The 69156-nt window shown below is 38.6% G+C and overlaps 3 protein-coding genes across 4 annotated transcripts; 2 read left to right on the top strand and 1 right to left on the bottom strand.

The window, feature by feature from the left end:
* The first annotated feature begins 12560 nt into the window (after positions 1–12560).
* Positions 12561–20671, top strand: LOC127433795 (protein BTG3-like). Its single transcript, XM_051686011.1, has 5 exons — positions 12561–12649; positions 16432–16635; positions 16777–16914; positions 18709–18910; positions 19115–20671. The coding sequence occupies exons 2-5, from the start codon at positions 16463–16465 to the stop codon at positions 19289–19291; spliced, it is 690 nt and encodes a 229-aa protein (XP_051541971.1). The 5' UTR covers positions 12561–12649; positions 16432–16462; the 3' UTR covers positions 19292–20671.
* Positions 20672–22376: 1705 nt separating this feature from the next.
* Positions 22377–65377, top strand: LOC127433786 (clathrin heavy chain 1-like). 2 transcript variants are annotated; one of them, XM_051685986.1, is made up of 32 exons: positions 22377–22675; positions 33566–33773; positions 39939–40207; positions 40533–40694; positions 41129–41242; positions 41624–41797; positions 46080–46277; positions 46633–46833; positions 47480–47632; positions 47870–47992; positions 48183–48320; positions 49845–50009; positions 50130–50310; positions 52122–52285; positions 55260–55385; positions 55470–55612; positions 55930–56164; positions 56524–56646; positions 57679–57824; positions 58032–58215; positions 58677–58869; positions 59019–59176; positions 59440–59604; positions 59740–59847; positions 59980–60147; positions 60886–61035; positions 61199–61330; positions 61450–61560; positions 61754–61924; positions 62053–62274; positions 62373–62448; positions 64130–65377. In XM_051685986.1, exons 1-32 carry the CDS (start codon positions 22634–22636, stop codon positions 64267–64269), a joined length of 5043 nt encoding a protein of 1680 aa, XP_051541946.1. In that variant the 5' UTR covers positions 22377–22633; the 3' UTR covers positions 64270–65377. The 2 variants fall into 2 exon arrangements, with proteins under 2 accessions (XP_051541946.1, XP_051541945.1); XM_051685985.1 differs by lacking the exon at positions 22377–22675 and adding an exon at positions 31508–31640.
* Positions 65378–65875: 498 nt separating this feature from the next.
* LOC127433797 (peptidyl-tRNA hydrolase 2, mitochondrial-like) lies at positions 65876–67285 on the bottom strand. The gene is made up of 2 exons (XM_051686014.1): positions 67203–67285; positions 65876–66531 (listed from the first exon to the last, which is right to left on the bottom strand). The coding sequence occupies exon 2, from the start codon at positions 66521–66523 to the stop codon at positions 66011–66013; it is 513 nt and encodes a 170-aa protein (XP_051541974.1). The 5' UTR covers positions 66524–66531; positions 67203–67285; the 3' UTR covers positions 65876–66010.
* Between the last annotated feature and the right edge of the window lie 1871 nt (positions 67286–69156).

The following is a 69156-nucleotide window of genomic DNA, read 5'->3' as shown; positions in this document are numbered from 1 at the left end:
CCATCCCCAAAGTTATCTAGAAGCAACCAAGCTGGAGATAATAGGGATTGCGACGCTTATGAGGGGCAGAAGAAATCCACCCTGCTGGTTTATCAGCCGTCTCTTTCTTTTAACCCCAATCTTCTTATCTGCAACAAATTTGATCTCGCTTTTCCTCCTTAGCTTCTGGTATTGTTGTGACGTGAGTGGTATATTACCGTAGAGCACATTAATAGCTGCTTCACACAATGTCACAATGAGCTCATCTGCGGCAGACTGTAAAATAACCCGTCTCTGTTTGGGTGTTGCTTTTAATAATCATTTTAAAAGAGGCATGTTTCTACAAAGTCTAGCTGAGATTTTCACCATCCAACAGTTTGTTTTCACTACCTTCTTTTCTGGAGGTATACTACAGGATGTGTTGAAAGTAAATCTGTTCTGAGCCGATAGTGTTTGGGTGTTTTTGTTTTATTATCAATAATCAGGTATCCGAAAGGTTTGTTGGTTGCATCTTGATAGCATTCCATAAAAAATGTAGTGTTCCCGGGATACATTTGCCTTCCTAGTACATTGACCTGATTGGTACTATCTCTGGGGTTTTTAAACAACATCAGATAATTTGTGTTTAAGCTGATGGTCCTGCTGGATTTACCCTGGCAAAATAAATTCTGTACAATATAAATAGTACTAAGATTTCTGTGGTGAACATACTGTGTGAACACCTTCTCCACCTCATTGCTTCCGCTGGCCTCTTTCATCAGGGATCAGTAAATTAGTTTTGTTGACAGGGAACAAATCATCATTATTCAGAGTCTGTGGTAGTCCTTCAACAAATTTAATTTTGTACATTTTCAACAATTCGTCATACAATGGTTGCCAACAATCATAAATATACACAATATTTTCAGTTTTTTTAGAAATCAACCGTACAGCATTTTGCAACAACATTTTTACAAAATATGACTTTCCTGAGTTTGAAGGGCCACTTATCATACATGAAAATGGATGCTGTAATATGAAATCAAAACCATCTGTGTCTCGCACACCCCTATGTCCAAAAAGATTGTCAGAATCCATATGGGAGCGTGGTGAAATCAGGGAGCAGCACATGTTTGTTGTACAACACCTTAAAGTTTTTAACAACTGACCTGTTGTGAAGTGTGAAGTGTTTTTTACTTCTCACAATAGTGTTGGTGTATGCCAGTATATGCCGACTATTAACTTCCCCCATGACATAGTGATCAACAAGTCCAATCAGAGTGTCTAACCTAATGGCTTTTGAGTTTACAGCATTGAGAGTGATACCCTTGGCTTTCATGCAGACCTTACCCATAGCAGTGGGGTAGCCGTATGTTTTCAGGCCCCCTGAACAAAACTCTACAATGTGATCCCCATCCCCAACCTCATCAGTCAGATTACCGAGGTAAGGCCCCAATGGAGGCTCCCAGGCATCATCTCTAGAAGTAAAGATGACGCTGTCTGTGTCACTGTACAACAGTCTATCCCCCAACTTATCCATTAGTTCATACAGTTTTAGATGCGCATGTGCAGTTGTAAATGCACCAAGAAAGACATTAATGTCACGGGTCTGACCACCTTTCCCGTCAGCGTAACACCACTGAAATAGTACAACAGTGTCTGACACGAACGAGAAGTGATTAATGTCATAACATCACCAAAAATGTACTGGGAAAAATGTTCAGGGTCTGAAAGTAGTTCCGTACATGGCAGATTTTCGCACATAGAGAATCGTCCCCAGAGTGAGTTCAGCAGAAGTTTATTAATGGACCGGCATGCAGGGTTAAGACTTATCTTGTCCAGATTCAGTTTAATCCCCTCTTTCTCAAAATAATCGTCGATGTAAGATTCTTTGTCTGCATCTGTCACAACGTGTGTGGGGAATCAATTGGCCTTTTGTTTGTACTGTAAAAATGTTTTAACATAATCACAAAACAAGGTTTCTGATCATTGAGGGAAATGCCATACCTCGTCCACCTTCATTACATCATAACCCTTTTCCACAGCCTTTAACAGTTCGATACTGACCCAGCAGCCTGAAATAGCCCTTTCCTTATCAGTGTGTCTACACGGGGTGGTCTGATTCTGCTGATCCGCACATGTACGGCAGAGCGGAAACATAAGCTTGCCACCAGTCCTATAGGGAAGGATGGGGTGAAGCAGTTTTCGCAGGGGCAGTACTGTGGCTTTGCCAAATCCATAATAATTTTCAAGAGGTTCAAAATCCTTGAAAATTATTTGGGCGTGTCCTATGGGGTAGCATTTCTTGGCCTGGCAAAAGGGGTACAAACTTGTAAAGTCGACATATCATATTTTTTCACAATTGTCATCTTTATGATACAGCTTGTACGCATTAGTACGACCACCAAATAGAGCGTTGCGTGGTTTCAATCTTTCAGGATGTGTGTAAGTGGCCATAAATGCCATCACATCAACATCAGTCTGTTTAGCAGTGTTCCAAGCGCACTCCCACATCACTTCTACCTCCAACCCATATGCATGCTCTAAAATTTCAACCTTATCATCAAACTGTCTTCTGAGTGTGCCATAGGGCAGTTTTGATAACGGGTGTAAATGGTTAAGATTATAATGACATTCATGCCTGTGAAACATACAGCCATTGAATTCTAGAGCCTTTTTTACACCGTCCTTTTCATAAAAACCATCGAGATGGTATTTTCCAATCACCATCTTGCCATGGTTTAATGCATGCTGAATGTCTACGCCACATGTTGATTTAACATATTCAAGCCATTCAATGGGAAGTTTGAGTATGTCTTGTTCTGACTGGTGTACGTGTTGTTATGGGTCAGAGCTAGAGTGTCTTTTGGTAGGAAGTGGGTTTTATACACTGCCATACAACATGCTGCTAAAGTGGTGCATCTAAACAGATCAAGTTTGGTACGCTGTATGAATTCATCGCGGTACTTCTTGCAAGCCTCCCTGAGCAAAACGACATCATTCTTGCCATACATAGCAAGTTCTTTTTTTTAAATCAAACACTTTACCTGATACTGTAACATACCACTTGTCAAACAGAGCCCTCTCTTTGTCAGACATTGTCTAATAGCCGTAGAAATGCCTGTCCGGGTATGGTCCTATGTAATTCTCATTTTCTAATCTGTTGAAAGTGTGCGGAAAATAACCTTTCTCTGTGCAGGTTAGATTTAACACAGCAGATGTCATGGACAAACGCATAGGGATGAATGAATAACTGTCAATAAAGCGCTGCTTGAATGTGTTGTCATACATTAAAATTATCCGACATCCTTGCATCGTGATTTTAAGTGTGACCCCTGCTTTTGTGAAATATTTCATAAGTATAAAGTTATCAAAACCAGAAGCATTGTGGGCAATCCATGCGAAATTCTGATAACGTGGATGTCTAAACCTTTTAACAAGTCGTTCTATACAGTCTGGACCAGCAGCTGTGAACTCCTCCCCTTTAAATGTAATGGCGCAAACGAAGTTTGCAACGTGTTTACCATTTATATATTGCATCTCAAAATCATAGAATATGTACTTGTTGCTTGGTGCCTCGAGCTTTATTGGTTGTATAAAGCATTGATGTACACTGTCATTAATCAATTCCTCGCGACAATGGATACACCGATCAGCTGCACACTTGTGTGGTTTGGGGTTAGTGGCACTGACATGATAACGTCTATTACATTTTTGGCAGTATTTTGTAACAGCACACTGTGAAAACTGTTGACCTAATGGTGGTTGCTTATGCGCGTCATAACAATAGTCAGATTTACAGTACCGCAAACAGTCACTGCATTGCTTTGTTTTGACGGGGTACTTATAACAATCAGGACCATTGCAGATATCGCAAACATATTTGCAACAATGATCTCTACAGTTAGTAAAACCATGGTAGCAGTAGTCACACACATATGGAGTACCTATGAACACATTCAACTTCTTAATCATAAAATAGTGGTCATTGTGCAGGTACAAGAACACTGTCTTGTGATATTGAGCGTCATTGGACGTATACTTCTCCAACACACCAGTGCATGACCTATGGAAGACCACTATTTTAATGTGCAACATCTGTTCAAACCGTGTGATATCATTAAAGGCTATCTTATGTTGTTCTGAATACCCCGCCATCTTCTGCATCGCCGCTGCTATAGGTTCTAGATCTGTGTGTGGTTTTTGAGGGTTTAGAAAATGTGCCAAGCAGATTTCAAATCACTGATTATTTATGAGTGTTGATTGGGCAGAACAGATTCATCCTGTTTCTGGTGATCACTTCGTTATGGACAAGATCCACACTGTAATCGATGCTAGGTGACAAGACAGTGTTAACATCAGTGGTTAGACTAGGACCTCTCAATGTTGTGTTAATTAACCCGTCAACCCCAGCCAACAATCTGGAAAATGACACTATTTCTGACAAAATATCATGCAAAAATATAGCGTAGGCTGCTAAGTCTGTGGCAGATATCACATGCAGATTTATATGCTGACGTATCTCCAAACTATTGAATCTGAGTCTTGGGACCACAGTATAACCACCAATGTCACCACCCTCTCTTACAAGCATGTCAATATCAGTGGGTGTTAATCCCATATTTGGTGCTCTAGGATCAAATGAATGATACGGATGGTTATCTGTACCCTCGCCCACCTGGTGAGAATTGAAATCACTGTCTAATGCTGAATTTGGATCTGGCTGATCATCTGACATTGATCTCACAATGTTTAATAATTCTAGCAATGTACCAGTTGTAGACTCAGATCTATTCATCTCCTCCATTGTCTGAATTAAATAGAGCAATGTTTCTGTGTTGCTGCACAGTTCAAGGGAGACCTCACTGTCGTCGCATCGTCTAAACCTAGCTGCTGGCCCCTGATCACAACCATCCAACTCCCAACAACGTTTTGCCATTTTTAAATCAGATCTTTTTTTATTAAACCACACTTAGGGGTGTACACTTAAAATAACTAAGGATACAACTAAGGAAATAAAACTAGACCCATAGAGTAAAAACAAAAACAGTACTGAAAACATCAACTATTACAACTAAACTAAAATGACATACAGTGGGAATAAATGTTGAAAAAATAGATGGTATAAAAAATACACAGTTAAAAAATAACATTTTTACAACTCACCCGAGTTTCTTTTTAAGCATTAGTACGACCTGCTTTAATAAGTCCGTTGTCAGCAATTAATCTTGAGACAGAGCAGGTCAGTGCCGTAATCTGCTCTCAGTAACCACAAAATTGAAAGTACATCAGCCTTCAAACCACATCACATTCATACTCTCACCCAAAGAAATAGAACACGGCACGTCTGAAATACAACATGGTAAGAATATGGGAATTTTAAACTTTAAAAAACCTTATAGAGGTCATTAAAATGATGTAGAATATACATGGGCTGTGTTTATTCCATGTGCTGCTTCTGTGATTGTACATGACTTCTCTTGAATCAAGTGTCAACTTTAGCTTTCCATTTGACAGATCTACAATGTTCTTAGATATGTCTGTTAAACTTCATGGTGCTGTGTTTCATTACTTTAGATTAAGATATTAAAGTTGCAAATATATCAAATTTTCATGTTTTCTGTGCAGAAATAACCAAAGAGTTTCTCTGGCTGGATGCTTCTGTCTTTGCTTTCTAGTAATACATGTTTTATGTTGACCATGAATATTTGTTTTAATATACTGAATATGAAAAAAAGATCAATTCTTTTCAAAGTTGTATCAAACATCATCTGTTACTAGTACTGTGGAATGAATAGGGGACACAGATTTAGCATACTTATTTTAACACAAACAATCAGTGCTGTTTTCAGTTAATACTCTTTTTATTTTTTTTTTATTTTTATTTTTTTTTTGCAACAAATGTCTTAACCTTTGTGTTGTGTTGGTTTCCTTTTCACCTTTTGTTTTCCCGGTCAAAAATGACCTTCCCACTAAGATTGTTAATAAATTTCTCATATTGCATATATTATCCCAAGATATATTACATTAGATCTTTTTGTCAACTTCTTTTTTAGTAATTTTGACAGGTTTTGTACTTCTTTTTTGAACATTTAATTTATATATATATATATATATATATATATATATATATATATATATATATATATATATAATTTTTTATATATAAAAAAATAAACAGGAGTGTATATATATGGTGGGGGGAGGAGGGACTGCTGATATTGTGAGTAAGAGGGGCAGAAGTGCCACAGATGAAAGAACAAGCAGTTTCGCTTGACAGCCTCACGCTAGGGTCTGCTTGGGGGAGAGGAAACTGGGAGCTGCAGGATAGGTAGAGAATGAGTAGAGTGAAAAGAGGTGGAAACACTGAAGAGACAGTGGCGGTTGCTGCCGCATGGAAATGAGCTATCACGGGAGCTGCTGTTGAGCCGCTCGTAACTGACCTTGCCCCCCCCCCCCACCAGATGCAATGAGGGCTTGTTGTGTCTTTCTGATGTGGAGACGGTTAGTACAGATATAGCTGAGGTAAGTGCTCAGACAGGGCTTTGGGCTGCTGCAGTTGCGGCGCAGATATGGAAGGAATGGTTTTGAGTATAGTTTTTCTGTGATGCTGGATTTAAGCAGGGCCCTCTGTAATGGAGATAGTGTGCTAGCGACTGGAAGGGCTGGATGGGAATTGGCCGATTGAAAATAAAAATAAATGCCCCCTTTTGGTCTGATCTGTTTTACTTAATTTGATAAAGTATCTGATTGAATCGTTGTCTATGATGTGGAGGTCCAAAATGGTGGGATGGATTCTTAGGTCGAATTTGCCATGGTAGTGAGTTCTGAACAGTGAAGGAAGCCGAAGAAGGCGAAGATGAACATGCCGTCTTTTGAGGTGTTTGGAGAAATGTAACCCTGGCGGAGGGTATTTTAGGCATCAGGTTAGCAGATTGGTGGTGAGGGGTAGCCTAGTATCGTTTTAGAGGGTGATTTATAAGAATTTCTGTTCTGAACAGGGAGGAACTGGGGCTGGTGTCGGGTTCGCTTCTGGGGGCAAGGCTCTGAATCTCTGCTAGAATTTGACTGCGGAGGTGATTGGAGACTGACAGAGGTTTTGTGACTGCGGCATTTGAGGGAATAGCGAGGGGTATAGCTGTTTGAAGTGTGAATGTGGGAAGGCGAGCTGGAGGTTTGGGGTTAGCTGAAAAAGGATTCGGGACCGTGTTCATTTGCTGAGGCAGCCTCATACAAGGAACGGTTCCGGGGTAGAGGAGATTAGAATGATAGAAAGGAGGGGGGTAAAGTGTAGAGGGCAATGGGTCTGGGGTAGGGTTCTCTGGCGGAGGCAGCCTCACACTGGAATCCACTCCAGTGGCCCATAGATAGAAAGGGGTAAAGGGAAGGATGTTGGCAAAAAGAATAGGTTGCGTGGAAAAAACAGAGACATCTGGAGCATGTGAGAGGCAATGTCAGGATACGTGCTTGCATGTGCATTTGTGATGTGAATGGGCTGAATCCTCAGGCGTGTGACCACACAGCGTTCAACGGGAGAGCATACGATTCATGTGAGAATGTTTTATGCTGTATTTTACTGAGCTCGCTCGGAGCTTCGAGAGGCTGAATCCACAGGCGTGGGCCTGCATAGCATATGACGGTAGGACACTTGATTCTTGTGGAAATGATGTATGATGCATTTAAAGAAACTCCCTAAGGGAAATGAATGGGCTGAATCCTCAAGCACGGGATCGCATGGCATTAACAGGAAGAGCTCATGAATTCGTGTGAAAAGTTCATGCTGCATATATAGGCAAGAACTCACTCTGCAATACGAATTGGTTGAGTCGTCAAGCACGCTGTTTGACGTGAGGGCGTATAGTCGGCGATGTTTGAATGAAATTGATTGATGCAGAGATGACGGCTTATGGTGGACTGTTTAGGGAAGACGTAAAGCAGCCCGGTTATTGCCGTCAATCACTAGGTGGGTGATAGTTCGTTTTGTATGAGTGGCATAATATGGGTTACGGAGCCATGGAAGCTGAGACGCATGACCTGAAAGATGCGCCGCTGTTGTGGCGTGTGAACGGCGCGTTGTGCTGTTTTGCAGTGTAGTGGGAGTTTGTCGCATGGCCCAAAGACGCCACAGTTGCGGCGCTTGGACTGTGCATTTGCGTTGTAGCGGTGTAGTGGGAGGTTTAGTCACAAGGCATGAAAGACGCCGCAGTTGCGGCACCTGGACAGCACATTGTACTGCTTAGGGATGAATTGAGGCAATAGTAAATAGATTTTTTTACCTGCATGAAGCATTTGTCCTGGGCGGGAGGAGAGAAAGTCATGTTATAGAGATGAATAGAAGATTGTAGAAGCGGTTGCTTCATTGTTATCTGGGCTGCACGGCGAGCTCTGATGCAGTGAGGAGGCAGGACACGTTTGCGGAATGGTTATGAATGAGTTGGACACGGCATGTTATCTGCCTCTTGCGGAGCCGAATTCGGCTCGTGTCTGTTCAGACAGGGGCTGTGCATAGCTGTGGAAAGCTGTAGCACAGTTGGATTGGGTGCTGCTGTGGCAGCGAGTTTGTACTAAAATGTCTGCGTTAATTTGAGAAGATGTTGTAATTAGAGTTATTGTAATTAGAGAGACTGTTAATGCTTAGAAACGAAGTAATTAACGGCTTTGGCTCTGCTTGGCCTATGGAACGCGAGAGGAATGGACTTGCATTCGATCATTATTGAAAGATTCACTTGTAGGAGTATTACCGTCACCTCCTGTACGATGTACGTCTAGCATAGGTGAAGCGTCACATAGCAGTAGTTTTGTGAAGATGGAATACTCCACATAACCTCCGGAGATTCAGAGCCCATTCTTCAGCTGGCGCTGCATGTTCAGCTCCTCCGGCATTCATGCTGGGCTCCTCAAGCTCCGGTGCAAGAGGAGTTTTCTCCAACGAGCTTGGATACTGCGAGGAGGCAAAACATATGTCAGAGCGGGTGCTACCGTGGCAGCGAGCTCACGCTAAAATGTCTGCGTTGATTAAAGAAGATGTTGTAATTTAGAGTAGCAGTCGTTTGGAAAGAGTTTGTTTGTTGCATGATTGCCCTTGAGTTCAGAATTTAATAAATCACACAATGAAGGGCGCTTTGAAGGGAGAAACAATCATAATAGTCATGTTGGAAGGTGACATCGAATGGATCATGCCCTAAACGAGCTGCACGGCAAGGTAATGAGGCTGACAGGAATCACCTGTGCAGGGATACCGGGTTGAAACACGAGGAGTGTTGGAATGATGACTGAATTAAATAGTTAATTTTGTTTCCCTCTCATTTGAATAAAGCTGTAGTAGAGCTCGGGTTGCATAAAGCCAGATCAGCGCCCGTTCGCGGAGGAAGACTCAAGCGATTAACCTCTCCGGGAGGAAAGTTTTGGTTAGCACGTATTGAAGGGAGCTGTTTGAAGTGTAAACGGTGCAGGAGCAGCCAGTTGCTGAAGCAGCTTTGCGCAATGTTCGGCTTTGGCGAATGGAGATTAGGAAGAAAACAGTTGCCGTGGTAGTGGCAGTAAAAGTAGCACTTAAGAGGTAGCAGTCAATGCTGTAAAATGAATGAGATGCTGCAGTAGCTTCTGTTGAAAACTAGATGATTTAGATGAAAGAAGCTGTGAATCCGATGATCCGAGCCACTTGCATGGGTCTGTTCATAGGCAATGGGTGGGGCCAAATGCTGGAAGACTCGACACCATGTAGAGGTAAGCGGCCGTTTATATATACGCTTACTCTGGTGATGTGATTGGTCGGATTAAATGACCTTGCTCCTCCTGAACCTAGTTTGTAAAACTCCATATAATATAGACAATGATATAATGTAACATACAGCAGACTCTCCTAATTCAAGCTATTAAATCTTCAGATAAATGATACTACACCACAGTACAGCTGTTGGTACTAGTATGAGCTACCAGCTATCTTAAAATTACAGGCTTGTTTGAGTATTTCTGTAACTGCTGATCTTCTGGGATTTTCACGCACAGCAGTCTCTAGTTTACTCAGAATGCTGCCAAAAACAGAAACCATCCAGTGAGCGGCAGTTCTGAGGACGGAAACGTCTTGTTGATGAGAGAGGTCAATGGAGAATGGCCAGACTGGTTTGAGCTGACAGAAAGGCTATGGTAACTCAGATAACCACTCTGTACAATTGAAGTGAGAAGAATAGTATCTCAGAATGCACAACATGTCAACCCTTGAAGCGGATGGGCTACAACAGCAGTTACAGAAATACTCAAACCAGCCCGTCTGGCACCAACAATCGTGCCACAGTTGAAATCAATGAGATCACGTTTTCCCCATTCTAATGGTTGATGAAGCTCCATTAACTGAAGCTCCTGACAGGCATCTGCGTGATTTTATGCATTGCACTGCTGCCACACGATTGGCCGATTAGATAATCGCATGAATAAGTAGGTCTACAGGTGTTCCAAATAAAGCGCAAAGTGAGTGTAAATCTTAATATCTTGAGTTGCCTCTGACAGCATCATTATATTTCTATATGAAACGTACGTTTTATGTTGATGAAACATAGATGAAAAAGTAAAGCATTATTCCAAATCCTTCCATATGCAATAAGTGTCTATAATCACACATTGTTCTCGTATTCTTCCAGGAAGGACCCAACACAGGTCTCCTGTAGAAGTGTGTGAGTCAATCCTTCACTCTCACCTGCAGTCTGAGATGGTTTATTCAAATTTGGGTGATCATCATCTTGTCCCAAGCAGCAACAGCCCCTCAAATTCGCAAGCTGGAACCTCTATGCAGATGAATAATAAAAGAGTCTTTTTATGTCAAAAATTTGATTGAACCCACTTTCATATGTATAGTACATCTGACACAGGAATACGGTTAAGATGTGGCCCAAACTAGTAAAAAAAATTCAAGGTCAGGATCTGTCTTAAAATACTATATGTCTGTCCTTACACTGGAACACTGGAACAAAAACAATTAGGTTCATCAGAAACATCTAATGTATTTGTTAAATATATATAGCATATTATGATGATTTGCAATATGGCTACGTATTCAAGGATTTTGTAAATAGTTGGTATAGTCTGTATTGCTAAGCATCTAGGGCAACTTTTCCTACACTTGACTTAGTAGATTGCGCTGTAAAAACAATGCATTAAAAATAACTATTGAACTGTCTATCTACAGTATATTTCTTTCATTTTTAAGGTGTTCACACACTTAGCTAGTACATTTACACCACCTACTGAACTGTAGTGTGGGCACAGAGGATTTTATTATCTCATTTAAAAGCTTAAAGGAATAGTTCACCCAAAAAATGAAAATTTTCTCATCATTTACTCACCCTCATGCCATTCAGATATGTGAGAAACAGATAAATATTTAAGTCCTTTTTTACTATAAATTCTCCTACCTGCCTAGTAGGTATGATATGCACAAAGAATGCGAATCGCCAAAAACAAAAGAACTCTTAGGAGAGAACAGCACTTAGGATGGCAGTTTGAAAGTGGAGATTTATAGTAACAAAAGGACTTAAATATTGATCTGTTTCTCACCTGCACTTATCACATTGCTTCAGAAGACATGGATTTAACCACTGGAGTCTTATAGATTACTTTTATGCTGACTTTATGTGCTTTTTGAAGATTCAAATTTTTGGAATTAACTGCTTTAATAATAGGGTTGCAGTGGGTTGAACAGGTTAAACCAAATAAGGTCGTAAAATGCTCAGATTCTTCTTCGGCTCTTAAAAGCATCCTGTGTGCAAGATCAGACAGAGAGTATCTGTTGATGGAAGTCTATTCATTATTATATAGATTGAAGGAAATTGGTGTAATAGTGTATTTCTGTTGGGTGCCGGCAAACGTTGGGGTAATAGGGAATGAATTTGCTGATAAACTAGCTAAAAAGGCATTAGATAAAAATCTGGTGGATGTGAAAGTACCCATGGGGAGGCATGATGGAGTGAGGCAAAATCTGTAATAAAGGGAAAATGAATAAATGCATGGCTAGGAAGGTGGGAAAGCAGTAATACAGGTAGGTGGTTTTATAGTATTGTACAGTCAGTAGGGAAGACACAATGCATTGGAGGGAACAGAAGGAAGAGGTAATATTGTCTAGATTAAGACTGGGGCATACAGGATTGAATTCTACTCTGGCAATAATGGGTAGCACGAGAATGGGTTGCGTGGAGAATGTGGTGTTCCAGAAACTGTAGAACATGTATTTTTTTGTATGCAATAAATATGAGGTATATCAAAGTAGTCTGTTTAGTAGTATAAAGAGTAGACCAGTAAAGGCTTTGGATATTTTGGGAACAGGTGTGAGGGATCCATGGGTATAGGGCACTTTTTTCATTTTTACAGAACACAGGATTAGTGTGTAGAATATAATGTGTATGGATGGATGGTAGTGCTTTACCCTACTCTGGAATTTGGAGGAGCTGAACACGCACCGCCAGCTCAAACTTGGGCTCTGATTTTCCGGGGGTAGGGCGGAGTATCGCACAATACCATTGCAATAGAGATGCAACACCCATGCAATACGTATATTGTTCATTAGGTGGCGGTAATACTCCTAAGGAGTGAATGGCCATTAAACAAGAAGAAGAAGAAAGAAGACGCGCGGAGCTGGGGAGGTGGGAGTGTCTCGTGCGACAGGAAGGAGTTAAACACATGTGGTTGAAAAGAACACACGGTCAGTATATCTGAGTATGTGGTTGTTGTCTTTTACAAATAATGTTTGTTGTACAAGCTCCAAATATCAAATTAACGTCATTTGAAATGAAGATTTTAGAAAATGAAATCGAGGCCACGTTAACTTCGGCTAGGCTGCAGTGAGCTAGTTTCAGTTTGTATTAATTAATGTGACACTTTCTGTGGTATTGTAAACATTTCTTAACTGTGGAATTATTACATATTTGATGTAATTTTAAGGTAGCTGGTAGTAGCTCGTTTTATGTTAGTGTACTAATTGTTGGACTGTTGAATGTTTCCTGTATGACTAATTGAATCAGATAGATTTTGGATCTAACTTAACCCTTGTGCGATCTTCGGGATATTTTTGTCTTTTTCATTTTTGTTTTTTCCATCATTTTGGCTGTGTTAATGCCAACGGCATACATTTTGCCAAAGGTGTGTATTTTTTGGGGAATTTTGATATTTCAACCTCAGTTCCTAGAATACATCTCTAATTCACTGTGTACACAAAATAGTTACACTCAGGACCTTCAGGACAAAAATGTCCCTATTGAAACCCATTAAAACTGCAGTATTTGATACCAGTGCCATTAAAGCATAATATCATGAATTCTATGATATTATGCTTTCATTCCGGAGCCCTGGCTTTTTCCACCAGATGGCGCCATTTTTCTCATGTTTAGCCTATGGAGCAAATATATGCTTTTTTCCTATTTTCTGTTAGCTGTGTTATAGAGCACTGCAGGCCAGTTGAATAAATGATGCAGCTAAAGTGTGTGGGTGTGCCCATATTCCCCTTATAATTTAGTTTATGGAAAATATTATTATTATTATTATTATTATTATTATTATTCATAAAAAACAACAATGGCATTATATAAAAAAACTGGCATTCAAAGGGTTAAAATCCTGAAAATGAACATTTAGTAGTTATGATCAGGACTGATGTTGGTTAAAAAAATTCGCTCATTGAAAGCGGAAAATAATATTAATATACAGTTGTGCTCAAAAATTTGCATACCCTGGCAGAAATTGTGGCATTGATTTTGAAAATATTACTGAACATGCAAAAAAAAACTGTCTTTTATTTAAGGATAGTGATCATATGAAGCCATTTATTATCACATAGTTGTTTGGCTCCTTTTTAAATCATAATGATAACAGAACTCACCCAAATGGCCCTGATCAAAAGTTTACATACCCTTGAATGTTTGGCCTTGTTACAGACACACAAAGTGACACACAGGATTAAATGGAAATTAAAGGTTAATTTCCCACACCTGTGGCTTTTTAAATTGCAATTAGTGTTTGTATATAAATAGTCAATGAGTTTGTTAGCTCTCACGTGGATGCACTGAGCAAGCTAGATACTGAGCCATGGGGAGCAGAAAAGAACTGTCAAAAGACCTGCGTAACAAGGTAATGGAACTTATTAAAATGGAAAAGGATATAAAAAGATATCCAAAGCCTTGAAAATGCCAGTCAGTACTGTTCAATCTCTTATTAAGAAGTGGAAAATTTGGGGGGCCTGGGTAGCTCTGGTAAAAAACGCTGGCTACCACCCTTGGAGTTTGCTATTGAATCCCAGGGCGTGCTGAGTGACTCCAGGTCTCCTAAGCAACCAAATTGGCCCGGTTGCTAGGAAGGGTAGAGTCACATGGGGTAACCTCCTCGTGGTCGCTATAATGTGGTTCGTTCTCGGTGGGGTACGTGGCGAGTTGAGCGCAGATGCCGCGGTGGATGACGTGAAGCCTCCACACGTGCTATGTCTCCGTGGCAACGCGCTCAACAAGCCACGTGATAAGATGCGCGGGTTGATGGTCTCAGATGTGGAGGCAACTGGGATTCGTCCTCCGCCACCCGGATTGAAGCGAATCACTATGCGACCACAAGGACTTAAAAGCGCTCTGGTAATTGGGCATTCCAAATTGGGTGAAAAAGGGGGAAAATCAAAAAAAAAAGAAGTGGAAAATTCAGGGATCTCTTGATACCAAGCCAAGGTCAGGTAGACCAAGAAAGATTTCAGCCACAACTGCCAGAAGAATTGTTCAGGAAACAAAGAAAAACCCACAGGTAACCTCAGGAGAAATACAGGCTGCTCTGTAAAAAGATGGTGTGGTTGTTTCAAGGAGCACAATACGACGATACCTGAACAAAAATGAGCTGCATGGTCGAGTTGCCAGAAAGAAGACAAATCCACAAAAAAGCCCAGTTACAATATGCCTGACAACACCTTGACACGCCTCACAGCTTCTGGCACACTGTAATTTGGAGTGATGAGACCAAAATAGAGCTTTATGGTCACAACCATAAGCACTATGTTTGGAGAGGGGTCAACAAGGCCTATAGTAAAAAGAATACCATCCTCACTGTGAAGCATGGTGGTGGCTCACTGATGTTTTGGGGGTGTGTAAGCTCTAAAGGCACAGGGAATCTTGTGAAAATTGATGACTAGATGAATGCAGCATGTTATCAGAAAATACTGGCAGACAATTTGCATTCTTCTGCATGAAAGCTGCGCATGGGACGCACTTGGACTTTCCAGCACGACAATGACCCTGAGCACAAGGCCAAGTTGACCCTCCAGTGGTTACAGCAGAAAAAGGTGAAGGTTCTGGAGTGGCCATCACAGTCTCCTGACCTTAATATCATCGAGCCATTCTGGGGAGATCTCAAACGTGCGGTTCATGCAAGACGATCAAAGACTTTGCATGACCTGGAGGCATTTTGCCAAGACGAATGGGCAGCTATACCACCTGCAAGAATTTGGGGCCTCATAGACAACTATTACAAAAGACTGCACGCTGTCATTGATGCTAAAGGGGGCAATACACAGTATTAAGAACTAAGGGTATGCAGACTTTTGAACAGGGGTCATTTCATTTTTTTTTTGTTGCCATGTTTTGTTTTATGATTGTGCCATTCTGTTATAACCTACAGTTGAATATGAATCCCATAAGAAATAAAAGAAATGTGTTTTGCCTGCTCACTCATGTTTTCTTTAAAAATGATACATATATTACCAATTCTCCAAGGGTATGAAAACTTCTGAGCATAACTGTATAATATTATTATGGCAGTTTTTTGACATGGACATTTTTGTCCTCTTAAGGACCTCTGAGGAACTTCTTTAAATTGATACACAAGAGTTAAAAGAAAATTACTTCACAGTTAGTTTTTAGTTTAAGTAAACCGATTAAGCAGTTTCTAATTTCTGTAAATAAAGCAACCAATTTAGGCAATACTAGGGTAGTTAAATGCAAAACAATAAAAATTATGACTTCTTTATTAAAATGTAATATCGTTTAGAAATGTCAATTAAACCTTAATTCGCTGACGCGGTTCAAGCCCGTTGACTGTAAGACATTTCTTTCATTTATTGTTTTGTTTTCAAACGGTAGTGATGTATTTAGCGCGCCATTCTGCTGTTCAGTCCCGCCGTCTGAATGCCCAGCTTTGTGTTAATCACTTGCTCTGGTGCACACTAGGTTTAGTATCCATACACAGCCAGGATCTTTGAAGCTTGTGTATCTTGTTCATGTGTAGATTTATGCTGGTGAGATAGACTGATGTTTTAGATATAATTGTTTGATTTTGTTGTAATGTGCCCTCATTTGACAGTTATATATGAGCATATTTTTATTGTTTATAGGGCAGTTTTATTGTGATAATTTTTTTTTGTGATCTATTAATATTAGAAAGTGTGAGAATAATTTTGACTCTCTTACACAATGTTGTGCAGTTTGTACTCATTAAATGTCACTGATTTTGCATTCACAGAAGGACCAGGATTTCAGCTCAACAGCTAACAATGAAAAATGAAATTGCGGCGGTGGTATTTTTCCTAAAGCGGCTGATAAAGAAGGCTGAGAAGTTAGATGCAGGAAAGGTGGATCTGTTTGTGGAGCGGTTAACGGGAGCACTACAGGAGAAGTACAAGGGTCACTGGTATCCAGACAATCCCAGCAAGGGCCAAGCATTCAGGTACAACCGTGTTAAAAACAGTACTGTGTATTGATACCCTAATGACAGATTCCATGTTCTTTCTTTAAGTATTTAGATGTATGAATTCTGCATTCACTGCTAGTCATTGCGTTATGCATTTGATGATTCTATTTTATGCAGGTGTATCAGAGTTAACCGGTTCCATAAAGAGGATGCAGAATTGCTCAGAGCTTGTGCTGAAAGCGGAGTGCAGTACAAAGACCTTGGTCTTCCTAAAGAGCTCACTCTTTGGGTTGACCCTGGAGAGGTGTGCTGTAGGTGAGTTTGACTTGAGTCTATAAAATATATGGATCTATGACCTAACCATCATATTTTGTCCTGACCTATTAACCCTTAAATGCATGGGAATTTTATTAAACACTTACATATTCGGGTCTTTCGAGATCTACAAAATGCCCTAATAGTGTGAAACTTTTCAAGTTATTTGAAAGACAATTCGAAAATATTAGAATAAAGTATATTTTGATATTTTTTTGATGTTTTATTTTTTAGATATAAAAGAGAAAATGCAACAAATCAGGACAAATCTAGAACAGGATTTATTACTTTCACACTTAAATTGAATGAGACGCAGCTGGCTGTCAAAAACATTGAGATACACATAAGATACACAAGTATTCTCTCAGGCACTTATTGAGTCGAAATAGTTGCACGATTTCCATAATTTCAGTAGTGCACCCAAATGACAATAGTCATATCATACTGTTCATGTGTTACACTTGCTATAGTTTACTTCCATGTGGTTTGTTCAGCAAATGTAAATCAAATCAATCACTGAAACAGTAGCGCCACCTTGAGTAAGAAATAGCATGTGTAATGTGTATGTGTACACGTATGGAATACTGATAAATCACCAATGTTGCACAGAAAATCAATGTGATATAGTATTTTGTTGTATGAATATGAGTACTAATTTCTCTTGTAATAAACAAAGAAATAGGTATCCTGTGATAGTAAACTTATATAGATATGAGATATATATAACTTGACACTATTACATACCAAGGGTCTTTAATGACTGTATACAATTTTGGTAATTGAAAAGTTCTAATTTTTATTTTTTGTTTTGCAATTTTGCAATTTTTTTGTGCTACACTATTTATAAGATGGAGATTGAGGCACAGCTCCGAAAAATGGATGAGGTACAGGGGGTGGAATGAGGTCCCTGGTCACTAAAGATCCAAGGGATGCGTTTAAGGGTTAAATTATTGAAAAATACATTACAAATGAAATTCACACAAAACAATTACTTGAATACACCTCTGCTTTGATGAACATGTTTTCAATTACTGAGTTCAAATTCTGAAGTAAAAGTAAAAAATGTCACGTGGTGTAACCATCTGGAGACATTAAAAAAAAAAAAAAAAAAAACAGTTTGGTCTGGCGACAGGAAGAGAATCCAGGAGCTCTCACATGCTGTCTGAGAGTTCTCACAGATCCACTCTAGAATGTGCTCACCGACATTCAGTTTATGCTGCCTTTTAAACCACGAGCTAACTGATTTGAGAGTGCAAATCACGTGGAGCTCGCTCTCAAGTTCATTCGCACCTACTGAGAGAAAGAGAGCAAAACATACAGAACACCCAATTCTACACCAAATCCTATAGGGATGTATCAGTTGAGAACTGAAAACTGGTTCTTATTCAGAACCGGTTTAATTTTTAAAACAATACTAGAACAGAATGACTTTCAAGACTTTTGGTTCTGTAAACGGTTCTCAAACGTGCATTTATCCGCCAATACGGATAGACCAAGTATACGCTACTATTTAGCGCCGCCACTACTGAATCTACAGCGCAACCAGTGCATTCCAATTCCCAAACAAATGACGCCTATGAGCCGTTTTTTTTTTTTTTTTTCAATTAGCCAGACTCCCTTACTGAACCACAAGTCATTAATTTCATCATATTTAATTTCTATTTGCAATTATTTCTTCCTCAAATGTACTTAGAGAAATCACAACCGGAACCACAATCACTAAATTCCTTACAGTTCCCATTATTTACATGTGTATGTTGCTGTGCTGATTTCTCTTCTCGATTGGCTGCACAGGTACGGTGAGAAGAACCATGGTTTCACTGTGGCCAGTTTCTCAAGCGACGACGATGATGATAAAGAGGACGTGACGAAGAAAGTGACAAGTGCTGTGGAGAGGGTCACATCAGACTACCACTCTGGATCCTCCTCGGATGAGGACAACAGCTGTAGAGAACCTCTGTTCACCCCACCATTCCACAACCACCCTCCATACCAGGTAATAAAAATGTCTTAAATATGTATGTTTTGTATCAACTGTCACCATTGGGTGTGAGTAAATATGTTGACAAAAGGGGGTTAAATGTTAAGATTCAGCTATGAATTTGAGCCGTCTGTAACCTCTAGGTCTGATAAACTTGTGTTGAACCTTTTCAAGCAGTGGTTCTAACTATTTTTGCTTGCTTCTCTTTTCTTTGTACAGCTTATGTATGCCAGTGCCCCAATGTGGCAGCCAGTACCAAGGAGGAAATTCATCACAGGGAAAGGGCACTACCATCCACGGCCACACTACATGATCCGCCTCCCTTATAGACCCACCCACTCGTTTAAGCCACACAGCTGGGTCCAGCATGGGTACCACAGCAAGCATGGATACTAAGAAAGCACCCCAGCTTCTGTGACCACTGCAACTATGTTGGTTTATTGGTGTTAGTGTGAGGGTTGTTTTTTGAAGTTACCACTAAGATGACTGACCAAATGTTTTAAAATGTATTTTTGTAGTTCTATTGTCACTGTTTTGACTTTGTGACAGGTCTAATTTTTAAAGAGAGATTACAGTAACTGTTTGCACTTTAGATTATTTGATATGTATAAGGGAAACTTCGTTCTTATTGGATTAGGAATATTTGAAGTATTTCAATTTGTATGGTAATGGAAAATATTTGCTGTATTTATATTTGTTAAATGGTACTTTGTAATTTAATAACACTTTACATGTTTTTGTGATAATTTCAATGACCAAATGTTTTATTTATTCACAGTAAAGTATTATGTATTGCATAGACCACTTAAATTATGGATAACATTAAATTTCTTCATATACTGTATATGTAAAAAAAGTTGAATTTTTAATTATTTGATGCTGTAGATTTGTTAAATCACTAGGTGGCAGCATAAGGCAATATTTCTTTACCATATAACCGCACACTTTGAAGTGGGCATAACATATTTGACTTGTGTTATAGACAGCACAGGACTGAAAAAATAGTTCAGTACTTTTTTTTTTTTATTGACCAGTTTTCTCAAGCACTGCTGCTTTGTTATTTTGAGATGTATAATGTTTGTAAAAATGCACAAGTGGCACAGATTTGTTTTTCTGTTACTTGGTTCAACAAGTTCAGTATGTTGGCCACACCTTCCTCAACTGAGCACAGCAAACTGTTCTCAAACTCTGACCAAGTTTGAGGAAATGACTCCACTTCATGGCTATCAGCCCCACCATGACAGACTCGAGAGGAATTGCTTAAGAATTCACTTCTTTGTTTTTTCCACACCCTTTTCTGTTAGCCATTACTATAATGAGGATCCACAGCCTACTATTTATTAACTTGCAAGAGAGGTTGCTGCCATATGGTTTACTTTCCAATTTACTTTCAAAATGTCACCAAAACTAACAGAATTTGTGTTTCCATCAGTGCAATTGTTATATTTTGTAATGCATTGCACATTTGAATTTCTCAGCATTCCATCAGTGTTTTGTAATCATAGATGTACTAAACTACTTTCTGGAATTACACAGGACAAAGATCATGACTAAATGCTTCTCAAAAATGATTATGCTGTTTACAACTGCACATTTTCTATGCAAATTTAGTATTTACTTAATGCTGATTGCATGATTGATAATGCCACCCCCTGGAAAAGCTTGAAGCTATGGGATAGAAAATATTTAAAATAGAACTCTTCAACATAGCCCTAATATTAGGTGTCTGTTGAGTCGTATCTGTTAGCAGGATTGGAGAGTAACGGAATACATGTAACGGGATTAAGTATTTAAAATACAAAATATAAGTAACTGTATTCCACTACAGTTACAATTTAAATCATTGGTAATTAAAATAGTTACATTCAAAAAGTATTTTGATTACTGAAGAGATTACTTCGCATTTTATTGTCATTTATTTCATTTAATATTTAGTCCTTTCAGATGGAAAACATTTATACATATAAATGATGCGATCCAAAGTGCATTTGAACAGCGGTGAAACACTTTCTTATGATGTGTTACATTCATACGAGCAGACAGAGAAGTACGTTTGGAGCAGAATAAATAGAAATAAACCTTGTGTAAATTGTCAGCTTTACGCTAAGCTAAAATGTTATTTCTAGCCATATTACATGCACATGTTACAAGGCACCATCATATTTTTTATCAAGAAAATTCACGTTGGATCATAATTTCTTTTTTTCTAGTAAGACCTTTGATATAAGGGCAAAAATCTTATTTTTGATAATTTTTGTATTGTTTTCCTGTAGAAATATCTAAAAATCCTTAAAACAAGATCAATTTGATTAATCTTGTTTTAGAAACAACACAGCATAAGATATTTAGGTTTTTCAGAGAATGTATTTTTAACGTGTATTTTGTCTGACTGTACTGGCAGAGTTTTTATTGTCAAAACAAGTGAAAAAAATCTACCAGTGCTGAAGAAGTAATCCAAAGTATTTAGAATATGTTACTAACCTTGAGTAATCTAACGGAATATGTTACAAATTACATTTTACAGCATGTAATCTGTGGTGGAATACATTTCATAAGTAACCTCCCAACCCTGTCTGTTAGTTTATGGAAAGTTGCTTATATGATTGAGTTGGAAGAAAACTGTGAAGTAACCAGAACTCTCACAATAAATGGGACTTCTGACAGAGGAGAGAACAACCTGGAACACGTAAAAAGAGCTTGATCAGAAATTTGCAGTGCCATTATTACCCCAGGCACCTGGGGAAATCCAGGATTGCCCTTTAAATGTACAGGTGCACTACTGAATACCATACATTGTTTTCATATGCACATATATGCTTGCAATTTTAATTGTAAAGTTAGATCGGAGTTACACAACAGCCACATAATTTGCACTACATACTATTTTGTACAATTGTTCATATTTATCTACATTTTCTTTGTCTTTTTTATTGTTTCATGCACAGTCGAGGGGGCTTCTAGGTAAAAATAAAAGAACCACTGCCACTGTATCAGATGCGCGTGACAAATAATTAATAAACCCCTATGTTGAGCTTCAATTAATCAGGTCAACGTAGATATACTTATATGTCACTTGCCAGTAAGGTAATATTACAAATCTCTGCATGAAGATTGGAAAACCCACTCTTTCCATCCTCCACACACCTGTAATACAGTATAACACTGCAAATAACACGTGAGAAATAATATCGGAACTGACGTCAATTCACGAGGACGAATGATGTGGCAAAAATCAAAGGGTGAATCGCAAAAAAATTAGTCCCCTTGTGTTTACATCGCGCGCAGCCTTTACGTTCACACTTTCCGCATTAATCTCTCTTATGCTTAAAACGTATTGTTTTCACACCTTAACCAGATTTTTAAGTGTATTTTTACCCCCGAATAGCGACATTTTAATGTCAACAGAAAATACAAGTTCCTCTTCCCCACAGCGCTCATATCCCTCCGCCTCCATTGAAGTCTATGGCTGTTTCCGGTACGCTTCTCCACCGGACGGGTTCCGCCGCCATTGCAGGTTGCTAGAGTTCCTTGCAGCGGCGATTGACATTCTGGAGTTGAAGCGCCTCATTTACATTCAGCGGGCGACTAGAGTAACCCAACACATTCCCGGCTCATCTCCCCCACCCAGAAAACACAGGAGCACCTCCATTCATCCCCGGCTCTGGAGTAGTTTAGTTTAGATTAGGTAGAAATAATAGCAGGAATTAGAGGGTAACGCGAAGAGGAACCACAATCACCATGGCTCAAATCCTGCCCATTAGATTCCAGGAGCACCTGCAGGTAAGGACTTAAAACATCTCCAAATCAGAGACTGAATGGATTTAGAATGTAAACATTAGGGTTCTTTTAAATTGTTCGATGGAGTAAACCTACTCACGGATGAACATGACCTCTCATCAGCTGCCGCTGTAGTAGTAGCAGTTAGCTTAGCTACACTCAGTTTAAACCAGCAGAATCATTCAAATACTGACCGTGTCTCAAAACCTACACAGACAACAATTTTTGGAGCTCTATTCGTTCGTTCTATTCTTCAGTAAGGGGGTTTGGTTAAGTTAGGTGGATGTAAATGGAGTGCTGTATTGACACGGTAAATGAGCTTGGAGTGGGTGTTTGGCTTGAAGATTAAAGTGACTGCACTGAAAATGTATGGAAAATGTTGCAAGGGTTATCTAGCACCATCCAACTGGTTTGCCCTCTTATTGTGAAAACGCTGAAATGAAAGGACACGTATTTGTATGAGTAATGTTGTTTAATTCCCACTTATTTAACAAGACTTTTAAATGAGACGTCGAGATGACCTGTTTCAGGTAGCAGGTGTAAAACGTGTGTGGTCCCATTGTGCCTTTGGGAAGTGTCACATTATGCCTGTGCAATTCCTCATGTCATTATGGGATATTTCTAATTTTGAGTCATTATATTTGGGCCACAATAGCATATGTAATGCAATTACATGCAGGGTTGGGAGGATTACTTTTGAAAGGTATTCCACTACAGATTACAGATGCTGAAAAATTTAATATGTAATGTATCCCGTTAGATTACTCAAGGTCAGTAATGTATTCTAAATACTTTGGATTACTTCTTCAGCGCTGGTGGATTTTTTCACTTGTTTTGACTATAAAAACTCTGCCAGTACAGTAAGACAAAATACACATGTTAAAAATACATTCTCTGAAAAACCTAAATATCTTCTGCAGTGTTGTTTCTAAAACAAGATTAATCAAATTGATCTTGTTTTAAGAATTTTTAGATATTTTTACTGAAAAACAATACAAAAATTATCAAGAATAACATTTTTGCTGTAATATCAAAAGTCTTATTAGAGAAAAAAAATTATGATTTAATGTGGATTTTCTTGATAAAAATTTGGATTGTACCTGGTAAAAGGTGCATGTAAAATGGCTAGAAATAGCATTTTAGCTTAGCGTAAAGCTGACAATTTACACAAGGATTATTTCTATTTCTTCTGCTCCAAACTTACTTCAAACTTACTTCTCTGTCTGCTCGTATGAATGTAACACATCATAAGAAAGTGTTTCACCGCTGTTCAAATGCACTTTGGATCGCATCATTTATATGTATAAATGTTTTCCATCTGAAAGGACTAAATATTAAATGAAACAAATGACAATAAAAAGCAAAGTAATCTCTTCAGTAATCAAAATACTTTTTGAATGTAACTGTATTCTAATTACCAATGATTTAAATTGTAACTGTAGTGGAATACAGTTACTTATATTTTGTATTTTAAATACGTAATCCCGTTACATGTATTCCGTTACTCTCCAACCCTGATTACATGTAGTACAGTGATGGCAAAAATTGTATATCAATGTATTAAATGTTGTTCTTGTGTCCTTGACACAAGACATGTTAGCCTACAGTACAAACAATCATGATGCTGGATCTATTAGCTATTGTTAAACATAATATTTGTACAGTGTTTGGTTTGTGAATGGTCTGTGTTTATCTTTTTCCACGCTTGTCATCAGTCCTTGTATTCTGATCGTTCAGGATTGCCGTATTATTATCGTATAGTTGGCCGTATTTTGCTATTCTGGTCCTAAAGGATTGCAAAAATAAAAAAATAAAGAATATAAAACTTGTGTTGCTAATGCGCATGCGTGTTCCAGAGTTGATTGACAGGTGATGTCTGTATCTAAAAGTTGATTGGCTCATTTAACTGTAAGGCGGGACTTCCTTTCTACATCCGTTGACCGTTGGGCGCTCGGAGCTGCTTGGTTGAGCATTCCAATTTCTCCCATTCATTTTAATAGAAGTGGCCCATCTCTGTGAAATATTCTCTGGTAACCCTGCTAGGTACAATTCGAAAATATACATTTTACAAATTATATTTTACAATTAGTTTTTCATCTTATCGGTCACATTTTAGCTTGTTAAAAATGTTCTAATTCAGTCTGTTTTATCAGTAAATGTCTTGAAATTGCATATTATGTTGCATATATATTTTTGTTGCATGTAAGTAGTGCAAATTATACAAGTAAACAATAAACAAGTATTTACATTGATATGTTGAACACGTGCTAAATTGGTACTGTCTCTTTAAGACAAGCAGCATCAGTCAGTGAGCGCATATAACTAGAGAGGACTTGCGTGGTTTCTTTAACGCATCCATGTGTGATTGGAATTAAATGTTACCTTTTTGTTGTTTAATCAACAACTGACTGTAATAACCAAGTTATTAAACATGTAGACATTTTAGACACATAGCGCATAATTTGTTCGCACATGCATTATAGAGGGTTGCCATATGGAGTAAAAGATTGCTCTTGGGATTTAAGAATCCATATCACTAGTGCTGCCCCCGACCAAAGATTTTCCTTGTCGACTAGTAGTCGTTAGTTTAAGCCATTAGTTGACTAGTTGTCGCATGTTTATGATATTAATTTAATTACTTGAATATATATTTTTGGGGGGGCATCAGAAAATGGTTTGAGTTCCAGGGCTGAGAAAGAATATTATAAGTAACATTGCTAGCATTGCTAACTCAGTCCTAGTCCATTCAATGAATCTAGAAAGCTGTGAATGTCGAATGTAAAAATATTCTGTATTTAATGCAGGCAGCAAGTGCATTGGAATGCAAACATATTTTTTCTCTTAGTTAGTAAACAAAACAAAAGTTTGAAAAAAGTTTCATTGGATCACTAGTAATTCACTCCACGGTAATGAGAGTAACATAAGGACCTTAGAGGGGCAAGTCAGGTGATCTGCAGATGGGTAGAGTGTGTTTTATGTCTATGTGATGCTGTTTAATACATTACCTTGAAGGCCTGCAAATGCATTTGATCTTTGAACTCTTAACCTGCTGATCACACATGACTGTCTCGTGCAGGTGGATATCCATTATCCGTTTTGGACTGCTGAGCACTGACTATCTCTACACATCGCAAAATGACTTAGGATAGGCCAGGTTCACCCAAAGTGAAAATTCTGACATAATTTACTCACCCCTATGTTGTTCCAAACCCATATGACTGACTTTCCTTCGTTGAACACAGAAGGAGATGTTGGGTAGTATTTTATTCTCTGTCACCATTCACTTTCATTGCATCGGAACAACTTGAGGAATTTGTATATGTGTTCATTCCACCTTTCCCCTTTCCTGTTCAGTCCCACTGCTGTCCGTACTGAACCTGCTAAGCAAGTCACATGTCACCTATGGTCATATGCTCACAGCTCTTAGCATGTTGATTTAGTTTCTAGACAATGGGTCCCTGCTTCCTGTTATGGAGTACGGTGGCAGTGCGTTGCAAGCCTCAGCACATTGCGTATCCTTTCCTGCTCTTCCTCGAGCCTTCTACTATCGTAGGGCACGAGAGTTTTATGCTGAGCAAGTTGCCATTTTTCCCTGGACAGAGAAGGAAAGTGGTTAAATCAGCACTGGGAGTTCCTGTAGGTCATTAATAGTAGTGAGAAGAATGTGCTGACAGCTTTTAAAAAGTCATGAATTTAAACAAGATGTTGAAGTTATCTGCTTAAGTCAAGAAGAGCTCTTGTTACAAGGCCCTTCGAGTATTAGAGAAGTGTCTTTCACTTGCCCTGATTTGTGGAAAAGCAAAGCTCACCCTTAGAAATGTGCTAAATGCAGGTCAGCATAACAGAATAACTGCTCAAGTTATCCCAGAAAAGTCAAATGTCTGTGGCCGTTCTTAATATTTATTGAGGAACGCCTCATAGTGATGGTTGAATGGAATGGTCGAGGACAGTGCCAGCTGGAGGGCAAGTTAAATTTGCTGATGGTACCATGTAATGAAACTGTGCCATGATACTTTGACTTTCTACATGCATGTAATAATCATGTTCCTTTAAGACAAGTTATATACGAATTAACCACTTGGCTTACTCTTATACTCTGCATTTAAATCTTAAGTTAGAGGAAATCTAATCATGCTTACTTGGTCACAAAAGCACCGTTAGGAGGGATGAATCTGCAAAAAGTTTCCTGTCTTCATCGTACTCTCTTTCCTCTAGTATTGTGCCAACTTACTGTTAAAGTTAACACTAGTGATCTTTATCTAACCACAGCAAAACATGCAGTCTAAAATGGGAAGTCATGAATACACAAAGTAATATCAGTTGAGCTCTCAAATAAATGCTTGGAAATTAAGGTTTGTATTCCTGGGAACTTGTTTGCTACACTCAAGTGCATTTTTTCAACACATGCCTTACAATAGAGTTTATCAAGCTGTACAAACTGTATATCAAAACTAGTATTCGATTGATATGGGTTTTTTAATGACCATTGCCAATACAGATGTCTAGAGTTTAGGGTGGTCGATATAAATACGTTTTAATATTTATTTTTAGTGATTGACTGATATTGGTGTTTTTTTAATGGCCGATATCTAGAGAGCAGAGTGGCTGATAGGCCAATATTATGGTTTTATTTATATATTATATATATATATATATATATATATATATATATATATATAATATACAATATACACTGCCATTCAAAAGTTTGGGGTCACTTACTCATTCTTTATTTTTTCTTCACATTTTAGAATGATAGTAAAGTCATCAAAACTATGGAATAACATAAATGGAACTATATTGTGACTTAAAAAAATCCAAAATAAATAAAAATTTTTATATTTTAGCGTCTTCAAAGTAGCTACTCTTTGCTTAGAAATTGCAGAAACGTACTTTTGGCGTTTTCTCAACCATATTCTTGAGGTATCACCCTGGGATGATTTTTAAACAGTTTGAAGGAGTTCCCATCTATGTTGGGCACTTAGTGGCTGCTTTATTATTCGGTCCAAGTCATCCATTTCAAAACTAATTACATTTAATTTTGTAATGAAATATATATGTTGGCACAATTATATTTTTATCTACAAAACTAATTTCAAACATTTAAGCATTTGCCTTCAGATCAAAAGATTTTTAAGATCATGAGAAACACAGTGTATATATGGAAGGGATACTGTACAGTGTACAGTCAGCTGGTTGTAATTGCAAAATAAACCCAGACAGGTTGATCAGGACCCAGATGCGAAGCAGATATCCTGCTTATTACATGGCTACTAACTAGGGATGTCCCGATATAAATTGAGACCAATTACGAGTACCGTTACCATTTTTTTTTGTAATTTTAGCATCAAAATGGTGTTTAAATAAATAAATTCATTAAAACATTAATTAAATGAAAGTGTGAAAATTAATTTTCAACATGATATTGTATTATTTTTATGAAATGAAGTGAAATGATCCTCACCGCACAATCTAAAATACATTGGAGATATTTTTGTCAAATAAAGTGCTGCAGAATGAGTATGTCAGATGTGAGATATTGCTTAAATATAATACAATTACTGCTGATTTGTTATTATTAGTAGTAGTAGTAGAAGTAGTATAATAGTGAATATTACATTTCTGTCATAATTTTTTTAATTTAAATTGAGCTTTTATTTTGAATTGTTTCTGTGTTATGACCAAGGAGCTCTCACATAAAACGGGAGATTCCCACTCTGGAAAAGCCAGTCCATACGTGACTCAAAGTGATTATTAAACCACAAATGGCTTCTGTTTAAATAAATATGTGCTCTGTGTGTGCCTCGCACTAAAAAGTGTATTTGCTCGATGCTCATGACGGTGTTCCCTGTATGAGCCAAGGAGGAGCTTTAAAAGGTACGTGCAGCTGGCGTCGGCACCACTCTTTCTCCACACATTCACAAGTGCTGACATTTACAGTGTGCTGCTCATGCAAGCTATATATTTATATAATTAAATCGCAGCTTTTGCTGTAGAATAATCTCACTAGGACATAACGTGGCTTTAATTTGTGCGCTGAATTTTTTTATAATGACATTCGTATGTCAGATGGAATCAGTTATGAGGGCAGTATCGGGACATCCCTACAACTAACCAGATAAATGAATTAATGGACATAAAATATTGATTTGCATTGAAGTTGTTTTTTTGTGTGAAGAATTTGCTCAACAGCTGATTTGCACCTCCAGTGTTGGTGTTTATTTTGCGCAAAATTACTGTCTGTCTGTTCATTGTCCAGCTTATTACAAGATTACTTGCCAAATAAATAAATAAATGGACATGAAACATTGATATGAGTTTAAATAATTTTATTAGCTTACATGTAGCGATCGCAGAGTGATACGAGAAGTAGGAAAGATGACTCGCAGTACGCGGGTAACCGGTCTGATATATCTTAATCCCTGCATGTGCGGTTGTTACTCATATCAGACATATCAGACCACTAGGTGGCGCCATTGACCAATCAGAATCGGGTGTTCCAGAAAGCCGTGCAATAAATATACAGTATATATCAACATGCAGTTTAATATAAAATAAACGATATGTACAAGTGCTAAAAATGTAATTAACTTGCACCAATTTGTGTGCCAAAACAGATATCCAATTATTTAGAACAAAATCTGATTATACCGATAGTTTGATGGTTGACATATCAGTGCATCTATACTTTAACTTTATAAAAATAGAAAATGTATCTTTTAAAAAAATGAAGGCTATCGGCTGATGCCGATATATCAGTCAACCACTACTACTTTTATGCAATATTTACTCAGTCAACAAATTTTCTTTTTATGGAATTGTCGTTAGGTGGATTGACCTCCACCGTTGGTTGGCCATTCAGGCACGGTTATAGGCCAATGCAGATAATCTCCATTGGCCAATATGTTGGTTTATCCCAAAAATTTGCTCAGTCAACTATAATCTGAAAATTACAAAATTTTCTTAATAGGCAGCCTTAATGTCAGTCTCTTGCCTGAACATTTATTCCTGGTAGAAGGGCAGCATTTCTTGTTCCATCTTCCAATTATTGACTCGAATTCCCTGCCAGGATATTATCAATATTACATCCCCCTTTGCTCAGACAAGAGATTTTAACAGTGATCCAGGATGAAACTGACCATAGATTATTCTTGATCCACTCTTGTTCTTGGAGGCAGGTATTATAAGGAGTTGTAGCTAACTGGGAAGGGGGATAGTTTTGGGCATGTCTGTGACGACACTGAAGCAAACAGCAGTTAGGCTACGTGCTGTGGTTGAATCACATTTGGCCCAAGACTAATGCTACAGCAGTGAGTGTTCTCTCATGGTTGCTTCAGTGTTACTCTTTCTCTGGTTACGTTATGAGAGCTGGCAACGGCAGGATTTCCCTGTAGCCAATAAGAAAATGGCCTGCTTAGCTGTGATGTCATATTGTGTGATGTCATCTGAGAGATGCAGGAGAGGGTGAGAAAGGTCAGAGATAGGAGCATGGGCACATTACTGTTCAGTCAGTAGGGAACAGTTGTATGTTTGGCTTTTTAAAAATATACAAAAAAAAAATTCTTTTGAAATGAAAATAATCTCAGAATTCAAACCGTCTCCAAATATTTTGGAGATTTGTGTTATTCTATTTAAGCAGAAATGTAATTCTGTCTTCGTTGTCTGACTGTTTTACTTTTTATTTTAATAGATTAAATAGAACATTTGGTTTTCCTTTTCCAGTCATAATGTATTGGATAATTTTTGGTTAGAAGTTAAATGATTGTTAGTAGGTTGTGATGATGTGGCTTTCACCTCCACATAACAAAGGAATGTGGGTGTGGCCTCGGGTGTGCCAGCATACGTTCATCATTGATAAAATGTGCTACTGATTCCGTTGAGCTCTTCCTAGAATATGTGATTCCTGTTCCTTCCTTTTCTATGATTAGGCCTGAGAACGGCAGCATGACACAGAGAGATACAGCAGTACATTTGTTGGCTAACAAGGCATCTGAGCATTCACTGTCTTGGATTATGTAATGTTTAACTTTTAACATAAAAAGAAGCAATTGGACAATGACCACCATTCTTAAATTTTCTTAAGATTAAAGTTTTAGATGGTACCTACAACCTCTGTGTAAGAAATCCAAACTCATGACCTAATGTGATATGTTTGACTGTAAAACACTTTAATTAGCATGTAAATTCATGTCAGCTGTGATTGATTATCTTAATACTTATATTCTGCAGATTAACAGATCAACTTTAATATAAACTTTCTCTTCTCATCTTTGTTGTACCTTCAAGCTGTGCAAGTCTGAGACCATTTGAGATTGATAAAACAAATGCAGTGGAAGTGAAGAGCCATTTCTAAAGCAGATTTCAGACATATCGAAAGGCTTGGCAACAGATACTGCTTTCTTTCATTATATTATTTTATCCAGGCTTAGCTTGTCTTTTAACTAACTAAACTTTGACTGTTGAAATCTTTGTTAATGTCATAGAGGACTGTTCTCCTGTCCAGCATTACGGTTTGTTTGTGCATCACAGATTTTCATTGAATGATGTATGGTAGGTTACATAACACCAGGGTTTCTCTGCCCGATGTGTCCAGCTGTCAGCTCTGATCGCTGTAGTTCCCCATGTGCTGCAGCTGGTGCACAGTTTACAATATTAGGATCTGGAATGGTTGTATGTTTGTGTTATAAACTCGTCTGCTGCCACTGTTTGAGTTTACTGGTATTAGTGTATTAGTCAGAGGTGTGATCTGTCTGGTGTCTGATAAAAACTAAGGCTGGGTTTTGGCTGCTTTTCAGAAAATAAGTTGGCCTACAAATTCCCCCATTTGACCAGATGACTTGGTATTAGCCTAGATAGAAGATTCATGTCATTTCAGAAGCAGCTGTCAGTTTAGGTGAAAATGCCTGAAGTTAAGATGTCTCCTGCACCAAATAATCCGCCTTTACTTCTGTCTGTGCCCATTTCAAGAGTAAGTCTATTTTCAGATTTTATGATACTGCATTGCCACTTTCACATCTAGTCTAATTCGCTTTTGGTTGAATGAAAAGATTCCATAGATTTTGCTGTTTACGCCTCTCATTCACACCAGAAACGCTCTCTAGTACTGCATAAATGATGATGTTAGGAAACTGAAAACATAGTGTGGATGTGGCCTGAGACAGTTGAGTCAGACTTGTACAGGGAAAGAACAGCATTTATCAATCTGTAGACCAGACAAAGTATGTTATATCCTTATTCATGAGACAGTGCAGATCTTATTCTCTATGTTAGGGTTTCTGATTGAAACTATGGCAGGTGGTGTGGTGCTACTAAACTGACTTCCTACTGACATTGTTTTTGACTCTAATTGCTTGATACATGTGTTATTGTGGTTTAGTGCTATTAGTTTAAACCTAAGGTTCAGAGTGCCTCTTTAATTACTTGAAACCAAGCCGACTTCACTTGCTCTCAGCTTGATTATCAAAATCCTTTGTCTGAAAAGCATTGGCTGCCGCACTTTCAAATCCAATTTTCAGCCATCTGGGATCCAGAAGTATTTTTTTCACAAAAAAAAAAAAAAAAAAAATTATAGACTTTTTAAAATATCCTTTATAAAAGAGTTGTGAGCCCTGAGCCAAAGCAACCAGCTCTGAGGTGAATCACAACATTACAAACTTTGTTTTAAGGCAAAAAGGTATTCAAAAGTCACACAAAGACAAAGTTACAAAGACTGTGTACTTAACGTCTTAAATGAGGGAATTAACTACAATCCCATGGAGCATTGCGAACGATGTAGGCTAATTAAAAACGATAGGAATATACAGTATAAAACTGTTGATTTTAGGTTGTTGATTATAAGTATAGAAACAATATTTTAAGTTTATTGCAAAATACTCTAAGATATAAGTTGTTTAAGGGTGTTGGGAGACCGACTTGGTTGCATCATTCACAATGCATCATTAGAGTGGACGGTCGCTCCTGGGCTCATTTTGTGGGCTACGTTGGCCGTGGTTCTCTGATTGGTGAAGCTTTCTCTGCTGGTCCATGGGTAATAGTAGTTGTTTACCAGGATTTCCACTGTCAAGCACTTTTATTTAACCAATGAAGTTGAAAATGCAGACTGATGGCTTCAACGGATACATATGCCATCGATGAATAACCTCTGAGCTCATGGTAGGTCTGTCTTTAAAGGTTTATAAGTTATCATTGAAAAACTATTCGTCTATGGAAAAAAGAATGGGATTTTTACTTCCAGAACCAGAATGTTTTGCTCTATACGACTTGGTTTAATTATTCTGTGCAGTGTGAAGTAAATGAGAAATTGTTTATTTTTCTTGTATCTTTTCTTTAGAGAATGTGTCGCTGAGAAAAGCTCCTCAAGGTCTTTTTAGACAGAAAAACCATATGTGCTCAGTGGGGGATGACTGGTTCTATGCCTTCATTTCTTACTTTTATTGAAACACTCATGATGAGCTTTAAAAAAAACATCACTGCTTCTGTTCATTTTGTGATCCCATGTGACTACAAAAGCACTTTTACATTGGAGGGGAATACTTTGTTACTGTTTGGCCTGGTTATGTCCCTTGTAAATTATGCAACAGATCCTTTTTAATCTGTGTTGTCTGGGACAATTCACCACTGTCATAACAGATCGATTCTCAGGAAAGGTCACAAGGTGACAAAGGAACCTGAGATAATTCAGGAAACATGCTCCTTTTGAGACTGACTGATTTAATTCATGACTCTAAAAAAGGACATGCTCTTGTTTGTACACACTCTCAAAATGGGAAGTAGCGTAGGTATTTTTGAATGTGGTTTGGCTACAATCATTATGTTGTTTCCTTTTGGTATAATGCATTAATTCCAATTATATTGGAAGCTGCAGCAATTAAATGTCATCTCTTTCTTTTCCAGCTCCAAAATTTGGGGATCAACCCGGCCAACATCGGGTTCAGCACCCTGACGATGGAGTCAGATAAGTTCATCTGTGTCCGGGAAAAGGTTGGTGAGCAGGCGCAGGTGGTGATCATTGACATGGCGGACCCAAACACCCCCATCCGCAGGCCCATCTCTGCAGACAGTGCCATCATGAACCCTGCAAGCAAAGTCATAGCACTTAAAGGTAGGAGATTTAAATTAGTAGTGTTTTCGACACTAATAATCTACTGAATTTTTACCATTGAAGTGAATCCCATAACCGCATGCCTGGTGTTGCTATAAGGCATTTAATAATGACTGATCCAATCCAGTTAGTTTTTTATTCTAGATCTTGAGTGTGTTATTTTCTTAGCTATATTCATTTTATCCAATTCATCCAAAGTTCCTTTTTAGTTTAGATTTTACTAGGCCGGTTCTCTTTCTAACATTCATTCGGTATCTCACGATGGATAACGCTCGGGCGTGGCCAATCCTGGAAGCACCAATAACACCCAGTCTGTCAGTTGACAGACCAATCACAGCAGTGATGAGGGAGTCCCACCTCCCTATTTAAACCACTGTCATAGGTGCCTACTTCATTCTCGTTCTCTTCCCCGTGAAGATCTTTGGAAGCTATCCTCAGCAGGACTCGTAAGAAGTGATCGCTTAACAGTTCATCAGGCGAGCCATTCAGGTACTTTGCAGAATGCGGCTGTTTTTTTGTGAGTTGATTCACTGTCAAAGTGAATATATTTTCTGTTGTATTATATTGTTTTCTCCGGGTGGCGTGAACCAGCGAGTCGAGGCAGGTTTACGTTTTTTATGCGGAGTTTCAAGCTTTTATTGCTTCTACATCTATGGCAAGAGGGTTAACACAGAATCAAGTGGCACGTTGTGGTGAACTGCTTCTGTGTTTTGAGTTCAGTTCTGTCATGGCAACTGAGAGCTCACAAAGCGGTGGAGTGAAGGGGAAGGATCCCTCCCATCCTACGCTTGTGAATCTATGATCTCGCTGAAGGATTCCCATCCACTATGTATCGCCTTTCTGGGAGTCAGCCATGCACAGGCCGCACTCGCTAATCCTGAGTGTTGCCCGCATTGTTCCCGTTTCGTACAGAGAGTTTTGGAAAGGAGAGTGCGGGTTGCGGCGTCGAAAAATGAGGATCCCTATTTTGCTCCGTCTGCCATCTCGTGCTGCCCCGGTAAAGCAATTTATTTCAGCCGTCCCAGCGTGCGTTGTGGAGTTGTGCCGGTTTTGGGACAAGCCTTTTTCGAAACAGAGTGTCGAGAGAGATTGTCGGCCTCCATTTACCAAAAGATCTACCGTTCTTCAGCCCTAGCTTTAAGGACTCTTAATGCCACCTCACTCCTCACAGCATATCAGACTGAGCTGATGGAGGAGATAGGCCGACAAATTGATGCAGGGGTGCTGGATGCGGGTGTTGTGGAAAGGGATCTGCGTATGTCAAGAGGGGCTGTCAGAGATGCGGCCGCAGCATGGGTCTCGCCTTTGTGGGTGAACGGGCTATTTTATTTTATAATTTTTTTAAATTTTATTATTATTATTTTTTTAAATATATTTTCTCCCGTTTTCTCCTCAATTTGGAATGCCCAATTCCCAATGTGCGCTAGGTCCTCGTGGTGGCGTAGTGACTCATCCGGGTGCCTCCGTGTCTGAGACCGTCAATCCGCGCATTTTATCACGTGGCTTGTTGTGCACGTTACCGCGGAGACATAGCGCGTGTGGAGACTTCACGCTATTCTCCACGGCATCCACGCGCAACACCGAGAGCGAGAACCATATTATAGCGACCACGAGGAGGTTACCCCATGCAGCTCTACCCTCCCTAGCAACTGGGCCAATTTGGTTGCTTAGCAGACCAGGCTGGAGTCACTCAGCATGCCCTGGATTCGAACACGCGACTCCAGGTGTGGTAGTCAGTGTCTTTACTCGCTGAGCTACCCAGGCCCCGCGAACGGGCTGTTTGACTCGGTCTGTCTAGCCTGTCTGAGAGGGAGAAGACAGATTACCTCGATGCCTCAGTGGATCCAAAAGTTGTGGTGTATGCTTTCTCTCATTACGGGCGACGCACGTTCCAGGAGCGATTAATATGGAGGCAGATCTGCTGTCCAGGAGGAATCCTCTTTACAGAGAATGGAGACTTTACCCTGAGGTGGTGAGTCAGCTGTGTGAGAAATACAGGCGTGCTGCCGTAGATCTCTTCGCAACGCACCAAAATGCTCACTGCCCTCTGTTCTTCTCTCTGGCGAGAGACCGTGCTCCTATGGGTGTGGATGCTCTAGCGCATCTTTGGCCAAACACGATAATTTACGTTTTTCCTCCACTGAGTCTGATCATTCCAATTCTAAAAAGAGTATGCGAATATGGTCACTCAGTCATATTGATCGCCCCAAACTGGCTGGGGAAACTGTGGCTAGCGGAGATAATTCAACTTTTTTGTGCGCCCAGCCTTGGCAGCTCCCGCTGCGTGGGGGGAAATATTTCACCCCACCCTAGGCCGAGTAGCTCTTTGGGCCTGACCTGTGAGAGGCTAAATTTGAGTGTCATGGGTTTACCCCCCAGGGTGATTGAAATGATTCGGAGCGCGAGAGCTGCTTCAACGCGCGTTGCGTATGATTGGAAATGGACTGTGTTTGAGCAGTGATGTGCGTACATTATTCCATTTTTATGTTCAGTGGCAGATGTTTTGTGTTTTCTGCAGGAACTTTTAGATAAAGGCAGGTCCTTTTCTACTGTCAAGGTTTATCTCGCTGCCATATCGGCTTTGTCATGTGGGAATAGACTCGACTACAGTGGGTCAACACCCACTTGTTTGCAGGTTAATGAGGGGCGCAAGACATTTGAACAGGGTGTCCAAACCACTGGTTCCATTATGGGATTTGTCCATGGTCCTGAACGCGCCTTCTCAGCCTCCCTTTGAGCCAGTTGAAAGTATAGAATTAAAGCTCCTTTCGCTAAAGTCAGATTTATTATTGGCCTTAACAGCTGCAAAGCGGGTTAGTGAACTACATGCTTTGTCAGTTCATCACTCTAGTATGCGCTTTGCGGTAGATTTATCAAGAGTATCTTTTAAAACAAATCCAGCCTTTGTGCCTAAGGTGAAGGACTCCCTCATCACTGCTGTGATTGGTCTGTCAGCTGACAGACTGGGTGTTATTGGTGCTTCCAGAAGTGGCCACGCCCGAGGCATTACCCATAATGAGATACCTCACTTCTGTTGTCAGAAAGCTGGGGTTACGTGATAACCTAAAGCTTCTGTACTATATATTTTAGCTTTTTTTTTTTTTTTTTTCATTATAGGCTTGTTTTATTTTTATTTTTTTAGCTTATTGGTAAATACATGTTGTGTATTTTTGTGTCATGCAGCCATAATTGCTTGTCTTTTTGTTTTGTTTCCTTTTTTGTTGGTGCTTTCTCATGTGTATGCAGATGGTGAGTTAACATTTTAGTACAATAATTTGTGGAAGTTATAATCCTGTTTCTAAATGAACAATGTTGTTTGGCCACATTGCCTAACATTGGGTAGGTCTTTCTATTACCTTCACTTTGTCAAGCCAGAAAATTGTGAAAAATATAATTTAGACTACAGAAAGCTCGCATACACTTCTGTCAATATGACAAAGAAGATATTTGTATGACTTTTAAATATTCTCTGAATATAGACGTGAATGTGTTTTTGAGAGAACAGCAGTTTAAAACTCAATTATATTGTTGTTGTAAATGAGAGGTGTGCCGCAAGGTTCAGTCTTGGGCCCTATGCAAATTCAAACCATGATAGACCCTTTAAATATTTCAAACTTGTCCTGTCATCTCTCTGTTGTTTACATAGATAAAGACTGTTTAGACAACAATATAGATAATTTCTAACCTACTTCAGTTAAACAGGATTTGACTTTCACCATATTCATAGCTTGAATGTTCACATCATATTGATTTTTGTAGATTGGGGTTCGAAATATTGGTTTCTGTTTAATTTGATTGATAATTTTGAAAATTTCAACTGCTTGCCATTTTGAGTCCTTTCCCCACCCTCACTATGTAGCTAATCTTAACATCAAGTCCTAATAAGACCATGTAAATGAGCCTGGGTAAAGGTAGCCTAATAGTTTTATGATAGTTCGTAGTCCATTTGTTTTGTTTTTTTTAGCCCATTTGTTTTAATAAATATGCAGCTTATGTTGAGGTAGCAAGCAACTGTTACACTGCTTCAGGGTGTTAAATCTCAAGAGATTCTAGCACAAAGCTCAATGTCATGAGACGTTGAAAACGTATTGTAACTTGACCTTTTTATCATGCTGAGCAAATGTATTACATGGTCTTTCAAATTCTCAGCATGTTATTAATTGTTGGCTAATTGCCACATTAAATTAGGTTAATTGATGACAGGCATGATAGATGATTTAATTTTCTGCCTGAAAAAAGTTTATTTGTAGCGTCAGATTTGTTTGCTTTGCCTGTTCAAGTAGTGAATAGGCAAAGATGGTTCGTGAATAGCTCTTATTAAAGAACCAATACAGTCTCTGTTGATGTTTAAAATAAGATCAGCTTGTAATCATTTGGTTGTTAGTGGCTACAGACTGTTTTGTTAGCCTATTGTGGATTCAAAACTTTCTGTATGAATCAACCACCACATTTCCTGACCAATATCGAAGCCTAAGTGACCTCCCTCGCTCAGTAGTACTTCTGGAGATCTGCCCTCCTAAAAAGGGTAATTTCCTCTATAATCGAACACAATTGAACCAGCTATTAAAGGACTTCAGGATAGAGGGTCTCCAGGTAGGTAGATCTCCGCTAGCAGGATTTAGCACCTCTCTGTTAATATATAAGCCTGTTCCCTTGTGGTTCCTGGTTAGAGATTTTTTTACTTACTTTTACTGTGTAGGGTGTTGAGGACTGTAGTGTAGCTGCTCCCTTACTACACTGTGACTTGAGTGTAAAATCAACTCCCTTCTCACTATACCTGTAACTTTCTCACTCTGTAATGCTCATGATCCCACCCTGCATTGCTCCGCTCACATCATGTGATTTAAATGTCAGGTGCTTTTGTTGGAAATCATACCCACACTGCCCTGAAACTGGTTAATTTGCTCCAGTCAGTGTGCATAAATAAATCAATTGTGATTTCTGCAGCAATCAGCTACAAAGCAGACTGCAATCCCACATTAGTTTAACTCTGTGTCAAAATTTAATTATGTCAGCGCAAGTCGCATGAAAAGTCAACATGAAATAATAGACTATGTTTTACTTTCTTAATACACATTCCTTTTCTTACTGTGCACAATTCATAAGTGCTATTTTAAAGACCAAAATGATATTTTTCAAAATATCATAACTTGAATGACTTATCAGCTGTCACGTAGGCTGCATAGGTAGAGAAAATAATGTCAACCGATAGCCAAATGGCTATTTAGGCATTGATTTAGATTACTTTTGTAGATAATGCAGCTTTTCTAAAAACTTGCCAATAGAGCATAGTAGTGCCCGTCCACTTTTTAATCCTCTTGGTTCTGGAATTGTTTTTCCCATTCATCTTTTTCATAGGGATGTGATCAAATCTTTCATAAAAACGTTGAAAGCCATAAACCAAACCAACAAGCTTTGGAGGTGAATCACAAAATTAAAAACTTTAAATTGAAGCAAAAAGGTAATCGAATTAACAATGATGGAAAAATATAAAACTATTGATTTAAAGTTGATTATAAGTATAGAAACAGTATATCTTAATTTTGTTGCAAAATATTCAGATATATTCAGAAACAAATATATAAGTGTAGTATGAGTGTATTAATGCCGGTTATCGTTAATATAACGAGTGCCGGTGGTGTTTCAGAAGTGGAGTAGTTCTTAATTGACTGCACACTTGCATTCTGGTCCATTCTAGTTTGGAATGCCCACTTTTCACAATCCAATCAATTATTGATGGACAAGATCAAGTCTTGTTCTTCTTCTTTTTGAACGTTCTGTTTTATTCAAATACTTCACATTATGGAAGTAAAATGGTTCTGAATACCACTTCATGTTGACTTAAGAAATCTTCTGTGTTGTCCTGCAATCTTTTTCTAAATTATATTGCTGGACAAAGTGCAGCTTGATTGGGAGCTAAAGTAAATCGTCACATAGATCAATGTCTTTGTACACATGTCTCTGCACATGTGTTGTACTTTATAATCGCTTGGCTTTATTTATGTAGCAGCTTAATGGGCTCTCATGGTGGTCTTGCCTGATGCACTCCTAGCCATGACTGACAATATTTCTACCCTGATGCTATTGTAATCAAATGGAATTTTTGTTTTGTGTATATAGGAGTGTGTTCTTACATACTGTTTGTCTTTTCATTATCCCTCCCAGCTGCCAAAACCCTTCAGATCTTTAACATCGAGATGAAGAGTAAGATGAAAGCCCACACCATGACCGATGATGTCACTTTCTGGAAGTGGATCTCTCTTAACACGGTTGCACTGGTGACCGATAACGCCGTTTATCATTGGAGCATGGAGGGAGACTCTCAGCCGATCAAAGTGTTTGACAGACATTCCAGTCTGGCAGGCTGTCAAATCATCAACTACCGCACAGATGCCAAGCAGAAGTGGCTGCTGCTCATTGGCATTTCTGCTCAGGTGTCATAGTCATTTAACATTTTAATTTAGTATTTTCCCATTTCAGTCTATAATTATGCAAACTGTTGTTATCCTTGTTAATGTGTGTGTTTGGAACCCACATGTCTTGAAGTTTAAGACAATTTTCTTTCATTATTTCTCGATTTCGTTATTTATTTTGTCTTTTTGCTGTTTGTTGCTTTTGTTATTTTATTTCTTTTGCCATTTTGTTACTTCTGTCATTTCATTCGTTCTTTTACGGTTCTTTTGTCTGTCTGTTAGCATTAGAGTATTGAATCAAAGGCATTTTTCCAAATATTTTTAAAAGTGTTCTGTGTTGTTACAGCAAAACCGAGTTGTTGGTGCCATGCAGCTGTACTCGGTGGACAGGAAGGTGTCACAGCCTATCGAGGGTCATGCCGCTGGCTTTGCCCAGTTCAAAATGGAGGGAAACACAGAAGAATCCACTCTTTTCTGTTTTGCTGTGCGAGGTCAGGCAGGAGGAAAGGTGAGTCTGAACATGAGTAAACACACATTTAATTTAAATCTTTAACAAACCGCATTAATGAATCAGTTATTATCAATATTTCTAACACCGCTGTCTAAGAGAGGAAGTGCTTTTTAAAAAATATATATATATATTTTTACATGTTGAATATCAAAAAATATTTGAGGAATAGGTCAAGTAGCATGCAAGTTTTAATTTCGGCTCACATAGTGTTCATTTAATTAGTCAAGTACTAATGAAAAGCATGCATTTAATTCATACATTTAATTCATACTTCAATAATTACTTTGCAGAGCTAGTTAATTATTAATAATATTTGGAATTCTCTGATATTTGCTGCTTATCTGTTATTATGTTTTGCATGTGGAGCATTTTGAGAGCTTTACTGTTATTAGAGCTAATAGTAATAGAGAACTAATACGATTACCTTGTAGCTTCACATCATTGAAGTTGGGACACCACCATCCGGCAACCAGCCATTCCCAAAGAAAGCTGTGGATGTGTTCTTCCCTCCCGAAGCACAGAATGACTTCCCAGTGGCCATGCAGGTATGTCAGTTCTTTGGCTTTTCCTATGAAAGAGAGAGTATTCATTCATTCATTTATTCAGCATCAACAATGTTTTTCCATTGTCTGTGGGTGAATATTTCAAGAAAGAATTTAAAACTCAAGTAATTTTAACAAGCAAATTAATTATTAAATGTTAATAAAATGTTGATCAAATATTATTTCTTAGTATATGAGGTTGTAGTAGTAAGATTCTATTTAAAATTCCATCCATCCATTTTCTATAGCCGCTTGTCCTATGCAGGGTTGTGGGTAGTGCTGGAGCCTATCCCAGCTGTCTTGGGCCTAAGGCAGGGAAACACCCTGGACAGATGGCCAGTCCATCGCACATTTAAAATGTATTAAACATATTTCTCTTTCCAGATCAGTTCCAAACAGGATGTTGTCTTTCTAATCACCAAATACGGTTACATTCATCTGTATGACCTGGAGACGGGCACCTGCATCTACATGAACCGAATCAGTGGTGAGACCATTTTTGTGACTGCACCCCATGAAGCTACATCTGGAATCATCGGCGTCAACAGGAAAGGACAGGTACGTGTGGAACATTAAATTAACATAAGCAGTGTGAATGGCATATTTGCATCCAGAAACATGACTATATCTGGATTTCCTTCTGCTGCAAATTAATTTAGCACATGCAAAGTGTTCTAATGCGCCTACATGACACTGAATTAAAAAAGAATAGATGCTGAAGTTGTCTTCACTCATGATCATATGCCATGTTAGATTATAGCTGATGAAGAAATGGAAGCTGCCTGGAGTGTATATTTAGTTATTTTAACTTAATTTCCCCATCGTAATTAGTGTTCAGGGACGTCCTCAATTGGAAAATCCATTCATTAAAAAAGCGCCTAGTGTTTTTATAAAAATGCTAAAGGTTTTCCATCAGTCTGTCTGGCCAGTTAATTTTTTTTCTCTGCCAACCAAATAGTTTCAAATGAACCGACTTACTGTCCACAAACTTTTCTTGAATGCGGAAAAAATCGACTGAGTATTTTGGCTCTTTGAACGTTTCTTGTACAATCAGATTCGAGGACCAGAACTAACTGTTGTATAATACAGTTGTAGAAGGCCAGGTGTTCAGTGTATCAGGTGAGGCAGTGCTCTTTTCCACTGGCTCTCTTTGTCACAATGCCCTATTATAAGCATGTGAATGTATCCCACAAGCGGGGTAAATACTTTTCAGTCATGCCAATGCCAGAGAAAGTCGTGAATTATTCAGCTGGTGAAAGAAAGCCAATCCAGACTGTGTCAGGCTGAACCTGCAGAGCACTGTTACCTTTCTCAATAATACAGAACCTCCACCTGGGTCAACCAGCAACTCCACACACACAGCATCACAAATGAGAATGGTTTAGCATTAATGTTTGCATTTGATTGACTAAACTATAGGATTTTAGGTGTGTGTTTTAACTTCCAGAGTTCGCCTAATATTTAGTGGTGCTCGTTAAAGCAAGTATTAAAATCTCTGTCAAAATCCTCAGTTCTACTTATTAAAAGTCGCCATGTAACTCGTCCTGAACCTTTGGTGCTATGAGCATAATTTATACCTGACATTTTGCAGCTTATTCGAGATAGGTGTGTTTTTATTTATTTATTTATTTTTCGAGTGATCTGACTTACAATGTTTGCCTGGCGGACGATAAAATAGGCAAACAAATTCCATGGGCTTGCATTAAAGCTGGGTCCCAAGCTAAATCTAGGGACTAGAATATTTTAGAAACTTGGGGGGTGGGCTCTCTTGACTTGGGCCAGTAAGCAACACCCTAGCAACCCACTTAAAAAAATACTCAGAACACATTGACCGCCACAAAGCAACGTCCTGGCAACCCCTCAGGCAGCACAAAAATGTACATAATGGAATAGTATATAATGAAAGAATTCATTATAGAGTCTTTGTTTAATTAGATTTGGGGGAAAAGGAAAAATACTTCAGATCACTCTTCCTGTCCCCTCTTCCTCTGCTCACATTGGCATTCTCCATCTTCCTGTCCTCTGCACCACTCAGCACTGGTGAGTGATAAAGTCAGCTTCTATCCAGCTGTGTCTGCACTTGTGAGTGGAGTGACCTTGAGGGAGAGCCTTCACTGAAAATAGCTGCAAAGAGTGCTAGAGGGAGACAAGCTGAGAGAAGAAAAAAAAAAATGGCAGTTATCATGTGATCTTGCTGTGGGAGGCATTGACTGGCGTCCTTAATCCTCTCACGTTAACGGGGGCGGAACCTGTCTGCCAGTCGACAGCCTGCGTAGGCAGAATGCATCATCGGGATCTGTGACGTCACACTTTGCTCTCCCTACTCCTTCCATCAAGTCTACTATACCGTTTATGAATCTGATTGCTGTAACATCTTAAATATAAAGGCTATTTTTGGCACAGTCTGGATTGTGCTTAAGTAGGTTTAAGTTAATTGTTTGGGGTCCTCAACAGGAATTACTCCTTACTCCATTCCTATTATCATCTCCTCGGGCTTTGGTCTTTTATTGACGTCAATGCAGTTACTTCCCTCTTTGCCACTGCAGCCTCTCTCTTACTCTCTCACACACAATGCAAATGTAATCTCTCATTCACTTTCCCTCTCCTTTTCTTTCTCTCTCACTGCCTCTTTGTGGTAGAAAGCTGATAGACACAAAGAGCTGCTCTATTTTTACTCCGTCCGTCTCTGTGCGAGCTGACCCATATTGTTGCGGGGTGGGCTGTGCGGGTTTAAGTGGAGAGTGAGGTGCATTCATGCAGAATAATGGCTGTGACTTTGACCTGCTGATGCTGAATCCAGAACACGCTAAATAGTGTACACACTCAGTAAAGATGAGATTACAGAATGCATTTACAGCATAGGTACAGAAATGTATGGTTTGCCCTTGTCAATCTGGTTTGTATCAGACAATTATGATTTTTATTTAAAGACAAACATGAAACCACAATTGCAAAGCATTTAACTTCAGAAATGGAACATATTTCTGAGCAAAACGAATATTCAGCAGGAAATAGAGTAAGAAGTTAATTATATCCATTGGAATTTGATTGGTTGTAAGAGAGATTTCTGATTCACAAGCTCTATATTTGATTGATTTGATTAGATTCTGATTAATTTGGGTATATTTCAGTTATAATGTCCATTTTTCTTACATATGAAAGCAGTTTGACAATTACTTGCACTGGTGAATCCTTCACACAAGATAAAGGACATTCATTAAGAACGAATAGGGTAATTTTGATTTTTTTATGGTGTCAAGGTCAGAGTCATTGATGGACTGGGAAATACATTTTTATCTTGAGATTTAACCTGCCAGAGACTTATCCAGTCTTATGTATGTTGACAAAAATTGAAGTGTGTTAAAACACCATAAATCTGTTTTATTGGCTTGTGGATGTCAGCAGATGAAGGAAAAAGCCCTTCCAGGCTTCAATATGTAACATTTAAAGTACCTCCAGAGAAATCCTGCAGACCATTGCACTTTGATTGGCTTTCGGCAGTTTCAAATGGCTTGTGTCTCTTGGCTTTAAACTGAGTTTAAAAATTTACAAGCATCTAAAATTCCCTTGTTGTAAGTTTCAAGCCTCCTGACTGGTCAGTCATTCTCTTAGAGATCTCACTAGAATGGCTATTTATCTAAGACATTGACATCTCTGTTGAAAGGTGACACCCTCTGTCTCGCTGCACCCCCATATCTGATCATATTACATATTAGAGACGAGCATTAGTACGCACTACCTCACCTTCAATATGAGGAGGTCAGCTGATGAGGTGTTATATTATCATCAAATTAAGGTTCATTGAAAGGGATCAGTTGCACTGTGATGGATTTTCCAGCTGCTGTTATATAGGTCAACATTGCATTGACCTACACTACCGGTCAAAACTTTTGGAACACTTGACTGAAATGTTTCTCATGATCTTAAAAATCTTTTGATCTGAAGGCGTATGCTTAAATGTTTGAAATTAGTTTTGTAGACAAAAATATAATTGTGCCACCATATTAATTTCATTATAATACTAAAATGTAATTAAAGTTTTTTAATTGATGATTTGGACCAAATAATAAAGAAAAGCAGCCAATAAGTGCCCAACATAGATGGGAACTCCTTCAATACTGTTTAAATGTATCCCAGGGTGATACCTCAAGAAGTTGGTTGAGAAAATGTCAAGAGTACATGTCTGCAAAATCTAGGCAAAGGGTGACTACTTTGAAGATGCTTCAAAGTTTTGATTTATTTTGGATTTTGTTTAGTCACAACATAATTCCCATAGTTCCATTTATGTTATTCCATAGTTTTGATGACTTTACTATTATTCTAAAATGTGAAGAAAAAAAATTATAATAATGTGTTTCAAAACTTTTGACCGGTAGTGTATAAAAATCATTTGTCAGGATCAAAATGTTGAAAAGTTTCCAGTTCCAAGTGTTGTTGAAGGTGGAGTGTAATTTTTTTTTTTTTTTTTCTCAGTGTTAAAATACAAGTTGAAAGGAAGAGTTTACCCTAAAATGAAAATTATCTCATTTACTCACCCTCATGCCATCCCAGATGTGTATGACTTTCTTCTGCTGAACACACAGATTTTTAGAAGAATATTTTAGCTCTGTAGGTCCATACAGTGCAAGTGAATGGTGACCAAAATTTGAAGCTCCAAAAAGCACATAAAGGCAGCATAAGAGCAATCCATAGGACACAAAATGAAGAAATGTTTTGTGTTGTTTAAAATGATTGGAGGGTTTGGACATTGGTCATTTTCATGAACTTAGTTTGTTGAGGTGAATTCCCAATCCTTAATCTAAATCCCAAACTTCATTCCTCCCTTGTGTGTGTTTCTCAGGTGTTGTCTGTGTGTGTCGAGGAGGAGAACATCATCCCGTACATCACCAATGTGCTGCAGAATCCAGACCTGGCATTACGGATGGCAGTCCGAAATAATCTAGCAGGCGCTGAGGAGCTGTTCGCGCGCAAGTTCAACAACCTCTTCGGCGCAGGAAATTACTCAGAGGCAGCTAAAGTGGCCGCTAACGCGCCAAAGGTGAGGAGAGATGAGTGTTCTTATAATAACTCTCATTTTCTCATAATGACAGACAGTACAACTGGCCAAAAATATCCCATTGACTTGTATTGCAGGAGGGACCTGAGCCATATCTAGTGTCCAAAATATCATAGAGACTTGGAAGTGGGCATTTTGACATGGGCTAGCAAGCAACTGCATAGTAACACCTTAGCAACCACATAACCATGCACTAGCAACCGCCCTGAACACCATAGCATTGTGCTGCAGAGATTTGCACGGCCAAGCAGCACTAATATTTGTTTTTTTTTGCAGACAACCTTTTATGTGCTCCTATTTGCTGGTTGACACACTTCTTTCGTCATGTTTATCTCAGGGTATCCTGCGCACCCCTGACACCATCCGCCGCTTCCAGAGCATCCCTGCCCAGCCTGGCCAGACATCCCCGCTGCTGCAGTATTTCGGGATCCTGCTGGACCAGGGCCAGCTCAACAAGTATGAGTCTTTGGAGCTGTGCAGACCCGTCCTTCAGCAGGGCCGCAAACAACTGCTTGAGAAATGGCTAAAGGAAGATAAGGTATGTGGAAGAGGTCGCAGGGGAGATGTTTAACTCCACACACCCTCAAGAGCCTCTTCCTGTGTGTGTGTGTGTGTACTGTTTGTGTGAAAGAGGCACATGGAACAGGGTGTTCTTGCATGTGTTTTATCAAAAAGACAAAGAATGCCTTCATATTTTGTGACAAAGAAAATAATTTGTGTGTGTCTGTGTGGAAACAGACGGTTGATTGTGAGAAAATCTTAGTTTGTGTACATGTCGGTGTGTCTATAATCCAAGATGTTTGTTTTAGATATGATGTAATGTGTTTGTCATGTGGGGTGAGGGGTGTTTTGTTTTTTTCCCTCTAATGCACATAATAGATTTTTAGGTTCCAGCCTGCATTTTACAATCTACACTTAAAATAACTTCATACTTTCTCATAGTCTCAACCAGCTGCTTTCATTTGGTTTAGTTTATTGATTGTGCTGTCATTATTTGAAGTTCTGTAGCCATAGATATCCATCAGTTTATTTAAAGAGTAGATGATCGTGCTTCTTAGCTCAGCCCTGAAATACTAGTGAATGAAATGTAAATAATCTCAATAAAACTTTTTAAGCATGTAGTATGGTAGCTTCACTACAGATGTGGGTAATGGTGGTAAATTCTCTTCTTGTGTTTACTTTAGCTTGAATGCTCAGAGGAGTTGGGTGACCTGGTGAAATCTGTGGACCCTACTCTTGCACTCAGCGTCTATTTAAGGGCCAACGTTCCCAACAAAGTTATTCAGTGTTTTGCAGAAACCGGCCAGTTCCCCAAGATCGTCCTGTACGCCAAAAAGGTATGACGACCAAATTACGTGTCTGAAGATTAACCGATACATCTTACTGGGATAATGAATAATTGATAGCGGTATTTTATTCTCTCTATATATCCAACTTCAGTTTTGTAATAGTTTTAAGCTCAATGTACAGTACTAGTCAAAAGTTTGGACACGACTACTTGTGCTTACTATTTTCCAGATTTTATAATGTAGTCATCAAAACTATGAAATTTTGACTGGATTTGGTGGTTATAGGTGGGCTACACTCCAGACTGGATCTTTCTGCTGAGGAACGTGATGCGGATCAGTCCAGATCAGGGTCTGCAGTTTGCTCAGATGCTGGTTCAGGACGAGGAGCCACTGGCTGACATCACCCAGGTTGGGAACAGAGGAGGAGAGGAGATGCAAGTGTAGAGGGAGAATGGGAGATTTTAAAATGATTTAGAAACCATTCTACCCAGAGGCTGTTTGATACGAATCATTGCAAATTTAATGTCAGTGAGCAAATGTTTTTGTTTTTCGCAGCCACTTACAAAGATTTGACTGTTGCCCTGTGTTTTCCTCCCAGATTGTTGATGTCTTTATGGAATATAACCTGGTCCAGCAGTGCACGTCTTTCCTTTTGGATGCTCTGAAAAACAACCGCCCATCAGAAGGGCCACTGCAGACCCGTCTGCTGGAGATGAACCTAATGCATGCACCACAGGTACACACACTTAACCCTTTAAGCTCAGATGGGCCCGCCAAGAAAAAAAATTATTGTTAATATATTAATAACTACAGTCTTCGCCAACACAAAATAGGTATTGTTTTGAAGCTGTAGTTTACAATGCATGTAGGCATTATGACCAAAACTGAACAAGTGCTTTGGAATTTCCAGAAAGACAAATCGGAAGTGTTCCGGTTTTGATAATTTATTAATGAAACATAAAACTGATCAAATAGCCATGTGTGATATGTTGTTGGAAAGCTCTTAAAGAGTAGACTACAACCATTGTTTTACTCACAGACAAATGTATAGTTAAGTATCTTTGACATACATGTTACTTACAAACAGGTGTTGCTTATGCCACTTTTTTCTTATAACTTCACGAAAAATAAACGGAACATAAAATATCACATACCTTACTTAGATGAGGCGATTATCTTTAAAACGAGCCCACACACAATGTATTAAGATGCACATAATGTGCTCACAGCTTATCTGGCTAAAAACACGTTAGCTTTCCTGGATCAGATGACTTCATCGGAAATGATGCAGTACTTTGTCCAGCATTATGGAACGCTGAACCAACTGTATTAGGATTCAGATCGCTGCAATCATATGTGGAAGTCACCCAAATATGGGCAAAGAAGATTGTTCACTCTAATTACATATGGCCACCAGGAGATGGCGCCAAGTAATTGACACAGACTCGATGGCTCAAATGACAGAACGGAACTGAACGAGATCTTGGTACTCATGCCTGCATGCTTTAGAGAGAGAGCATACCTTTAGTCATTGTTGTATTTGCATGTGTAATTAGTTCTTATGTACAATTATTATGTTTTAGTTGTTCGGAGAGGCTTTTGCACACTTGGAGACATTTTTGGACACTAGGATAAATTATTTTTGTAATGCTATAACTTTTGATTGCTTTGTCGTATCAACACAAAATTGTATTCAGTTGCAGGTGACATGATTGAGAACAAAACAAGCAGTTTTTCGGAGCAACCATAATTACACACTGAGATGTTAAATAAGAAGTTTTTTTTGTGTTTTTTTTAGCAGTTTCTTATGCTGAGAGTAACAGAATTTATCATAATCTACTGTCATACAAAAATTTAAAAGTTTTCTTTAAAATTATACCAAATGTAAGCAATAGAACAAATAAAATAAAAAAGGCAGAAAATTGTAACTTTTTACATCTTAAAAACGTACAAGACTCGCTGACCAACTGTGAAGTGAAAAAACATTCTGAAATCATCTTTGTGCTTTTCCTTTAGATTACAGTAATTTTCATAATAGTCACAAACTCATTTTCATCATGGCTGGCTTGTCCACAGTGACCGAACTGAGTTGGTACTAACGATACTTTAGAAAGACTATTGTTATGTTTTTTTTTTTTTTTTTTTTTTTTTTTACATTTTAGTATCGCTTGGTTTCAAAGTACCGGTACTTTTGACATCCATAATGACAATAATGAAAACTGCTCATGTATAATTAAGTCTGCATTTGTGTTTCTTGCAGGTTGCTGATGCCATCCTTGGGAACCAGATGTTCACTAACTACGATCGTGCCCACATTGCCCAGCTGTGTGAGAAGGCGGGGCTTCTGCAGAGAGCTTTGGAACACTATACTGACCTGTATGACATCAAGCGAGCTGTTGTACACACACACCTGCTCAACCCAGAGGTACACATTTATAGTCTGTTTCAAAGTATTGTTTTTTTTTTGTTGCCCTTTTAATCATTCATTTAAGATGTGACCATTTCCATTCGGTCTCACACCATTTTGCACTTTCAATGTCTACAGTGGCTGGTGAACTACTTTGGCTCTCTGTCAGTGGAGGACTCTGTAGAGTGTTTGAGAGCCATGCTGTCTGCTAACATCAGGCAGAACCTTCAGATCTGTGTCCAGGTGGCCTCCAAGTATCACGAGCAGCTGTCTACCCAGGCCCTCACTGAGCTTTTTGAGTCTTTTAAGAGTTTTGAGGGTAAGAACTAGATCCCACATTCATGATTGAATGTCTATGCATTCAGTCTGTTCCAAAATCTAGTGTGCTGCCCAGGGAGGCAGCATTTTAAGGCATCATATGTCCTGACACAAAGACTGTTCCAAAAGGTTAATTATTAGGGATGCACCGATGTATTGGCTGCCGATATGTATCGGCCAATTATTGACCAATTTAAAACCATAGGCAAATAGGTTTTAAGCATGAAAATGCTGATATGAAAAATCAATGATTCATTGATTTAAAAAAAAAAAATTTTTTTTAAGTGTTTATTGTCATCACACTTTGTAAAAACTCTTTGAATTCAAATGCACAATCCAGAAATAATGATAGCCACAGAGTGTAGAAGTGTTGGCACTCCTAAGAACATGTAATATTTATAATATTTTTATTCTTTCTCATTCTCACATTGAGGAAAAACTGTCGCTACAGACATGACAGTTGTGAAAGTGGCACTTACCTATACGTGATGAGGTAAAACCATCCAAAACACTTTCAAACCAGCAAACTTTGACTTCTGAGACATTGGTATGGTATCCATTAAGGCCGCACGATTGATTGAGTTAAGACTGAAATCAAAATATGGTCTTGTGCGATTACAAAATCTTGAAAGGCTGCGTCTGAAAATAGACTGCGATTAGCGCTTCAATCCACATTGTGTATGCAAGCGGCGCCCTCTAGCGGTCTGGACAGCATTTTCTGTTATCCAATACACCACTATAGAACTTAAAAGGCTGTTTTGTTCCTTTGGTAACTTATGTTCTATTATATACAGTACAAACATGTAAAATGTGAGTTACGTTGTTTTGAACTGCAAAAACAGAAGTGAAAAAAAATTTTAGAAGTACAAAATGACCTTTTTCCACATCAGTCATCATGCTATGATATTCAGTTATTTTATAACTTCTATTTGTCTTTCATTGTTGCTCTCTTTAAATGTTTGGCCTGTCATGTGTTCAACAGATCCAATTTATGTTCAATGGAAATTTATTGTTCAAACAAAAGCTTTTGCACCTCTTTTAGGTTTTTAAAACATAATTCCTAAACAAAACAGTGATCTGATGACAAAATATCTGTATCGGCATCGTTATCGGCCAATAGGTTTTTGTTAAAATCGGTATCGGCCAAACAATTTCTTATCAGTGCATCCCTATTAATTATGTTGCCTTCTAAGATACCTGTGTTTCAAAGAGCAGACATGATTTGACTTGCATCTTGGCTGTGTAATGGTTCTGCTCTGCATATGGAGCAGCATGTAGCCTTCCATTCTGGGAGAAAGTAGGACAAAAGTTTGGCAATCAGAGCAGTTGGCTGCACAGGCCCTGCGGCCACACACAATCCTTCAGGCCTTTTGCAATTCAGAGAGAATAAGAGGATTGACAAGGGGCAAAATGGAAATGCAGTGCTCATGCAAATTGAGTGGTCTGATCAGAAATGTAAAGAGTTTGTTCACCTTATCATTTACTCACCCTCATGTTGTTCCAAAGGCTTATGGCTTTCTTACTTGGAACATTTATAAAAAACTTTTGCTCTGCTCTGTCCTATACAATGCAGGGATACAGTTACCAGTGCCTATCAAGCTCCATAAAGGATCATAAAAAAAATATACCAAAATTTGCATTAAAAATATCTGAATGGAAACCCAGCTACTGACACTTGCTAGTCAGTACGAATTGTTATAAAGCGAAATCTACATATATAAAAGGATAGATCTCATTGCAAAATATACCTCAAACACATCCAAACATCTGTCCAGGAATAGTCATGTGTTTTTGGTTCTTTGCTGGCTACAGGTCTGTTCTATTTCCTTGGATCGATTGTAAACTTCAGCCAGGACCCAGAGGTGCATTTCAAGTACATCCAGGCCGCATGCAAGACAGGCCAAATCAAAGAGGTGGAGCGGATCTGTCGTGAAAGCAACTGCTACGATCCTGAACGTGTCAAGAACTTCCTCAAGGTACAACCAAGGCTGTCAGTAAGACTGGTCTAGAAATTATTCATAGCTGACCACAGAAGCACATTATAGTGTATAGTTTCTCATCTGTTAAAGCTCTTTCAATCTTTTCCGCTCATTACATTTCCTGTTTTGTTCTCTCACACTGATCTGGCTTTTCTCATTTCAGTACAACTATTGCAATTGCAGATGCAAGCTGTTTATTTATGATAAATTCATAACTTTTGTTCATTTCTAATGGTAAATTTACAGCAACGGGTGTTGTAAGTGATTATTATTTTTATTTTTTTCATGGAAAGGTATGCAAAAACTTTTCCTATTCACTGAAAGATATTAATGAAATAAGTGTTGTGAGATAACTCACTGGTCTCTGAAACAGTTCTAGCCTCTGTATACAGCAAACAAATATGTGTCCATGGGCCGTGGTCTCTGACACTTTCTGCCTGTCAGTCATTTTGTACGCTCTCATAGTTTTGTAGTTGCAGCGAATTATTGAGTCTTAACTTCCATTTTTATGCCACATTGTTCATAACAGTTGTCAGTTGAGGGCGATATTTTGCTGCTGTTGTTTTTGATAACAACTTCTGCTCTGTGTCAGTCTCAATAAAACTCATTTACTATCTTAGGTGTGTGGGGTTTTGGAAAGAGGGTGTGTGGCTAATTCAATGGCCTGGTCTATTGAAAGTAGAACAGCTAAAATCGCTTACAGCACCATTGATGTCAATATCATTGAATCAACACAACATAATTGAACATTTGAGATCTTGTAATTTCGTTGGGGAGCAAAACAAATTCAAGTACAGGTCATGTTCTCTTTTCTTTAAAGAAATAATTTGCCCAAAAATAATGATACTGTCATTATTTACTCGCCCTCATGTTGCTACAAACCTGTATGACTTTCTTTCTTCCGTGAAACACAAAAGGTGACTTTTTGAAGAATATCCTGGTCACTCTTTTTCCATATAACGAAAGTGAACGGGCACTGGGTGTTGTAAGGCTCCAAAATGAGAAAAAAATGCACTATAAAAGTATTGTTAAATTGGTCCATGCAATTTAACAGCCCAGTCCTCGTTCAATATTATTATATGGAAAAGAGTGACCAGGATATTCTTAAAAACAATTCACCGTTTTTGTGTTACACAGAAGAAAGTCATATAGATTTTAATTTTCAGAATTTTCATTTTGATTAAACTGGTAAGCTTAGTAGTAAATGTAGTTTAATGGGAGTCACTCTCACTCTTTTATCCTGATGATGGCTGTTGTTATCTCCTGTGTTTTTCCCTGTATCTTTGGAATGGGCAGGACTTGTATAAGGTAAATCCACCCCAAGTGCAAGAATCCCTTTTACTTCCTCATCATTTCCCTTTGTCCCCCCTGTTCTCCCAGTGGTCAGTTGAAGGATTAATACTGGTGCATGCGTCAGTCAGCCACATACAGGGATGTTTCCAAACCCCTCTCTCGGCCCTGATGATCATAATGAGTGACCAAGCTGAGATTGAGCTTGCGGTTTCGTGCTAGTGTTTTGATGTGTGTTCCACTGTGGTTGCTTGAAACAAGCCTCGGGTCTTTTTCAGAATCCATTCCACCAGAGTGAGACTTTATGAAGTTGAACTATTTGGACTCTGCCAGATCCCGAGATCCGAACTCCTCCCCTTTGTTGGAATGATTTTGAGACTTGCTTGAGCTCAGCAGTGGCGTTTTGGGTTTCACTGCAAACGTTGAGTTTTATTTTTTGTGTAGTGGGTTGTGCAGTCCCAGTTCATTAATCTTATATGTGTTGTAAACTACGATGTGTGGCAGCAGGGGGAGCACTGCTGCCACCTCAAAGTCTGAGACAGTTCGAGATTTGCATTCAGTTCTCAACTTTGTTTTAACCACTACCCAATCAGTTCTTTGAAAACTAACCTTTGCCGACTACTCAGTCATCCTCTAATCTTGTATAACATTACATTTGTCACACTATTTTTATTTCTTTAATGTTTTAAATTTTCTTTGATATTATCACTATGAATTACTTAGGTCTTAAGAGAACTACAGTAGGTTTTTATCACATTTTCTATTATTATGAGTTCTTTTTAATGAATACAGTCAAACCTGCTTTCATAACTTCAGTCAGCTTTGTCATACAGACACATACAGAGGGAATTTATTTTCTGAAATAGTTTTGCATTCCCTTGCAATAGTTTTGCTTTCTACCACAAAAAGTTTTTTGTTCCCTTGCATTAGCTTTTTCCATCCCTTAAGAAAATAAACCATGGTTTTCTTACTGTAATAATAGTTGGATTATGGTGTTTGTGGTAAAGCCATAACCACAAGATGTACCATAATTTTATTACAGTAACCATACCATGATATTTGTGGTAAAACCATGGTAATAAAACAGGAAAACAAAAACTATGGTAATCTAAGTTATAAAACCATGAACCATTTTTACTGTAGTAACACCTTGGTTAATTTGTGGAAAAGGTACCATGGTTTTTACATGTGGAGTATAGTACCACAAATGAACCAGTGTTCATTTAACTTTTTTTTTTTTTTTTTTTTTTGGGGACAGAATGATGGACTTTTATAGGTTTTCCTGTATTATTACTATTGTTTTACCACAAATATCATGGTTAAAATAGGATTACTGTAGTAAAACCAGAGTAAATTTTGTGGTTACTATGGTTCACTACAAATAGCATTGTTCAGCTCTGGTTACTGTAGTAAAACCATGAAGTTTCGTAAGGGATGGATAAAGCTATTGTGAGGGAACACAAAATAATTGCCAGGGAACGCAAAAAGCCTAATGGCTATTGTAAAAAAAATAAAAAATAAATTAGAGCTATTGTTGGTCAAGTTTTTTTTTTTCATGTGGTCTTTAAACATGTAATACCCTCAAGTCTTTTGCAGATTTGACTGTAGTCACTGAACACAGTCCCTTAGCCTTTGTGTCATCTGTCATTATCTTCTCATTTCCCCGTCGTTTTGCTCACAGGAGGCTAAACTAACCGACCAGTTGCCTCTCATCATCGTGTGCGATCGCTTTGACTTCGTCCATGACCTCGTACTCTACCTGTACAGAAACAACCTGCAGAAGTACATTGAAATCTACGTGCAGAAGGTGAGGAACCTTAAGCTACTGCTAATGAAGCCTCTACTTACATTATAATGAATAAATAGTAAATATATTCATTGTTACATTTAGGTGAACCCAAGCCGTCTCCCTGTGGTGATCGGAGGTCTCTTGGATGTTGACTGCTCTGAGGACGTCATCAAGAACCTAATCCTGGTTGTGAGGGGCCAGTTTTCCACCGATGAGTTGGTGGCAGAGGTGGAGAAGAGAAACAGGTACAAATCTAGAATCAACATTATGTTATGCACTTAAAACAATGAGTGGGTGATGTTACATTTTAAAGTATTCCATGATGCTTCAATTTATTCGTAGTCTGTAATCATTTTTTTGTGTATACACCATAAGAGTTTCCAGATGCAACTTTGATTGCACAAGTAAACAAAGAAAATAAACAACAGTAGCTGCTTTGATCATCGATCTCAGTGAACATATTGCAGTTGTAATATAGTAGTTAAAACTACTTTGAATCCAGTTTTTTTAATTTTCCTCGCCCTCTCTTTCATTTCTTTCCTTCATCCTCTTCCTTCTGCAGACTGAAGCTATTGTTGCCATGGCTCGAGTCTCGTATCCATGAGGGTTGTGAAGAGCCAGCTACCCACAATGCCCTGGCTAAGATTTACATCGACAGCAACAACAATCCAGAACGCTTCCTGCGGGAGAACCCATACTACGACAGCCGCGTGGTGGGGAAGTACTGCGAGAAAAGAGACCCTCATCTGGCCTGTGTGGCCTATGAGAGAGGACAGTGCGACCAGGAGCTCATCCATGTTAGTATTAGCTCACAATAAATAAATATATACCAGGCCTGTTTGGTGTGCAGATACAAATGCGTAAAAAATGTTTTGCTATTCAGTGCAATTCAGAACTCGTTTGATACAGAATTTGTGTCATTCAGTATTTCTATTGGCAGTAGATTGTGTTTGCCCATGACTAATTTTGTTCAAAAGCAAACACTTAATAGTTTTTTTTAATGTTAATTATCATATCGCAGGTCAATTCGCAATCGCAATGTTTTTCAAAATAATTGTCAACATAGTTAAAGAACTAACGTCTGAATTCATAACACACTTTTTCTTTCATTGCACTAAATTCAAATGAAAAGACTATAGATAACTTGTCTCCACAGGTGTGCAACGAGAACTCACTGTTTAAGAGCTTGTCCCGTTACCTGGTGCGCCGCAGAGACCCAGATCTCTGGGCCAGTGTGCTTCTTGAGACCAACCCCTACAGGAGGCCTCTTATTGACCAGGTATGCATATATATCTACTGAGTCTAACATGCATCTCTCGCAGTACATGCAGTACATAAACATGGAGCCTGCAGGAAGTAAATATGCCTTGTGTTATATTATGTTACATTAGCTCAGTTCTAAAACCTTGTGAGCTGTCTGCTGTCTACATAGCCAGCTACCTTATATGACAGCTTCCTAACTGCCATAGAGCCTCATAAGATTTGACTGATTTGAAACACTGTAGTTGCAGTAGACAGAACCTATTGATGTTTACTAATGCACATTAAACACAAGCAGTGCTCTTCACGCATCAATAGAGTTTGGCGTTAGCATATGTTTCCAAGCTAGTTACGCAATACTCTAATAAGCACAAACATGCAAAGTTAAATACAATTTTAAATAGATGTAATTATTATTATTGAAACTTTTCTGCACTGAATGCATTACAAGTAGTCTATATTTATAATTGGCATTTTTCTGGACTAACATTTTCACACTGAACTTGTTTCAGTGCATTCTGCACATAAAGAATATGTGAAGAGTACATGCGATGCTGCCTTACAATTAGCCCAAGACAGGGTATCTTAGGCCACATCCACACTAATCTGTTTAAGTTTGAAAACGTTTTCCAAAGTATGCAGTTATGAAGAGAGTTTTCTACCATTCCAGTATGGATAAAAGGGATTAATTTAGTAAAATCAGTGCGTTTACAAATGAAAACAGATTAGTGTGGACTTGGCCTTAGACAGTAGCATAATAGTAGCTACCTACTGTTAGGAACAGCCTTTACATTGGAAGCATGCCTATGATGCTTTAAAATGTCGCCTAAGTATGCAGCTCACTAGGATTTGTAACAAAGCTAATGTTTTAGAGTTGTGGATTACTGACTAACTTTATCAGTTAAACTCAAATATTTTAAGTAGTATATGTCTTAAAATCTCAGATCCCGTTTTGCCCATTTTGTATATTTTAATGAAAGCCAATTGGTGATATTTAGATTTTTTTAAATGTACTGTGATTAATCCATGCCTAATTTTGTTTATCTGCCAGGTGGTGCAGACAGCCCTGTCAGAGACTCAGGACCCAGAGGAGGTGTCGGTCACAGTGAAGGCTTTCATGACCGCTGACCTGCCCAATGAACTAATTGAGCTGCTGGAAAAGATTGTCCTGGACAACTCAGTTTTCAGTGAACACAGGTGCATCATCCAACAATATTCCAAAATATGAATATTTTTGCTTTTCTATGCCGCTATACCTTTGGAACAGAGTTTTTCTTTTTGTGTTAACATTTATGAATATTACATTCCTTGTCCAAACAGGCTTTCCCAACTTTTTAACGTAATTTAATAGCGTTTCATTCAGTTCCAATCTTACATAAAATCTGAGCCTTGTCCCGTTCATAGAAACCTGCAGAACCTACTCATCCTAACAGCCATCAAAGCTGACCGCACCCGTGTTATGGAATACATCAACCGCTTGGACAATTACGACGCCCCAGACATCGCCAACATTGCCATCAGCAGTGAGCTGTTCGAGGAGGCATTTGCAATTTTCAGAAAGTTTGATGTCAACACCTCTGCAGTTCAGGTAATATGGTGTTTATTAAATAAATGAATGGTTGAGCCAGTTGCAGCAAATCTATCTCGGGTTATGGTTTTATGCAGTAAGGGTGTTCTCAGATTGGTTCCCTTACCTTTTTAGACTACATTTATACATTTACATTTATGCGTTTGGCAGACGCTTTTATCCAAAGCAACTTGCAGTGCATTCAAGGTATACATTGTAATAAAAGTGTACATCTCAGTTGCTGTAATTAAATTGCATTAGCCTCTATCATATTTATTAGCCATCCTGCTCTCTAGTTATTATATAGGTCAACCAGTAATAATAAACTTTTACTGATAAACTATGAAAATGAAATAAGTGAAAATCATCTCCAACATCTTTCAATAGTCCTCATACTTATTTGTAAATAAGAGTCTTACTATTTGAATTTATTAAATGGCAGATAAAAAAGCCGGCTTTTCCCTCTGTCCTCTTATCCACAGGTTCTGATTGAGCACATTGGTAACCTGGATAGGGCATATGAGTTTGCGGAGCGCTGTAATGAACCTGCAGTGTGGAGTCAGCTGGCAAAAGCTCAGCTGCAAAAGGGTCTGGTCAAAGAAGCCATTGACTCCTACATCAAGGCTGATGACCCCTCTGCTTACATGGAGGTGGTTCAGGCTGCTGACCAGAGTGGTAAGGGCTCTTCAGTTCTAATTACTTTCCTTCCTTTAACAGTTACTTTCCTGTTAAATTGCGATTTTTGAAAAACATCTGTCCTATACTTTTCATGTTGTTAATAATAGACATTATTCTCTGATTCTGTATTGACTAACTGTATTCAGGTAACTGGGAGGACCTGGTGAAGTTTCTACAGATGGCCAGAAAGAAGGCCAGAGAGTCATATGTGGAGACTGAACTGATCTTTGCACTGGCCAAAACCAACCGTCTCGCCGAACTAGAGGAGTTTATAAATGGACCAAATAATGCACACATACAGCAGGTAATGATGATGCCATTCCTATAGGCTTCTGTCAGAAGAGATTAACAAATGAACAGATTCTAGGGTTTTTTCTCTTGCAAGGAGACATTTTCATTTATATCGAAATGCACTGTTGATGTCAGCATAAAGCAGTTGCTCCAACTAAGTTTTTACTTTTTCTTATTATTTAAATATGGCTGATTGATAGTTTTGATATTATTTAGCTATTACAAGACAAGTGAAGCATCAAATGTAAAGTTCATTATTTTTATTTTTGGTTACAGGTTGGTGATCGTTGCTATGATGAGAAGATGTACGAGGCAGCCAAGCTTCTCTACAATAATGTCTCAAACTTCGGCCGCTTGGCTTCCACACTGGTCCACCTTGGCGAATATCAGGCCGCTGTGGATGGTGCCCGTAAGGCTAACAGCACCCGCACGTGGAAGGAGGTGAGATCATTAGACCAAGTAATCAGAGAAATGGACAAAACCAATCTTAAATACTGCTTTTCATTTGAGTAAGGTTCCCAACGGAGTTAAATCTCGCTACTTGAAATTGTAATGTGTTTGGATGTGTGTTTGTAGGTGTGTTTTGCATGCGTGGATGGAACAGAGTTCAGACTGGCTCAGATATGCGGTCTTCACATTGTGGTCCATGCTGATGAACTTGAAGAGCTCATCAACTACTACCAGGCAAGTCTGAACCTCCAAAAAATTTTCTCCAACCAGCAGATCTACCTTTTGAGGCAATGAACGAGACCAATAAGATATATTGATATGCCGTCTATATTGACAAGTTCTTTGGTTTTTATGCGTTGTCTGTAGGACCGTGGCTACTTTGAGGAGCTGATCACCATGCTGGAGGCGGCACTGGGGTTGGAACGTGCTCACATGGGCATGTTCACAGAGCTGGCCATCCTGTACTCTAAATTTAAACCACAGAAGATGAGGGAACACTTGGAACTCTTCTGGTCCAGAGTCAACATTCCAAAGGTACACAACCGTAAAGTCTTTTTTGCTTTACTAAAAATCACTGTTATTTTTGATAATTTGTTTTTAATAATTCTCTTTTCTGTCAGATGTTTTGCTACAGAATAAATTTTTAAAGCAGTAATCAAACTTAAAGGGATGGTTCACCCAAAAATAAAAACACTCAACATTTACTCACCCTCATGCCATCCCAGATGTGTATGACTTTCTTCTGTTGAACACAAATGAAGATTTTTAGAAGACTATCTCATTTCTGTAGTACCTTACAATGCAAGTGAATGGTGACCAACATTTAGATGCTTCAAAAAGTACATGATGTACACCATTCACTTGCATTGTGTGGACCTACAGAGCTGATTTATTCTTCTAACAATCTTTGTGTTCCGCAGAAGGAGGAATGTTATACACATCTGGCATGGCATGAGGGTGAGTTAATTTTCATTTTGGGGTGAACTATCCCTTAAAAGCTTCCATGTGCTTCCTTTTGATATTTAAGTGTCCCTCACTCAGTGCTGTTGAACGTATATTGTTGTGCATTAGAGAGCTGTTAATTTCTCCTCCCTTCATCCTAACCCAGCTATAATTTAGTTTAGTGTGTTATCAGATATTCTCCAAAGGGACAAACTAAGTATCATCATTTCTGATGCACAGATGTTACAAAGTCTGTCTCATCACCTCACCATCTTCTCATTTCTCTTTTTACTTTATTGCTTTCTCTTCCTCTTTCTTTACTTCAAACAGGTGCTTAGGGCAGCAGAGCAGGCTCACCTGTGGGGAGAGCTTGTGTTCCTCTATGACAAATATGAAGAGTTTGACAACGCCATCATCACCATGATGAGCCATCCCACAGATGCCTGGAAAGAAGGACAGTTCAAGGACATCATCACAAAGGTAAAGGTCAAGCGCTATTCTAAATGCCTCTCTTGGTTTAGATACTACATAGATACTGGAATCCAATGGATATACTTGTTTCTGGTTCAGTGTGCTCCACAAATGTCAAGAAAATTCTAATTAAATTAAAGTGATCGTTGTTTCTTTCTTTTTTTTTTTTTAGGTGGCCAATGTTGAACTGTATTACAAAGCAATCCAGTTTTATCTGGAGTTCAAGCCCTTGTTACTGAATGACCTGCTCATAGTTCTTTCCCCAAGACTGGATCACTCACGGGCTGTCAACTTCTTCAACAAGGTAAAGAAGCTTTCATGTAGCAAAACTTTCAAGCAGTGGTTTAACTTATTTTATCGACAATTTATTTAAAATCGGGAAGGTATTTCTCTTAAATGAGATTTTATTTTATTTTTTTCCAGGTTAAGCAGCTTCCACTCGTGAAGCCTTACCTCCGATCAGTACAAAGCCACAACAACAAGTCTGTCAATGAAGCACTTAACAACCTCTTCATCTCAGAGGAAGACTATCAGGTCAGGCACCAAAACCTTTATTTGACCCTTTCAGTTTATAGAGAATCAGAGGAACGTTTTGTTGTACCAGATTTTTGCACAACCAGTAGCCTTGCAGTAAACAATCATAATCACAGCAGTTTATTATAAATGTCTAAATCTCTTGTTCTCCCTCCTCATCTGTTTCTTTGTTCTACCACCATCATGTCTGTAGGCACTCAGGACATCTATAGACGCGTATGATAACTTTGACAACATCTCGTTGGCCCAGCGTCTGGAGAAACACGAGCTGATTGAGCTCAGGAGAATCGCAGCTTACCTCTTCAAGGGCAACAACCGATGGAAACAAAGTGTGGAGCTGTGCAAGAAAGACAAACTCTACAAGGTGAGCAGTAGATTGAGGGATGATCGATCAGTTCCTAGCACTTCAAAATGAATCTCAGTCATTGGTAGGGTGGATTGGTGCACAGATGCTTATCTGATTCATGACTGATTTACTTGTCCCCTATTCAGGATGCAATGCAGTATGCATCTGAATCAAAGGACACAGAGCTGGCCGAGGAACTTCTGCAGTGGTTCCTACAGGACGACAAGAAGGAGTGTTTTGCCGCCTGCCTCTTCACATGTTACGACCTGCTCAGGCCTGACGTGGTTATGGAGACGGCGTGGAGGCACAACATCATGGAGTTTGCAATGCCTTACTTCATCCAGGTGATGAGGGAATACCTCAGCAAGGTAAGGACACACCCTCAATCTAAAATGTGTAGAAATGATCATCGAATTTCCATATACAGATGGAACTCTCAAAACATATGCCTCTCTTGTGATTTTAGGTGGATAAGCTGGAGACCTCCGAGTCTTTAAGGAAAGAAGAGGAGCAGGCGACAGAGACTCAACCTATTGTTTATGGTAAGAGACTTGATGTCAAGTTGCAATGGAAATTATTTAATTGTCTAAAGCCTAGTGGTGCACACGGCCCATTTTTTTCTGTCCTATATGATTGTTGTTTTTCAGATTTTACGATATGAGCTTAGTGGCAGATTGTGCTACATCTTTCACAAACTGTACTATATACATTGTAGCTTAAACTTTGGTCTCAATTGGCAGCGTTGACTGGGTGTCACCAGCCCACATCCATTCTGACGTCCTCAATTGACGCATTGAAATAACTTTGCATAAACCAAAGCAATCCCTTGCATGAATGCTTGCCAGTGTTATGCTTTGAAAATACGAAAAGGCTTGACGTACTATTATTACATATATATGTTGCTTATCAAATAGACAAGGTGAACCTTTTTAAATAACGTCTCTCCCTCACACAGCAAGGAAGTGATCTGTTTTAACAAATGACACAAATTATTGTATTGTTCTTATCCATATTGAATACATCATTCAAACATTTGCAGTGTAGGCTGGAAAAAGTATGTGAACACCTAGACTAATGACATCAACAAAAGGTAATTAGAATCAGGAGTTGGCAAACCTGGCATCCAGTTAATGAAACGAGATTGAAGGTGTGGGTTAGAGCCTTTTGACTCATAAAAAACATTGCTGCACACCTGAAGTTTGCCAAAGACCACCTTGACACTCCATACACTACTGGGAAAATGTTTTGTGGACTAATGAAACTAAGGCTGAATTGTTTGGGAAGAACCCGCAGCACTACATAAAAGGGCATTGCATAGCAACATGAAAACATCATCCCAATGGTAAAGTGTGGTGGAGGGATCATCATGATTTGGGACTGCTTTGCTGCTTCGAGGCCTGGACCGCTTCCCAAGTTTATCAAGATATCATACAGGATAATTTCAGGGTGGCTGTGTGCCAAATGATGCTCAGTAGAAGTTGGGTGATGCAGCAGGACAATGACCCTAAACATCGAAGTAAATACACTACAGAATGTCTTCAAAAAAGGAAAATCCACCTTTTGGTGTGTCCCAGTCAAAGCCCAGACCTTAACCCAATAGAGCTGCTGTGGAATGACCTCAAGAGAGCCGTTCACACCAGACATCCTAAGAATATGTGAACATTTTGAACATTGTGCAGATCTAATTCGCAGCTACCAGAAATGCTTGGTTGAGGTTATTCCTGCCAAAAGAGGAACGACCAGTTATTAAATCCAAGAGTTCACTTACTTTTTCCACAGCACTGTGGATGTGTTCAATAAAGACATGAAAAATTATAATTGTTTGTGTGTTAATATGAGAGCACATTTTATGACCAATTAATGAGGAAAACTAGCTAATTCCAAAGGGTTCACATATGTTGTCTTGCCACTGTACTTCCATTGTAAGTGCCTCATTGTAACATCAATTTTCTTTTTTTAAGAAAAAGAGAGATCTCAAAATTTTTTTGGTGGTAATCAACATTATGCCACATATGCTCCCGATGGAGTTTAACTTGTATTCAATTAAGATTAATCGGCCATGGGGAAACACGTCACACTAAAAGATCCAAGAATGCTGAATTTGTCCTACGATGGGAAATCTTATGATTCCCCAAAGTTTTCTCTGATGGCAAAATCGTACATTGTGCACCAGGCTTTATTTATTTTTATTTTTTTATTAATTTATTGACATCTCCTTTTTAGGCACACCTCAGCTGATGCTGACAGCAGGCCCCAGTGTGGCCGTCCCCCCACAGCAGCCCTACGGCTATGGGTACCCAGCAGCGCCCGGGGGCTACCCCCAGGCTCCTCAGGCCCAGTCAGGATTCGGTTACGGCATGTAAGGGCCTCCCACTTCTGTGCCCACCCTCTCCCTGCTGCCGCTTGGTTCAGTCCAGCATCTCCATCTTATCTCTCTTTCAGTCCTCCATGAGTCCAACTCTACCACTTTTTGCTCACTACAGGGGATTTGAGCAAATGTTATTCTTTTTACTTTTTCTTTTCTTTTTTTTATGATTGTTCTTGTTATTGTTTTCTTTATACCATCATGAAGGACTTGATTTCATAAAGGATTTTTTTTTCGCCCACATTCCAGATATCTAGATTTAATTTTATCTGTCAATTTAAGGGGAATGGTATGTATGTACAATGAGAAGACTTGTGAAAGAAGCAAGTCAGCTTAAGTAAAAAGACAAAAAATCTGATTTGCACTCTTAACTACCAATGTATAACTTCATTTCGATGCGTGTCAACAGCTTGTTCAGTCTGTCTGCATTTAACTATTGTATATTCCAGGAAAGAAAATAAAGGAACATTTGAAGGTGCGACTACCACCTCCACAAAGAAACACTACTTCATGCCAGTAATTCCATGGGGGTGTGAAGCTCTCAATATATATATAGTTTATTTTAAATTCATACATGCAATCTTTTATTCCTTCGTCTATGCAGGTTCTCTGGATAAATTGTCTTGTTTTTTTGTTATCAACATGAATGACAAACTTTGTTGTGCAGTAACCCGTGCTCATCGCGTGGGACCATTTGAGGAGGGATAATGATTTAATTATATATATATATATATATATATATAAATGCGGCTGTCCACACCTGTGTTTTATTAACCTTACCGTGCTGCAGTGTTTGTGCGCACGCAGATGTGTGCATTCTGATTGTTGTGATATTTAGGTCACTGGAACCGAAGTGAGAATAAAAAGTCAGTTTATTCTGCCAGTTATGCCGCATTCCTCAACTCAATTTACCTTTTATTTGTTGAAGAGAAATCATGAAAGGTAATTTGGTTTAAACAAGAAAACAAACTTAACTCCCTGTGTCTCCTATACTCAGATTTGACTGGGTTCAGATGAATCATAGACATATTGTAGTGATTGTGCACAAAGAATAAGATTTTCCCCAAGATTACCATATAAATAAAGGCTTCTTGTTTGTCAAGAAAGATCTGGTGTAAAAGCCACTTTATATGCCATGTGTTCTTTTCATCCAAACACTCATCTGTATTCCTACTGATATCTCTCTAGCTTTATATTTACTGCCCTATTTATACCCCTGTGGAGAGTTTCATTTAGTTGTGCATAACGCCTTAGGGGTGGGATTCCTTTCACATCATCAGACCTTAAAATGTTAATACTCATTGACTTAAGACGGTTTGAAATGGACTGTGTATTTAATCTTATGGTCAGTAAAGTGATCATATTAGCGTAAGTTGTTGTCCAATGGAAAAGCAGGTAATTTATCTCAACAAAGTCAAAGCTTAACCAACAATTGTTTATTCCATTGGGTATGAGGGGGGAGTTTCAGATATAAAACTGATTCCTAAATAACCCCTTTCTGTACATAGACTGATAAGGACATAACAAATGTACTCAGATGTTCAATAATGGAACGGGTGAAAGGTTTACTTAAAATAAATGGTCAAATTATAACTCAAACGGTGTCATTTTAACCCTTTAATTCCATTGTATCTTTCTCCTTTGTATAAAATCTACAATGTCTAGGATTGGTCAAAACTGTCCACCTAAATGACAAGTTTAGTCCCATCTTAGTCCAATAGCTGCTTATTCGCTATCATTTAATATAGTTTTAGGTGTCCAGTCACTTTGTCAATGAGATCTGCTGGTCCGGGTCCCACACCAAGAACAGTCCGTGACCCTGGTGCGATTTGGGTTCTTCCAGCATCTTGGATCAAACTGACCGGCAGCCCAAGCGCTTTGGCATGGGTCAGCAGCTCCAGCAAACAGTCCTCATCTGGGGCCTTCACCACCACTTTTGGCTGCCCACAGTACTCCCACTGTTTCAGCAGCTCTGGGTTTCTGCGCTGGACCTGTTTGTAGGCGGACACTGCAGCGTGAGAGCATTGGGCCGCCACTTTTCCCTTGCCCATCTTCAGATCTGTTCGGACAACCAAGATCATTTTGAACTCGCCACTCTCGCCCATCACGCTGCTCTCACTGCTGTTCCCTAAAGGTGCCATCATAGTGCGGGAGGATGTGCCGAACCGCCCACGAAGGTACCAACCGAGGCAGAGCCCACAGCCCACACCTGCCAGTATACCAAGACCTACAGATCCAAACAGAGACTCCATCCTGAAATCTGATTAAAGAAAGAGAGATTAGTGATGTTACATGTTAATTCAGTTCTCTATAAAGTAGGTTCCTGCTAACATACCATAGTTATAATTGTTATGGATGCTAAAATAAAAATGCAGTAACTTGGTATTAGCCACCACTGTTATTAAAACTAAAGACTCTCTAAAGGAGATCGCATATTATTTACTTTATTATATTTTATAGGAGTCCCAGTAATTGCATTGGGATTGATTTATGGTATTTTGGCAGTAACTACCACTACAACAAATTATTGTGGCAGTACCATAATGCAGTGATAGTATCAGATGATTATACCTTAGAAAATTGCTATTTATACATGGTAGTAAAAGAATACCATAATCATACACCATGGTATTTTTTTAATGGTACTCCAAGTATACCAATTACTACCATGGTAGTTTTTTGTAAGGGTATGTTAAATACGCATCTATATTTATGCTACTTATATAAAAGTAATCACCCTCTGCACATACACAGATCTCAGGTTCCTGAAATTATTTTATTTGACTCTAATCCTACTTGACTAACCTAGTTAAAAAAAAAAGTGTTTACTGAAAGAGCATTTTAAAAATACATAAACCAGTGTTAGTGAAGCGGTTTACCTCGAAAATCAACAAAACATATACAAATGTTTATACATTCAAATCGTCTCACCAGCTATCAAAATGATTCAGCAGCCTGAAGATTCCTGCAAACTCCCCACGAGCCGCTTCTTCATGCGGTCGATTAATGATGACGTCACATGTTTAAAGAAACAGCCGCGTTATTACTGTACAGGTATGCCATTCTTACTGAATTCATCACTGTACAAAGAGTGATGTACGCTCAAAAATGTTATCCCAAGACATACAATGTCACCATGCTGTCCACTGGAGTGATTATTATAGCCGAAATTAACATCAAGACCTTCAAATGGATTGATATACTGTAGATTTAGAGTTCAGATAATTGAAGACCACTATCCAGATCCTAACAGCTTCTATTGATTATTAGCCAGCTGGAGCCTGAAGAAGTGAAATGCATGTCTCTCTCCAGTGAAGTCTTCATCATTACTTCACACCTCTCTCATTACTTCTGTCCTCAGCATTGTGATGTATGATTGAATTGTAGAGCTCTGCAACTGGAATTCCTACTTGTAAAATGCAAATGTAGAGCTCTGTAATTGGAATACTTTATGGAAAGCCAAATTATCTTTTAATGTTCCCAGCATTACTCGTCATAATTACATTTTTACTAGTAAGAATTATAATTACAGAGCTCTGTAAAGACATTGTTACTAGTAAGGATGCAATTGCAGAGCTCTACAACTGAATTACAGAGCTCTGCAATTTGATTCTTACTAGTAAAACTTTTATTACAGAGCTCACTCATTCTGTTTTCACTAGTAAGAATTTCAGTTACAGAGCTCTACAATACACATACACAATACACAATTGTGCCTAATGTACGAAATACCGGATAAAAATATTTTTTATGACAGAAATTGTAATGATTGTAATCTTTTTAATATATGTATAATAGCATATGATATAATATCGTATAGAATGATATATAATCATATACTGTATATTCATAATACATTTTGTGCCCCCCATATATATTTATATACATCTTCCCACCTGCCAATTTATATATAATATGAGGTGCCATTACCATAATGAGATGCCACTGAATAGAGAGCTCTACAATGCAATTACTCCTAGTAAGTATCACTATTGTAGAGCTCTAAAATTACATTTATACTAGTAAGAATGCAGTTGCAGAGCTCTGTAATTGGAATTCCTACTAGTAAGAATGTCACTGTATAGTGCTTTGATTGCAATTCTTACTAGTAAGAATATAATTGTAGAGCTCTGCAGCTGCAATTGTTAGTAGTACAAATTAATTGTAGAGCTCTCTATTTCAATTACAGAGCTCTGCAATTATGTTCTTACTAGTAAGAATTGCAATTAAAGAGCTCTGCAATTACATTCTTACTAGTAAGAGTTCTAATTACAGAGCTCTGCAATTGCATTCTTATTAGTAAGAAATTAATTGCAGAGCTCTGTAATTGAAATAGAGAGCTCTACAATTGATTTTTACTACTAACAATTGCCATTGCAGAGCTCTACAATTATATTCTTACAAGTAAGAATGTAATTGCAGAGCTCTTTAATTGCAATTCTTACTAGTAATTTAATTACAGAGCTCTGCAATTAAACATATCGTTAATTTTTTTTTTTTAGTAAAAATTCAATTAGAGAGCTCTTTAATAGGAATGCTTACTAGTAAAAATTCAATTGTAGAGCTCTGTAATTTAATTTTTACTAGTAAGAATTCCAATTACAGAGCTCTTGTGGAGAGCAGGGCAGGGGCAGGGGCAGGGGCGGTGGCGTAAGGGCAGAGCGGCTGGGAAGATAAATGGTGAATGAGTTCCACCTGTGTGCCACACTGGTCTCGCATTCCAGTGAGGGGCGGCGGGAGTATTTGAGGGGAGGAGACAGCTTTGTGTGTCTCTCTCTCCCATCTGCCACTCTCTTCTTCTCAAATACTCTTGTCACCCCTCACTGGAATATTTAATTGTAGAGCTCTGAAACTGGAATTCTTACTTGTAGAAATCCAATTGTAA

The sequence above is a fragment of the Myxocyprinus asiaticus genome, chromosome 43 (genome assembly GCF_019703515.2).
Source record: "Myxocyprinus asiaticus isolate MX2 ecotype Aquarium Trade chromosome 43, UBuf_Myxa_2, whole genome shotgun sequence".
Lineage (NCBI taxonomy): Eukaryota > Metazoa > Chordata > Actinopteri > Cypriniformes > Catostomidae > Myxocyprinus > Myxocyprinus asiaticus.
Note: the sequence above shows the minus strand (reverse complement) of the source record. Positions and strands in the feature narration are given on the sequence as shown.

What these genes read in the sequence shown, in the direction of transcription:
- LOC127433786 (XM_051685985.1), top strand. Translation starts at nt 31,572, where the DNA reads ATGCCTGAAGTTAAGATGTCTCCTGCACCAAATAATCCGCCTTTACTT. An exon ending in TCATTGGCATTTCTGCTCAG is followed by an intron (nt 40,208 to 40,532) that starts GTGTCATAGTCA and finishes GTGTTGTTACAG; the next exon opens with CAAAACCGAGTTGTTGGTGC. An exon ending in TTGAAATCTACGTGCAGAAG is followed by an intron (nt 55,386 to 55,469) that starts GTGAGGAACCTT and finishes TGTTACATTTAG; the next exon opens with GTGAACCCAAGCCGTCTCCC.
- LOC127433795 (XM_051686011.1), top strand. Translation starts at nt 16,463, where the DNA reads ATGAAAAATGAAATTGCGGCGGTGGTATTTTTCCTAAAGCGGCTGATA. An exon ending in AGCAAGGGCCAAGCATTCAG is followed by an intron (nt 16,636 to 16,776) that starts GTACAACCGTGT and finishes TATTTTATGCAG; the next exon opens with GTGTATCAGAGTTAACCGGT. An exon ending in CCTGGAGAGGTGTGCTGTAG is followed by an intron (nt 16,915 to 18,708) that starts GTGAGTTTGACT and finishes TTGGCTGCACAG; the next exon opens with GTACGGTGAGAAGAACCATG.
- LOC127433797 (XM_051686014.1), bottom strand. Translation starts at nt 66,523, where the DNA reads ATGGAGTCTCTGTTTGGATCTGTAGGTCTTGGTATACTGGCAGGTGTG.